We start from the raw sequence: 72,089 nt of genomic DNA, 5'->3' as shown, positions 1-72,089 counted from the left end.
CAGTTGTAATGTCACTCTTTATCCCTGGAAATTTTCTTTGCTCTATAGTCTACTTTGTCAGGTATTAATACACTCACTTAAGTTTCCTTTTTATAGTGTTTGTCTGATGTATTTTTTCCATCCTTGTAATTTAATCTACCTATATCATTACATTTGAGGTGAATTTCTTATTCATATCATGTACTTGGTTCCTGTTTTCTTTTATATTTGTAAATCCATTCATGAAATGTTTCACTCTTAATTAGTGTGTTTAGACCAATTACATTTAATGTAATTACTGATATGATTTGATTTAGGTGCATCATTTTGTCATTTACTCTTTCTTCCTTCTGTTTTAATCTCTATCCTCCCATTTTCTTCCCTTTTTTGGGATTATTTAAACAAGTTTTAATATTCCTTTTTAATTTCACTATTATTTTTATGACTATATAACTGTACAAACTTTTTTTAGTGACTTACCCTAGGAATTAAGATATACACACTTAACTCTTTACCAACTACTTAGAATCAGTATTTTACCACTTCACATAGAATGTATAAACCTAACCACCATATAGGTCCCTTTATTCTTGCCCTCTTTTTTTTTTTTTTTTTTTTGCAGTGCGCAGGCCTCTCACTGTTGTGGCCTCTCCCGTTGCAGAGCACAGGCTCCGGACGCACAGGCTCAGAGGCCATGGCTCACAGGCCCAGCCGCTCCACGGCATGTGGGATCCTCCTGGACCGGGGCACGAACCCGTGTCCCCTGCATCGGCAGGCGGACTCTCAACCACTGCGCCACCAGGGAAGCCCTATTCTTGCCCTCTTTATAGTATAGTTATCATATGTATTTCATCAACATATGTTGAAACCCCATCACAAACGTTTTAACTTTGCCCTCAACCTTCAAATTTGCTTTAGATAATTCAAAAGGAGAAGAATAGTCTATTATATTTAGCCAAATATATACTATTTCCGTTTCTCTTCTTTCATTCCTAATGTGGTAAGTTTCCTTCTGATATCATTTCCTTTCTGTCTGAAGAATTTCTATTGCAAGTCTTTTAGTTCTGCTGGCAATGCATTCTCTTTTTTTTCCCTTTCATCTGCAAATGTCTTTTTTTCACCTTCATTTCTGAAGAATATTTTTGCTGGATGTAGAATTCTGGATTGACAATTATTTTCTTGCAGCACATTAAAAATTTTGAGACACTCCCTTCTGGCCTCCATGGTTTCTGATGAGAAATCCACAGTCATTTGAATCATTGTTCTCATATAGGTAATGCATCATTTTCCTCTGGTTGCTTTGGGGATTTTTCTCTGTCTTTACTTTTTGACAATTTGATCTTCATATGCCTGGGTATGGGTTCTTTTGGGTCTATTCTGTTTGGGGATTGCTAAGCTTCTTGAATCTGTAGGTTTATATCTTTTGCCAAATTTGGAAAGTTTCCAGCCATTGTTATTTCAAAAATTATTTTTCATCACTGCACTTGTTCTCCTCTCTTTCTGGAATTCTGATGACACAACTGTTAAATGTTCTGGTATTTTCCCATAGGTCCTTGACTTCCTGTTCATTTCTCTTGCAGTCTCATTTTCTTTCTGTTTTTCAGATGCAATAATTTCTTTTGATCTATCTTCAAGTTCACTGACTCTTTTCTTGCCTCCACTCTACTACTGAATCCACCCATTATGATTTTTAGTTTGGTGATCACATTTTTCACTTATAAAAATTTCCATTTGGTTCTTCTTTATATCTTCCAATATTTGTGGGAGCTGAGACTTCCTATTTTTATATTTGTTTTAAAAGGCTTCATGATTGCTTGTTGGAGCATTTTTTAAATTGCAGCTTTAACGACTTTGTCAGATAATCCCAACATCTCTGTCTTCTCAGCATTTTTGTCTGTTGGTTGTCTTCTCCCATGAGAATTGAGATGTTTCTGCTTCTTCATATTTCCAGTAATTTTTAATTGCATTCAGGACGTTTTGACTATTTGGTTATGAGACTCTTGGTCTGTGTAAGTCCTATGAAGGATGTTGATATTTCTGTATATTTCTGCTTAGGCTCAAGCAGCAAGTTCCAACATGCTTTCTGCATGCCCTGTTCTAATGGCAGCTGTTTTCAAAGTATTGCTCTGGTGTGCCATCTAGTGGCTTGTCTGGTACTGGTTGGTGGTCTATCGGTAGTTGTTCTCAGTATGCACTGCTTAGGGTTCAGCCTAGGAATTAGTAGCAAACTTTGGGGTTCAGTTTTCCATGCTTCTCTCTCTATTGATCTCATCAATATTTCTTGGTCCATGAAGCTCCCTTTGATGGTCCTCTGGCCAGAAATCTGGGGCTTTAGTTGCTCTGTGCCTGTGCCCATTGCCAAGTAGTGGGTAGACTGGAGGAAATAAAAATGGTAAAATGAACACCGTTTCATTGGCAGTTTTCATTCTGTTTTTTTTTTCAATTTTATTGCTACGATTTAATTTTTGGAGTCCTCAAATACATGCTCCGTGCAATCTGTCCAGATTTTATAGCTACATTATAAAATGATGAGAGAGGTGAGAGAGGAAGAGTTAAATATGCTTACTCCAAATTACTTGAAAAAGGAGCCTCCAATTCGAGTGCTTTTGAGAGCAGTATTCTGACTATTTCTTTTTTGGGAGATAGTACAAGGATTGAAACAACTCAAAAGAATTATTTTGTACAGTTTCTAATTTAAAACTAATAAGCAAATATGTTAATCTTTCAGAATAATGATTTTCACTTTAAGAGAAAAGAGATAAAAATATAAAATAAAAGAAGGTAAGGAAAAATGTTTAATGTTATTTTGAATTTGAATTATCTGTATATATGTGTATATATACGTATATATTCCTTACCTCTGTCTGTCCACTGAAAAGATCTAGAAGAAAAGACACCTCAGTACTCAGTAGCAGTGACCAGACCTGCTTCTGAAATCATGGTTACTAAAGAAGCCAGAGCTCCTTGGTAAAATGGCTCATTCTTAGCTGGAGGCGGGAAAAGTACAAGATGAGCATGGAACACCATTGTCTTCAGAGAACAAGAAAGGGTCCAAAGACTAATGGGGTCAAGTAAAAGGGATACTGATTCTAATGAACATTTTAGTCATATTAGTTGTTTAATGTACAGACTCCTCTCCTACTCATCTACTAATATCACCAGTGTGTGAACCTCAGGGAATGAGGTTAAGGCACAGATCTGAGGCATTTCTCTTCCACCCACCCAGGCTAACATCCATCAGGTTCATGATTACAATACTGAGTGTGGCCATCCAACCATTTAGAGTTTCCTTCAATTCCACAAGTGTTTACTTGCCTCCTACCATATGTCAGGTCCTCTGCTCTATCCTGAGGACAGAGTATGTTTCCAATATATCAGGAAAGTGGCTCTGGTGAGGGAGACAGATATGGAAACAAAACTTCAGTGCAGTAACAACGAGTATAGCTGAATGTGTTCAGAAACTCTTAAAGGATCACACTATGAACATCTCCTACTAAATTTTCCCTGTCAATTAACAATATATCATAGAGAAAATTTCTGTGGTCAGTACAGTTGGATTCCCCTCATTCTGCATGCTCCCATCATGCACAGCTACACATGTAAACTGATAACACGCATGTTGCATCAGATTCAAATTCAAGAACAGTATTGCCTTCATGATGTGTTTTCCAAAACAGTCAAGAATTTTTAGTGAGTTTCCAAACCAAACAAGACACAGGCTTCTCTCAATTTACAGGAAAGTATAGGCATAGATGGAACATACTGCAACATAATAAAGGCCATATATGACAAACCTACAGGTAACATCATACTCAACAATGAAAACCTGAAAACATTTCCTCTAAGATCAGCAATGAGACAGGGATGTCCACTCTCGCCACTTGTATTCAACATAGTTTTCAAAGTCCTAGCCATGGCAATCAGAGAAGAAAAAGAAATAAAGGGAATCCAAACTGGAAAAGAAGAAGTAAAGCTGTCACTGTTTGCAGATGCCATGATACTATACTTAGAGAATCCTAAAGATGCTACCAGAAAGCTACTAGAACTAATCAATGAATTTGGTAAAGTTGCAGGATAAAAAATAAATACACAGAAATCTGTTGCATTTCTATACACTGACAATGAAAGAACAGATAGAAAATTAAAGAAACCCCCATTTGCCATAGCATCAAAAAGAATAAAATACTTAGGAATAAACCTACCTAAGGAGTCAAAAGACCTGTACTACAAAAGCTATAAGATGCCAATGAAAGAAACTGAAGATGACACAGAAAGATGGGAAAGATGTACCATGTTCTTGAACTGGAAGAATCAATATTGTCAAAATGACTATACTACCCAAGGCAATCTACAGATTCAATGTAATCCCTAACAAATTACCAATGGCATTTTTCACAGAACTAGAACAAAAAAAAATCTTAAAATTTGTATGAACACAAAAAAGACCCCGAATAGCCAAAGCAATCTTGAGAAAGAAAAACGGAGCTGGAGGAATCAGGCTCCCTGATTTAAGGCTATACTACAAAGCTAAAGTCATCAAAACAGTATGGTCCTGGCACAGAAACACAAATATAGATCAATGGAACAAGATAGAAATCCCAGAAATATATCCATGCACTTATGGTCAATTAATCTACAACAAAGGAGGCAAGACTATACAAGGAGATGACAATCTCTTCGATAAATTGTGCTAGGAAGACAGGACAGTTACATGTAAAAAAATGAAATTAGAACATTCTTTAACAGAATACACAAAAATAAACTCAAAATGGATTAAATGCCTAAATATAAGACCGGATACTATAAAACTCTTAGAGGAAAATATAGGCAGAACACTCTGACATAAATCGCAGCAATATATTTTTAGAACCGTCTCCTGGAGTAAAGTAAATAAAAACAAAAATAAACAAATGAGACCTAATTAAACTCAAAAGCTTTTGCACAGCAAAGGAAACCATAAACAAAACAAAAATGCAACCCACAGAATGGGAGAAAATATCTGCAAGTGATGTCACCAACAGGGGATTAATCTCCAAACTTTACAAACAGCTCATGCAGCTCAATATCAAAATACAAACAACCCAATCCAAAAATGGGCAGAAGACCTAAATAGACATTTTTCCAAAGAAGATATACAGATTGCCAAAAAACACATGAAAGAATGCTCAACATCATTAATCATTAGAGAAATGCAAATCAAAACTACAATGAGATATCACCTCAAACCAGTCAGAATGGTTATCATCAAAAAGTCTAGGAACAATAAATGCTGGAGATAGTGTGGAGAAAAGGGAACTCTCCTACACTGTTGGTGGGAATGTAAATTAGTACAGCCACCATGGAGAAGAGTATGGAGGTTCCTTAAGAAACTAGAAATAGAGCTACCATATAATCCATCAATCCCACTCCTGGGCATATATCCAGAGAATAAGTATACATGCACCCCAATGTTCATTGCAGCACTGTATACAATAGCCAGGATATGGAAATAACTTAAATGTCCATCAAAAGATGAATGGATAAAGAAGATGTGGTATATATATACAGTGGAATACTAGCCATTAAAAAGAATGAAATCATGCCATTTGCAGCAACATGGATGGACCTGGAGATTGGCATACTAAGTGAAGTAAGTCAGACAGAGAGAAAAAAATATCACATGATATTGCTTATATACAGAATCTACAAATGATACAAATGAAATTATTACAGAACAGAAACAGACTCACAGACTTAGAGAATGAACTTATGGTTACCAGGGGAGAAGGGTGAGGGGAAGGATAGATTGGGAGTTTGGGATTCACATGTACACACTGCTATACTTATTTTTTTTATAGTTGATTTGCAATGTTGCATTAGTTTCTGCTGAACAGCAAAGTGTATCAGTTATACATATATACACTCTTTTTTAGATTCTTTTCCCATGTAGGTCATTACAGAGTATAAAGAAGAGTTGCCTGTGCTATACGGTACCTTATTAGTTATCTGTTTTACATATACTAGTGTGTATATGTGACACTGCTATACTTAAAATAGATAACCAGCAAAGACCTGCTGTATAGGACAGGGAACTCTGCTCCGTATTCTGTAATAACCTAAGTGGGAAAAGAAGTTGAAAAAGAATGGATACATATATATTTACGACTGAATCACTCTGCTATATACCTAAAACTAACACAACATTGTTAGTTGTGTATACTATATCAACTATACTCCAATATTTTTTTAAAAATTAATAAATAAATAAATTTCAGTGCCTTAAAGACAATGGGCTTATCTGGCTTTGTTCAGAAACCCATGGCAGATCACACTATGAGCATTTCCCACGTAATTTTTCCCATCTATTAACAGCATATCCTGAAGATCCATCTAGTCAGTACAGCTGGATTCCCCTCATTCCTATAGGCGTGTACAACCTCAGCTACCAAGCGACACTGTTGTGTTGCATCAAGCTCAAGGCCACTAAGAGAATTGCCTTCAGTATGTGTTCTCTAAAACACTCAAGGATTCTTTGTTAGTTGCCAGAGAAAGCAACATTCAAGCTTCCCTTAATTCACAGGGAAATTACAATCATGGAAAATCCACTTTATTTAACTCTCTGCTTAAAAGTGTTTGCCTCCCTGTAACCCTCAGCCCACAGATGCCGGTAGCTCCTCCCAATCATTTCAGCACCCAGACCTACCCTCTGAAACTTCCTGTCAGCTTCCACCTACTTACCAGATGCACCATTGTGGTAGTAAACCACATAACATACTGGTTATCAACCACAAGAATACAATTTTATGAAGGTATCCCCAGACCTCTTATTCCCATCAAAAGGAAAGGAATGATATGAACCATGTCAGGGTTTGGTCTGGGGAAATAGCATGGCAGCATGGAGTAGGACACAAGACTCCCCAGGAAGGATTCCAGGCACCTTCCTCGTCTGTCTTGCTTTCTGTGACAAGATAATGGTTCAGGGACAGACGGGGTGTGAGGTAAGACTTCGTTTCCAAGGTCAATCACTGCCGTGGGCATCAGTGTTTAGGACGGTTCTGTGGTCGTCTTGGCTCTTGGCTCCTGGGTCTGGGGTCCTTCTCAGAGAGAACGAGCCCTCTCCAGGCTGCGTTACCAGAGTCACGGGCCAGGCGAGGGCTTTAAGCTACTAGGGAAGGCTGTCTGCTTCAGCACGGCAGATCAGATCAGAGGAGGACAGCTGAGAGGAGAAGAGGGGAGAAGATCTCCTCAGGTCAGGGGCAGGTGTCTGATCGGTGAAGGGAAGACATTTTTCCTAAATTCTGGTTGCTCTGGGCTTGTGTGGCATGGAGGGAGTGAGGGTGCAAGAGAGAAGCAGAGGCTGACTGGAGGTGGGGAGAATAGATCATATAACCTCATATCGTCTGTGTCCCACGGCCCCCGAGAAAAGCCCAGGCCATGTGGCATCTCAAAGGTCATCTCCTCTCACCACCTCCATCCACTGGCCATGAAGAGAATGGATCTGAGATAAACTGAAGCCTCAGAGAGACAGGCCAGTGGGGTGGTGGTGTCTTCTCAGAAGATCCGCTGCCCTGCCCTTGGTTTGACTCTCACGCTGTGTCCTTTACGTTCTCTCTCCTGTGCTCTCAGGTTGGTCTTCCCAACTGTGTGTTTGTCCTGGGAAGAGTCAGTACGTTGGAGACAGTCTCGCTACCAAAGGAGTTTATTAAAGTTCCTGAGAGTTTCCCAGGCAGAGTGAAAAATCAAAGATTCTAGGGCACCGTTGTAGCCACACTAAATGAGATTCACTGAGTGCGGATCATGGAATCTGCATTTTTGTGTTGTTTTTATATAATTCCTCAGTTCTGATTGACATGGACAATTTGTCTGGGTACTACCAGAGCAGAGGAACGAACGGTCTTATTTTCGCTACTGGCAGGTTTCTCTCTCCATCGGGAGCATGTGGAGGTGACAGAGGTTTGCTGCCTTCTCTGATGCACAAACCCAAGACCTTCAGGCTAGGAGACTGACATGCTGTCTGCTGTTCTAAGGAGGCTCTCAGATCATTGTTTCCACAAAACATCCTGATTCCAATCCTGTCAAGCCTCCATCTAAAAGATTTCTGAAGAAACCAGATTTCTATTTAGTGTGCAGTTCCATGCTGTAAGGTCAATTTGTGTTATGTGTTAGCTGTTTTTCTACATATTTTGCAGTAGCCATTGGATCTTGCCCTTGACTGAATAAATACAGAACACACTTGAGTTTTCCACAATACCTCCACAGACCTGTGGCTCCACCCCTTACTGCTGGGTGACACTGAGCGGGCTACTTAGCATCTCTGTGCCTCAATTCCTCCATTAGTAACATGGAAACACTAGTTAGGAGTAAATGTAACTACTTCTTGGGGGCAGTTTAGAGCACTGACCATGTTAAGACATGGGAAGTTGTCAGGACAGTGCTCAGCATGTGACAAGTTCCTGGTGAATTCTAGCTGTTGTCATTACTGCTGTTAATAGTGTTACCGTTCCCACATTTCCCTGGAGAGTGTTCCAGAGAAACAATGTCAAGACCACCTTTGACTCACCACATGGACTTTGCACTATCACTTCAGCCTCTCAGGGACTCAAGAACTGAATGTATGGGGCATGGGTGTGGGTATGTGTGTGTGTGTGTGTGTGTGTGTGTATTAGCATAATGAGTATTTAACTCTCCTTATGGGGATATTGTGAAGCCTAAATACAATGCTGGGGTTTCATCAGGGGCTCGTATGGAAAAGTTTAGTGCCTATTCTCTAGGAAATTAGAAGTCTAATGACCTCTTCGTATGATTTGTATAATGATGGGAAAGTAAATGATCACTGGACGATTGTAGTAGAACATGAGTATATACATTTTAAAAAACATTCCAGAGGGAAATTTAAAGGCCCAAGGACCTCATCATATAGCCATCTAGAGGGGTGGGATAGGGAGATTGGGAGGGAGGTAAACGCAAGAGGGAAGAGATATGGGAACATGTGTATATGTATAACTGATTCATTTTGTTATAAAGCAGAAACTAACACACCATTGTAAAGCAATTATACTCCAATAAAGATGTAAAAACATAAAAAAATTAAAAAATAATAAAAAATTATTTAAAAAAAAAAACAACTAGATTCACATTGCAATATCTAATGAAAAACAATATGAAAACAGTTGTCATTGCTTCGGTAGAGTAAGTGCAATTTGGGAGTTCATTGATGAAAGTAGATTTCAGTATTGGGCTTGTGTTTCATCATAGATACTATATACACAGCTATCCGAATCCTCAAAATCACTGTTAGTCTAAATGTTCATTGAACACATGTGTGCCAGGCACTGGGTTGGTCAGTTGAACATGTGCTATCCCAGTAAAACTTTAAAACATTCCAACCGGGCTTCCCTGGTGGCGTGGTTGTTGAGAGTACGCCTGCCGATGCAGGGGACACGGGTTCGTGCCCAGGTCCGGGAAGATCCCACGCGCCACGGAGTGGCTGGGCCCGTGAGCCATGGTCGCTGAGCCTGCGCATCCGGAACCTGTGCTCCTCAACGGGAGAGGCGACGACAGTGAGAGGCCCGCATACAGAAAAAAAAAAAAAATATATATATATATATATATATTCCAACCATGTAGATATTCATTTTGTATCTTACAGAGAGGAAACTAAGAGGCTGAGAGGTTGATTTGCCCCAAATTGAGTTTCAATCCTAGATTGTCCAGGTTCTGTCAAAATGATATTGTGTTGGTGGTTTACCCTTTTATGAGCCTCAGTTTACTCATCTATAAAATGGGATTAGTTAGACTATACACTATCTTTTTTTGTGTGAGTTCGACATACTTGTGTCTGTGTGAATGAAATAAAATCTCATATGTGAGGCACTTAGCCCAGTTGCTTGCACAACTTAACAAAACACAATAATTTTGGTCATTACTATCGCTATTGCGATAGAAATAGAAAATTGCAGACTGTACATTCTATGGCTGATGGTTGGAACCACTAATTTGCCAACTCTTACCACAACAATGTCCTTTGAGAAGAATCTTGACAATATACAACTGGCCAATCCCCTCTTTCTTGGGATGTTATTAAAAACCTAATAAAACAATAAAAAATCAAAGTTTAAGGCAGGGGTAAGGGACTTCTTACAGAGCTTGTGGAGATGCTAGGCAATGATGACTTCTTATCTTATTAACCATAGTTGCTGCCAAGAATCATATCACCTGAACAAGATTTTTAAATACCATTATTAGGTGTATTTTTCAAGAGACAAAGATGATGCCCAAGATGACTATTACTTGCTTTTTGGTGTTGTATGAGTTATATTCTGCAAGCAAATTCTCACACTTATTTACAAGGTACACTGAAGTAAAGCAAAGAAAGTTCTTCAAGTTGAAGATACTTGTCCAATATCTCCATTCCCTACAAGATCCTGGCAGTAAATAAGAGCAACCACATTTTACAAAACTGAGGCTCAGAGATGTTAAGTGATTTGTCTTCAATCACATAGTGTAATCTCACTAAATCCGGACTGTCTTGCCTGCTCTGACACATGGTCCTGACTCAAGTCAGGCTTTTCCCAAAATCTTCTGCTTTTCAGAAGGTTGTATAACAGAAGATAATTCTGAAAAGTGACACTTTACTGGTCTTAACTGTCACCCAGCTGTGAGTCTGATTGAAGAATAATTGTAAAGACACATGTTCATTCCATGGTCCACTCACTCACAGAGTTTCTTCAGCTTCACCAGGTTTGGAAGCTGTGGCTTGGACCATGATTATGTGAATTTAAGGAAACTGGACACATCCTGGCTCAGTCCTGTGGTTGCTCTAGGGTCTGTTCCAGTGAACCAGACCTCTCTCTGCCAAGGGAATAGAGAGGGCTTTATCAAACACACATTCCTACTCTAGAATCCAGGAGTCCTCATAAACTTTTTCTTTGGGGCACAAACAACTAGAGGTAACACCCTGAGCGCTGACATTTTCAATCTCTGTGACCTTTAACCAGATATTCAATCACTCTGAGCCTATTTCCTCATCTGTCATGTGGGGGGAACATCTGCCTTGCAGATTGGCTCTGAAGATTTCATGGAGTAATATACATAAATTACCTGACATGGTGGAGGAAGGGCACCAATAAGCAACATAGTTCCCTTCCTTCTTCCTCTTATTGCATATTCTATCCCTTGGCTTCAGCTACGAGCCCAATCCAGACCCATTATTCCATGGACCAAATCTCTGCCTAAATCACTCCTGCCACAAGCCTCCTTCACCTGATTAGCTTCTGAGAACAGGGGGGAAAATTTTGTGAACCCAGAGGAATAGTTTCTGGTCACAGCTTCAGTCTGGAAGGCAATTTCCTTGTTTCATGGACTCCCACAATTTACCAATCTCCTTCTAGCTAGATCCTAAGGACATTTACTAGATGCCCACCATGAACTGGGTCCTTTGCCCTCTCATGTCTTCTACATTTCCTACAGACCAACAGCTCGCCTTCCCTCTCCTTTCTGACCTCCATGACAAACTCTAGATCCTCCAGGCTCTATCTCCTCCTCAGCACTTTGTCCAAAAAGGACAATTTCCATCTCTCTCTCTCTCTCTGAGGCCCCTATCTGAATTCTTACTCCCAGAAAACAGCTCTGCAACTAAAACCCCTACTTAGAATGCTCACTCCTTAATAGTCCTCAGGTAGGTGTAAATAACAATTGTTTTATGCTCTCAAAAAAGTTTAAAGTATCTATTTTCCTCTGTTCTAGAAAGTCTCAGTGTTGACTGTATAGGCAGTGGGCCAGAAATCTGGGGAGTGGCCTGTGGGATAAGGCGCTGCTGAAAGTGTGAAGAGGAGCTGGCCTGAAAACCAGGGAAGTCTGGATCAGTGAGAAAAAGGGGAAGGGAATCAAAGAGAATCATTTGGAAACAATACAGTTGGGGACTGCCTACAATGCACTCCATGTGGGCTTTAGCATCAGATAGACTTGGATTAGAGTAGTCTCATCTATGGCAATAGAACTATCTCTATATTCTTTGAAGAATTTTGAGGATCAAAGAAGAAGAGATACAAGAAATGCACAGAATTATACATTTTTTCTTCTGAAATTATTTATTTAATCATTTATTTAAATTTTTTAATTATGGCAAAATACATATAACATAAAATTTACCATCTAACCTTTTTTGGAGATTATAAATTATTACAAGATATTGGATATAATTCCCTGTGTTATACAGAAAATCTTTGTTGCTTATCCATTTTATGTATAGTAGTTTGTTTCTGTTAATCCCATACTAGTAATTTGTCCCTCCTCCCCTCCCTTTCCCCTTTGGTAACCATAAGTTTTATTCCTATGTCTGTGAGTCTCTTTTTGTTTTGTGCATAGATTCATTTGTATCTATTTTTTTAGATTCCACATATAAGTGATATCATATAGTATTTGTCTTTCTCTGACTTATTTCACTAAGTATAACATTCTTTAGAACCATCTATGTTGCTGCAAATGGCAATATGTCATTATTTGTTATGGCTGAGCAATATATGTATATATCACATCTTCTTAAGCCAATCATCTGTTGATGGTCACTTGGGTTGCTTCCCTGTCTTGGCTACTATAAATAGTGCTGCTATGAACATTGGGGTGCATGTATCGTTTTGACTTAAAGTTTTCATTTTTTCCAAATATATACCTAGGAGTGAGATTGATGGATCTTATGGTAACTCTATTTTTAGTTTTTTAAGAAACTTCCATACTGTTCTCCATAGTGGCTGCACCAATTTACATTCCCACCAACAGTGCAAGAGGGTTCCCTTTTGTGCACATTCTCTCTAGGAGTTATTATTTGTAGACTTTTTGATGATGGCCATTCTGACAGGTGGGTGGTGAAACCTCATTGTGGTTGTGATTTGCATTTCTCTAATAATTAGTGATGTTGAGCAACTTTTCACGTGCCCGTTTGCTATCTGTACGTCTTCTTTGAAAAATGTCTATTTAGGGCTTCCGTGGTGGCGCAGTGGTTGAGAGTCTGCCTGCCGATGCAGGGGACACGGGTTCGTGCCCCAGTCCGGGAAGATCCCACATGCCACGGAGCGGCTAGGCCCGTGAGCCATGGCCGCTGAGCCTGCGCGTCTGGAGCCTGTGCTCCGCAATGGGAGAGGCTGCAACATTGAGAGGCCCGCGTACCGCAAAAAAAAAAAAAAGTCTATTTTGGTCTTCTGCCCATTTTTTGATTGGGTTCTTTGTTTTTTCGCTACTGAGTTGTATGAGCTTTTTGGATATTTTGTCTATTAACCCCTTGTTCGTTGCGTCATTTGCAAATATTTTCTCCCATTCCATAGGTTGTCTTTTCATTTTCCTGATGGTTTCCTTTGCTGTGCAAAAGGTTTTAAGTTTAATTAGGTCCCATTTGTTTATTTTTGTTTTTATTTCTTTTGCCTTGGGAGACTGATCTAAGAAATATGGCTACGATTTATGTCATGAAAGTTTTGTCTATGTTCACTTCTAGGAATTTTATGGTGTCATGTCTTATATTTAGGTCTTTAAATCATTTTGAGTTTATTTTTGTGTATGGAGTGAGGGAGTATTATAATTTCATTGATTTACATGTACCTGTCCAGCTTTCCCAACACCAACTGTTGAGGAGATTGTCTTTTCTCCATTACATATTCTTGCCTCCTTTGTCATAGGTTAGTTGACCGTAGGTGTGTGGGTTTATTTCTGGGCTTTCTATTCTGTTCCTTTCATCTATTAGTCTGTTTCTGTGCCAATGTCACACTGTTTTGATTACTGTAGCTTTTGTAGTACAGTCTGAAATCTGAAGGGCTTATACCTCCAGCTTTGTTCATTTTTCTCAGGATTGCTTTGACAATTGTGAGTCTTTTGTTATTCCATATAAATTTTAGGATTATTTGTTCTAGTTCTGTGAAAAATTTCCTGGGAATTTTGATAGGGATTGCATTTAATCTGTAGATTACTTTGGGTAGTATGTCCATTTTAACAATATTAATTCTTCCAATCCAAGAGCACAGAATAGTTTTCCATTTCTTTGAATTATCTTCAGTTTCCTTTATCACAGTTTTATAGTTTTCAGCATATAGGTATTTCACCTCCTTGGTTAAGTATATTCCTAGGGTTTTCTTTTTACTTGACTTTAAATGGGATTTATTTTTACTTTCTTTATCTGATATTCCATTATTAGTGTAAAGAAAAGCAACAGATTTCTGTATATTAATCTTGTATCCTGCTACCTTGCTGAATTCATTTATTAGTTCTAATAGCTTTTATGTGGAGACTTTAGGGTTCTCTACATAGAGTATCATGTCATATGCAAATAGTAAGTTTTATCGCTTCCCTTCCAATTTGGACACCTTTTATTTCTTTTTTTTGTCTGATTGCTGTGGCTAGGACTTCCAATACAATGTTTAATAGAAGTGGTGAGAGTGGACATCCTTGTCTTGTTCCTCAATTTAGTAGGGAAGGTTTTCAGCTTTTCATTGTTGAGTATTATGTTGGCTGTGGGTTTTCACAAATGGCCTTTATTATGTTGAGATATGTTCCCTCTATATCCACTTTGGTGAGAGTTTTTATCATGAAAAGATGTTGAAGTTTGTCAAATGATTTTTCTCTGTCTATTGAGATAATCATAGAGGATCCATAGGAAAAAACATAGAAGATCATGGTTTTTGTCTTTCCTTTTGTTAAAGTGGTGTGTCACATTGATTGATTTGTATGCATTCAACCATCCTTGTGACCCTGGAATGAATCCAACTTGATCATGGTGTACAATCCTTTTTACGTATTGTTGGATTTGGTTTGCTAATATTTTGTGGAGGATTTTTGCATCTATGTTCATCGAAAATATTGGCCTGTACATTTCTTTTTCTGGTTTTGGTATCAAGGTGATGGTGGCCTCATAGAATGACTTTGGGAGTGTTCACATTGACTCATTTGTGGATATTGACCCATCCTTGCATCCTTGGGATAAATCCAACTTGATCATGGAATGCGATCCTTTTAATGTATTGTTGAATTCAGTTTGCTAAGATTTTGTTGAAGATTTTTGCATCTAAGTTCATCAGTGATATTGGCCTGTAATTATCTTTTTTGTGGAGTCTTTGTCTGGTTTTGGTATTAAAGTGATGTTGTCCTCCTAGAATGAATTTGAAAGCATTCCTTCCTCTTCGATGTTTTGGAATAGTTTGAGAAGCATAGGTATAAGTTCTTCTTTGTATGTTTGGTAGAATTTCTCAGTGAAGCTGTCTGGTCCTGGACTTCTGTTTGCAGGCAGTTATTTTATTACAGATTCTATTTCACTTCTAGTGATTGGTCTGTTCAAATTAGCTGTTTTTTCTGGACTCAGTTTTAGCAGGCTGAATGTTAATAGAAATGTGTCCATTTCTCCTAGGCTGCTCAATCTGTTGGCACATAACTGTTCATAGTACTCTCTTATGATTTGTATTTCTGTGGTATCACTTGGTATTTCTTCTCTTTCATTTCTTATTTTGTTTATTTGGACCTCCTCTCTTGTCTTCTTGATGACCCTGGCTAGAAGCTTGTCAATTTTGTTTATCCTTTTTTAAAAAACAGCTCTTGGTTTTATTTATCTCTTCTATTGTTTTTTCAATCTGTTTCCTCTCTGACTTTCTTATTTCCTTCCTTCTGCTGATTTTGGGTTTTGTTTGTTCTTCTTTTTCTAATTATTTTAGGCGTTAGATTAGGTTGTTTATATGAGATTTTTCTTGTTTCTTGAGGAAGGCCTGTATTGCTATGAACTTCCCACGTAGAACTGCTTTTGTTGCATCCCACAGATTCTGTAAACTTGTGTTTTCACTTTCATTTGTCTGGACGTTTTTCTGATTCCTTCTTTGATTACATCATTGACCGATTGGTTCATGTTTTTCTTTTAGTAGTATGTGACTTGGTCTCCATTTGTTCATTCTTTTCCTGTTTTTCTTTCTATGGTTGATTTCTATTTTCATACCATTGCGGTCAAAAAAGATGCTTGAAATAATTTCTATCCTCTTAAATTTGTTGAGGCTTGTTTTGTGACCTTGTATGTGGCTTATCCTACAGAACATTCCATGAGTGCTTGAAAAGAATGTGTATTTCTGTCTTTGTTAAATGTAGTGTTTTATAGATATCAATTCTGTCCAACAGATCTATTGTGTGATTTAAGACCTCTGTCGTCTTACAGATTTTCTGTCTGGATGATCTGTTCATTGATGTCAGTGGGGTGATAAAGCCTCCTTACTATTATTATATTATTGTCAATTTCTCCCTTTATGTCTGTTAGTATTTGTTTTATATATTTAGGTGTTCCTATATTGCGTGCATATATGTTAATGATCGTAATATGCTCTTATTGTATTGATCACTCTATCATTATATACTGTCTTTCTTTGTGGCGTTTGTTTTAAAGTCTCTTTTGTCTGATATGAATATTGCTACCCTGCTTCCTTGTTGTTTCCATTTGCATCAAGTATCTTTTTCTATCCCCTCAATTTCAGTCTATGCATGTCTTTCACCCTGAAGTGAGTCTCCTGTAAGCAGAATATTGCAAGTTCTTGTATTTTTATCCAATCTGCCACTCTATGCCTTCTGATCAGAGCATTTAGTCCATTGATATTTAAAGTAATAATTGATAGATATGTACTTACTGCCATTTTAATTCTGTTTTCCAGTTGTTTTTGTAGTTCTTCTTTATTCATCTCTTCTTCATTTTGTTTTTACTTTTGTGGTTTGATGATTTTCTTTTGTAGTATGCTTAGGTTCCTTTCTTTTTGGTGTTTATGAATCTATTGCATGTTTTCAATTTGTGATTACTATGGAGTTCAAGTATGTTGGCCCATAACTATATCTACTTACTTTTAACTGATATTCATTCAAGTTCAAACACATTCTAAACAATCTACATTTTATACTCTCCTCCCCAACATTTTGTGATTCTGATGTCTTATTTTACATCTCCATGTTTATCCTTTTACTGTTAGCTGTAGTTATAATTACTTTTACAATTTTTTCATTTTTTTAATATATGTACTGGCTTATTTAAGTTATCTTTAATCCTTTTATGTATTTCCCTTTCCTGTTGTGATTTTCCCTTTCCTATAGATTATTCCTTCTTTTCTCTTTAGAGAAGACCCTTCAATATTTATTTTAGTGTAGGTTTAGTATTGCTGAATTCTTTTAGTTTTTGCTTGTCTGAGAAATTCTTTCTCTCTCCTTCTATTTTAAATGATAATCTTGCTAGGAGAGTACCCTAGGTTGCAGGGTTTTCCCTTTCAGGACTTTGAATATATCATGACACTACCTTTGGCCTGCAAAGTGTCTGCAGAAAAATCAGCTTATAGCCTAATGGGGGTTCCCTTGTAACTGACTCTTTGTTTTTCTCTTGCTTCCTTTAGAATCCTCTCTTTATCTCTAACTTTTGCCATTTTAATTATGACGTCTTGGTGTGGGTCTGTTGGGGTTCATCTTGTTTGGGACTCTCTGTGCTTCTTGTACCTGGATATCAGTTTCTTTCTTTAGATTTGGGAAGTTTTCAGCCATAATTTCTTCAAATACATGTTCGAGCTCCTTTTCTCTCTCTTCTCCTTCTAGAACCCCTATTGTGCATAGATTGGCACACTTTCTATTATCCCATAGATTTTGTATGCTACTTTCTTTTTTTAATTTCTCTTTCTGTCTGCTGTTCTGATTTGGTGATTCCCATTATTCTATCTTCCAGATCATTTGTTTTTCTCCTGTGTCATTTAATTTGCTATTCATTGCTTCTACATTGCTTTTTATCTCAGCAATTGAATTATCCAATTTTGATTACTTCATATTTACATTTTCTAGTTCCTTGTTACAATGATCTGTGTTTCTATTGGTAATCTTTCTTAATTCAGTTATTTTTATTACTACATTTTTTAACTTGGGGTCTGGGTAGACTGGTAAGGTCTATTTCATTATTCGTTCTTTCAGGGGATTTCTCTTGCTCTTTTGACTGGAAGTAGTTACTCTGCCTTTTCATTTTATTTAACTTTCTCTGTTTCTATGAATTTAGGAGAAACAGCTATTTACTGTCTTGAAGAGGTGTTTTTATGTGGGAGTGTCCCTGTGTAGACTGTGTGTGTCTAATGTCCTTGGTGTGAAGGCTGGGTTTTTTTGTTTTGTTTTGTTTTTCTTTTTTTTTTTTGCGGTACGTGGGCCTCTCACTGCTGTGGCCTCTCCCACTGTGGAGCACAGGCTCCAGACGCACACGCTCAGCGGCCATGGCTCACAGGCCCAGCCACTCCGCAGCATGCGGGATCCTCCCGGATTGGGACATGAACCCGTGTCCCCTGCATCGGCAGGCGGACTCTCAACCACTGTGCCACCAGGGAAGCCCTGAAGGCTATTTTGATATACCATCTGAAGCATTTTTAAGTGTACAGTCTAGTAGTGTTAAGTACAGTCACATTGCTGTGCAGCCAATCTCTAGAACCCTTTTCATTTTGCAAAACTGAAACTCTATATCAGTTAGACAACAACACCTCATTCCCCCTTCCATCCAGCCCCTGGGAACTACCATTCTATTTTGTCTCTATGAATATGTAGAATTATGCAATTTTTATTATTACTTATACCCAGTCTGAACCTTATATTTTAAAAGTTTATAGTCTTATTTTGCTTTGCTGTATTTAATTTTAATTAGTTGAGTGTGTTTAGTTTTTTGCCAAATGGAATTTTTTATTTAAATAAAAGTATCAAGTCATAGTTCAGATGGACTGCCAAGAAAGTAACAACTCTGAGGGAGATACTTAATGACTTAACTCTGAAAATTATTTCATTCATTGAGTCAACATTCAGTGACGTTAAGCAGGATTCTAGCAGTGTCCTGGAGAATGGATTTCCAAAATCTAGAGCCCTTGACCTGGAAGTTCTCTTAGTTTCATGGGGAGCCAGAGCAATCTGTTCAATCTACATCAATTTATTAAGTGCCTACTATGTGCCAGACAATGTTCTGAATGTGTGGGGTACAGCATTTCACAAAACAGACAAATATCCCTGTCCCACAAAAGATTATATTCCTTCAGGATCACTGATAGGTAAGCATAATATTAACAACTTACAGATCATCTGATCAAGGCACATGCCTGATATCTGTCAATAGCATTTGGGACTTGAGTTCACCTCAGCTCCGTGTCACATAGTATAATATTTTTATTCCTCACCCCTCAATTGTATATAGACAAAGCAGAGACATTAAGATTGAAAACATAAGAACTCATGTGATGCTGATTAATAACTCCCCTAAATAGCACCCTAAGTGATCCATGGCAACAAAATCTTATAATTGTGAGGCAGTACCATGACATCACTGCGCCCTGGAGGATCCACAACTGCGGAGGGCCATGGTGACTGTCACCCCTCATCTCAACCCCAGCCAACCACCAACCTCACCACCAAACTATCTTGAGAGTCTCTTAATTCATTTAAATTCTCTTTTAGAGTGGTAAGTAACTTTTCATTGTTTTATTCTATGAAGAACTACAGATTTCATTTTGGATTTTCTCAGTATTTTATTCTAAGATATTTTCTAACTGATTCTTTTTCTTTTCTGGACATATAATGTTGATACACAAAAATCATGTCATTTCAATCAAGTACTGACTCAGTATTTCACCTGGATTTTAATGTAAGATTTATAATATCTCAGATTTTTCCCTTACTGTTCTCTTTTGCTACATGTTCAGGGTTCCATATTTGCTTTTAAATTTACTCTATTTTAAAGGAAAATACATAAATTTAACAATGAAACACTTTAACAAAACATGCTGGGCAAAAATTGTATATAAAGTATATTTTAAATGTTGTAAATTATGTATATGTATACCCATCCTCACACATAGAGAGAGAAAAATGCCTGGACGGTGATATGCAAAAATGTTAAGAGTGTTTGTGTGTGGGCTATTTCCTTTTTCTGTATCGTTGGAGTTACATGACTTTTTAAGTATTCTACCTTTTAAAAAAAGACCAATGAAAAAACATTAAAGACAGCTCAACCAAAATAAAATGTTTTATATAATATGATGCCTATTATCTGGCAGAAAATTAAAGATTCATATGTTGTCTCTTAGGTTGTATATATCAACCATGTAAAAATTACATTTATAATTACTTTTAAAAGAGCCAAAATTAGACCTTTTTTCATTCAGGGTGTTTTAATGAGGCTTCATCATTTTCTATCCAGTAAAACTTTATTATTTCACTTGTGAATTCTTAAGCAGTTTTAACCTCTGTTTGTTGTATAGGAAATTGGCCAAGTATTCACATCTGCTTATGAGTCCACTCCCATTATTTGAGTTTAAGTTATAATAGTTTTTCCCAGAAGTGTGGATATTTTCCAGGACACGTGTGAGAGAAAGTTCACAGATTGAGGTGCTAAATCAGAGTTTTGTCTCTTATTGATTCTGTTAACCTTAGTCCAGTTATTTCCTTTGCTGAGCCTCAGTTTCCTCTTCAGTTAAATGGGCCTAATCATTACTATTAGAGTTTTATGTCTTCAGCCCATGGTGATTGGCAGAAATAATCATGATTATTACACTTGATTGTTCTTTAGCAGAAGGAAGAGATCAGATTGCAGTGAAAACATTCATATTTTTCATGGTAAGATATCCATTTTTAATATTTACAATCAAACACAGGGTGACTGGGAGTTTGGAACACTTAAAAAGTAAACATGAGGGCTTCCCTGGTGGCGCAGTGGTTGGGAGTCCGCCTGCCGTTGCGGGGGGCGCGGGTTCGTGCCCCAGTCCGGGAGGATTCTGCCTGCCGTGGAGCAGCTGGGCCCGTGGGCCATGGCCGCTGGGCCTGCGCGTCCGGAGCCTGTGCTCCGCAACGGGAGAGGCCACAGCGGTGAGAGGCCCGCGTACTGAAAAAAAAAAAAAGTAAACATGAGGTTTGATGAGTGGTCATAGAGGAAAGTACAAAGGATCCATCTCCTGCTTTCTGCCTCAGTGTCCCTCTCTGTGCTGGGTATGGACGGGCTGACTAATGGGGATGGCCCCTACTCTGCGGGAGTGAGAAGCATCTACTCAGTTGGGAACAACTGCCAGGGCTCTGGTCTGGGCAACTAGGTGAGTGGTGGCCACATCCAACAACTTCTTCCTTCTTCTATGTCCAGCAATTTGCACTGTTCTCTCATTGACTGTCTCCCCTCCAGCATCGCTCAACCGGGAAAACAACAATAATAAAGGCTGCCATTCACTGAGCACCTACTCTGCACCAGGCACTTCATTCATTCCAGGAACTGACGTTTATTGAGGATCATCTATATGCCAGGCAGTGTTGTAGGATCTGAGGATGCACCAGTGCACTAAGCAATCTAAAATCTGCCCTTGTGGAGTTTATATTCTTGTGGGGGAGACAGCAATAAGCAATGAATTTAATAAATCAACAAATGAGGCAGTGTGGTATGTGTTATTAGAAAAGTAGTGAAGGAAAGGAGGTCTGGCAGTGCTGATCACTGGGTATGCAGGTTTAAATGGGTGTTCAGGGTCAGCCTCATTGAGAAGGAGACATTTGAGCAGATACTTGAAGATGGTGAGGGACCAGGACACAGGGGTATCTAGAGGAACAAAGCTACAGGCATTGGGAAGAACCCTGCACTCCTCTGAGGAGGGGGTGGGTGTGATGTGAATTCCAGAACACATTGGGCATTGGAGTTACAATGCTGAAATCACACTCCCATGGGCTTGGGAGAGACGGACAATTCTACAAACAATTACAACAAACTTGCAAGTACTACCTGGTTTAGAGGGAATGAAGGGGATTTTGTCAGCATTTATTTGCCTTTTTAAGGAAGTCAGAGGAGCTTGCCTGAGGTGCCAGGAACCTCAGAACAGAAAGAATAGGAGAAGTTAACTAGGATCGGAGGGAAGAGTTTTCTAGACAGTGTGAGTGCCATTAGGAAGTGCATCTCAGGAATCTGACGGCAGGGAATTTAATTGTCTGAGGGCACCAGCTGCTGCATTCTGAAATCCATCTCCACATTTTTACTAGACTACACGTCCCACAGGCTGCTCTCAGCCTATAACTGAATGTGACAGAAATAGTAAAGCAGGACTGTTCCTGGGAGGCTGATTTTGTTTCTGTTCCACCTGCCCTTTGTTCCCTTTGTGCTTTTTCTCTTCCTTTTTTGGTACTTTGTGTGTGTGTGTGTGTGTGTGTGTGTGTGTGTGTGGTTTATTTTTCCCCTTTGTAGGCTTATTAGCAATACATTTTGTTTTGTTAGTGTTGGATCTTGAACTTATCACATATAATTTTATTACTTAAAAGTCTATTGCTGTAAGATAAAAGTATTTTTATTTAGCTAGATTATACTATGAGAATATTACAGTAATTGTCCATTTCTCTGCACTCAACCTTTGCGAGGTATTTTCATACATTTTACTTTCACATAGTATGTTTAAATCCCTACACTGCATTGTGGTTTTTCATAAACAGTAAATATCTTTGAAAAGGTTTAAATAGTAGGAAAAATTCTCATACCTTTGCCCATGCAGTTACTATTTCAGGTGCTCTCCACTCCTTTGTGTAGATCTATGTTTCCATTTGCTATCATTTTCCTTCCTCCTGAAGGACTTGCCTTAACATTTCTTGTAAAGTGGGGCTGCTGGTGACGGAGCCTCTTAGATTTTGTGTGTCTGAAAAAGACTTTCTTTTGCCACTGTTTTTGAAATGCTACTGAACCAAACTTGGGCCCATTCACCCAAGTGTTGTAAAGCCAAACTACTGACACCGATTCGTGGTGAAAGAAAGTACAACATTTATTGTAAGGTGATCAACATGGGCCCAAGCAAGGAGGACATGCAGCTCATGCTTAAAAGACCTGAACTCCCAGAAGGCTTTCAGGGAAGAGTTTTTAAAGCCAAGATGAAAGAGAAGGTCATGGGGTGCATGATCAGTTCATGCTCAACTCTCTGGTTGGTTGAAGGTGAGGTAACAGGGTGTTTTGGGAATCTCAATCATCAACCTTCTGGTTCCAACCAGTCTAGGGTCTATGTGCTGGTGGTCAGCATGCAGTTAACTTCCTCCACCTGGTGGGGGTTTTAGTATCCACAAAGCAACTCAAGGACATGGCTCAGAATATTACCTATAGCTCTTGAGGAGGAACTAAAGGTCCTTGACTTTGTTTTATGACTAAACTAATAGTATTTTGTTTTCTTTGACTGTTTTCCCCTGTTTCTGCATTTTCTCACTTCTCTGATTAAATTTGCTCTTTGGAACTTGGGGAAGGCCTAGGAGGCTAAAGCTTTTCTACAAACAAAAGGCAGGGGACACAGGGGTGGGGGGAGGGCAGCGGGGTGTTCTGTCCTCGTGAAGGCCCAACATGTTTCAGAAAGATATGTTCACCAAGTATAGAATTCTAGGTTTACAGAGTTTGTTTGTTGTTTTCCTTTCAGTACTTTAAAGATGTTGCTACACTATCATCACTTTGGATTGTCTCTGAGGAAAAAACTTCCTCTCTGTAATTGACATGACATGTTTCTCTGGTTGCTTTAAGAGTTTTTCTTTATCACTGGTTTTGAGCAATTTGATTATTATTTGCCTTAGTGCAGTTTTCTTCATGTTATTTGTGCTCAGGCTTTGTTGGGCTTCTTGCACCTGTGGGATTATAGTTTTCAGCAAATCTGGAAAAATTGGGAGCATTATTTCTTCAAATGTTTTATCTGTCCCCACCTCTTGATCCACTCCTCCAGGGACTCCAACTGCATCTTTATCAGGCTGCTTGAAGTTGTCCCACAGTTAATGGATGCTCTGTTAATTGCTGAAAAGTATTTCTTTTCTCCCTGTACTTAATTTTGGATCATTTCTATAGCTGTCTTCAAGTTCAGTATTTTTGTTCTGCAATATCTACTCTGATGTTAATCCCACCCAGTGTATTTTTCATCTTTCACATTGTAGTTTTCATATATAATTCATTTGTGTCTTCTTTATGTTTTACATGTCTTAAGTTTTTGAACATATGGAATACAGTTATAATACCTGTTTCAATGTCCTTGTCTGCTATTGCTCACATCTGTTTCAGTTCTGGGCGAGTTTCAATTGATTCATTTATCGCCTCATTATGAGGTGATAATTTTTCTGCTTATTTTCATGCCTGCTAAGTTTTGATTGGATGTCTGATTTTGAATGCTACCTTGTTGAATGATGGATATTTTTGCATTGCTAAAAACATTCTTTGTTTTTTTCTAGTATGCAATTAAATTGCTTGGAAACACTTTGATCCTTTTGGGTCTTCCTTTTATGATTTCTTTGGTAGGACTGGAGCAGTGGTCAGTCGATGGCTAATTATTCTCCATGACCAAGAAAAGATCCTTCTGAGTTCTCTACCCAACAGCCCGTGAATCCTGAGGTTTTCCAGCCTGGCTATTGGGGAACTATTCTCATACCTGTGCAAGCACTAGGTATTGTCTTCTCTAATCTTTGACATGATTTTCTCTGGCCTCAGGAAGTTACCTCACATCCAGGTGTTGATGGAGACCCTTCTAAGGTCCTACAGATCCTATAGATTTTACATTTAAATCTTGAGGCATATTCTTAGCCTGGCTTCCAGCTTACAGCAGCAGTGTATGAAAGTAAGCATTATCCCTCATCTTCTCCAATATTATTTACTTATTCACTTACTTATATGCTTGTCTGTTGGTTGGTTGGTTCAATTATCCATTTCTTTATCTTTAATATTATTTTGTTAGGTGGAACTGGAACAGTGCTCAGAGTAGGGCTAATTACTCCCACTACTGAGTAAAGACCCTTCTGAGTCCTAACCCAATGTCCCATGAATCCTGAGGTTTTCAAGTCTGGCTGACTACACCAGCACTATGACCACCCAAGTCCAAGCACTAAGCAGTGTTCTCTCTACGCCTTTCAGATGGTACTTTCCCTGGCCTCACATGCGTGATCCCTGGGCTTCACTCACTTTGTAGGTTTCTCCTCTCTGGCACCTGTTGAACTCTAGTTGCCTTGATCTCCTCAGACCTCAGCTCTGTCTTCTAACTCAGGGAATCCATTGGCTCCAGCTGGGTTCCCCACGATGCACTACAGCAGACTGGAAACTCTAGGCAGTAATCTGGGGCAGTCATTGCTCATGCCTCTTTTGTTTCTTCTCTCTCAGGTATCACTGTCCTTCACATTGCCTGATGTACAATGATTTGTCAACCATTGTTTCATTTATGTGATCTGTCTTTTGGTTGTTACAAGTGGGAAATTACCACTAGTTATGCCATTTCGGCTAGAAGCAGAAGTTGACGGCCAACATTGACTCACAGACTCCCCAATGACCTTGAAAACTCTCCTTAAAAGTGCTGCACAGTCTAAGATGCTTCCACCCAGCTTTTCTTCCTTCTCTCTCCTTCACTGGGGTTCACACCAGAATCAGAATCCGATGGCTCTCCCAACTTCCCCTGAAGTCTCACTTTCTCTCACAGTTGCTTCCCCTAGTAAATTTCTTGCACTTTGAATTCTGCTTTAGCATCAGCTCCTTGATGGGTCTGGACTGACACAAAAAGCATGTGTACAATACCTAACCCAGAAAAAATACTAGGGGCAGTGGATTATGCTTTCTGTGATGTTAACACTTTCTCTACATAGGCCAAGTTTTTCTTAGTGAGTGTAACCTGAAGATTTCAAGGCATACTTAGAGTTTTAAATGCATATTACCCCATACATGGAATTAGACAATTTTATTCAATCAAATATTTATGGATGTATATTTATTTCCAGTTTTCCACCTTTTTACATATAGCTACAGTAAATATCTTCAGAAATCATTGTACATCTGTCCAATCATTTGATCAGAAGACATTTTAAAAATAAAATGTGCCAATCCTACAGGGTTTACATTTAAATCTTGATGCATGCTCCTAGCTGCCTCCCAGTGCCACCAGGAGTGTATGAAGGAAACTGTTACCCCTCATCCTCTCCAATATTATTTATTCACTTACTTACTAATGCTTAGTATTATGTTCCAATGGATGGCATCAGAAGGGAAGTAAAGTAGGTCTCAGCCTTTATACAACAATCTTGCTCTGTGGATAATATTTCCCCCTTGTTAAAGAAAGGAACCAGAGCTGAAGGTTTCCTGCACTTCAGACTTTAGAGAGTGAGTATGTCATTGATCAAACGTGCCTTTGTCCCGGTCTCCAGAGCCAGGTGGTACAATGTTCTTACTTATTGTACCTGTTTCCTAGGAAAGGCCTCCTAGCACAGACGTGGCTGCACTGACTCTGGCTTTGGGGAAAGGCATATCTGAAGTAGAATCCCAGCTCCATCACTTACTATGTGTGTGACCTTAAGCAAGCCGCTGTGGCTCTGGCTGCCTGGGTTTCATGGTGTATACTTGAGAGGTAGGAGGTCAGAGGCATAGACACGTTTTGAGACCAGGTCAGAGACTTGATTATACCACCTAGTTTTCCATACATTCCATGAGGACGGGGCCCTGAGGCCCAACCCTATTCCTCCTCCTCCCCCCCAGCATGGGAACTATGAGATGCAAACAGCCGGGTTATGGTCCAAGAGGTGTCATTAACCCTGGGCCCATGAAACACACATCAGTGAGGAGGGGAAGGGTGCCAGGACTCTCGAAAATCTCGTTTACTTTCACTGCACTCAGCAGTGTGCTGGAGCCAGATCACACAAGAATCATACATGCTGATCCCTAAACATCCATGGATTTGGAAACCAGTTGTTAGATTGTCAGCTGCTTGAAATCAGCAATGGCAGGAGTATTCACCACAGAAATTAGCCAGCAAGTGCTACAGACAAGTGCAACCCTCCCACACACCCACCAGAGCCAGTTTATCAATGCATGACCAGAGTGCTGGGTTGGAGGGAATGAGTACCATCTCTATGTTGTTCTTTTTGTTTACATGCCCAGGGCACACACTTCATTTATCCTCAGGTGAGTCGTGTAAGGGGAGATAAAATTATATGTTGTAAAGATATGGAGCTAACCCTCATAGTTTGTTCTGTAGCCAAGTGTACCAAAGGCGGGGTCCCAGGCTCTACGTGGACATTGTAGGAACTGGCACAGTCTGGGTAGGTTTAAGGGGAGTCCAAGGGGATGGATGAAGTTTGTCAAAGTCCCTGAGAGTGTCCCCAGGAGCCAGCAGAGGACTCATCCTTGTCTCTCTGGTGAAAAAGAGGGACCAGGAATGAACCGCTAGATAGAGCTAGGATAACTTAGTTAAGATACAGTCTTGAGATGGCAGAAAACATGACTAAATTGGTTTAACTTATGATGAAAATTATCTCTTATAACAAAAATCCATGGGCAGAGTGGTTTCAGGAATGGTCAATTTAGTATCTCAGTGATGCCATAAAGTAACAAATTTCATTTTTCTGAGTGTCTATCGTCTCTGGATGGGCTTCTCCTAGGCCCAGATTCCCTTTTGGTACCAAAATTGTAGCCACAGTTCCAGGCACCATATCCAGACACATCAACCTTCAATGGAAAACAAAAGTTTGATCCTTGCTCTGTGTATCCTATTCTGAGCAAAGAAACTTTTCCCCAAGACACCCAGATTGCATCTCAGATTGCATTTCCACTTAGCTCATTCTGAACCTGAATAAATGTTGATATTTTGAATATATCAAAATATTGAATAAATGTCGATTTTATAATGAAAGTCTAACATGTTCCACCTATTAAAAATATCAAAATTGTAAACAAGATGGTGGACTAGAAGGACGTACTCTCACTCCCTCTTGCGAGAACACCAGAATCACAAAGAGCTGCTGGACAATCATCGACAGGAAGACACTGGAACTCACCAAAAAAGATATACCACATCCAAAGACAAAGGAGAAGCCACAATGAGATGGTAGGAGGGGTGCAATCACAGTCAAAGCAAATCCCATAACTGCTGGGTGGTTGACTCACAGACTGGAGAACACTTAACCACAGAAGTCCACCACTGGAGTGAAGGTTCTGAGCCCCACGTCAGGCTTCCCAACCGGCAACTGGAGGAGGAATTCCTAGAGAAACAGAGTTTGAAGTCTAGTGGGTATTGATTGCAGGACTTTGACAGGACAGGGGGAAACAGAGACTCCACTCTTGGAGGGCACACACAAAGTAGCGTGCACATCGGGACCCAGAGGAAGGAGCAGTGACCCCAGGGGACACTGAACCAGACCTACATGCTAGTGTTGGAGGGTCTCTTGCAGAGGCGGAGGTGTGGCTGTGGCTCACCGTGGGGACAAGGACACTGGCAGCAGAAGTTCTGGGAAGTACTCCTTGGCGTGAGCCCTCCCAGAGTCTGTCATTAGCCCCAACAAAGAGCCCAGGTAGGCTACAGTGTTGGGTTGCCTCAGGCCAAACAACCAACAGGGAGGGAACCCAGCCCCACCCATCAACAGTCAAGCAGAATAAAGTTTTACTGAGCTCTGCCCACCAGAGCAACAGTCAGCTCTACCCATCACCAGTCCCTCCCATCAGGAAGCATACACAAGCCTCTTAGATAGCCTCATCCACCAGAGGGCAGACAGCAGAAGCAAGAAGAGCTACAATCCTGCAGCCTGTGGAACAAAAACCACATTCACAGAAAGATAGACAAGATGAAAAGGCATAGGGCTATGTACCAGATGAAGGAACAAGATAAAACCCCAGAAAAACAATGAAATGAAGTGGAGATAGGCAACCTTCCAGAAAATAATTCAGAATAATGATAGTGAAGATGATCCAGGACCTCAGAAAAAGAATGGAGGCAAAGATCAAGAAGATGCAAGAAATGTTTCACAAAGATCTAGAAGAATTAAAGAACAAACAAACAGAGATGAACAATACAATAACTGAGATGAAAACTACACTAGAAGGAATCAATAGCAGAATAACTGAGGCAGAAGAACAGATAAGTGACCTGGAAGACAGAATGGTGGAGTTCACTGCTGTGGAACAGAATAAAGAAAAAAGAATGAAAAGAAATGAAGACAGACTAAGAGACCTCTGGGATAACATTGAACACAACAACATTCATATTATAAGGGTCCCAGAAGGAGAAGAGAGAGACAAAGAACCAGAGAAAATATTTGAAGAGATTATACTTGAAAACTTCCCTAACATGGGAAAGGAAATAGCCACCTAAGTCCAGGAAGAACAGTGAGTCCCATACAGATAAACCCAAGGAGAAACATGCCAAGACACATAGTAATCAAACTGGCAAAAATTAAAGACAAAGAAAAATTATTAAAAGTAACAACGGAAAAATGACAAATAACATACAAGGGAACTCCCATCAGGCTAACAGCTGATTTCTCAGCAGAAACTCTACAAGCCAGAAGGGAGTGGCATAATATACTTAAAGTGATGAAAGGGAAGAATCTTCAACCAAGATTACTGTACCTGGCAAGGATCTCATTCAGATTCAAAGGAGAAATCAAAAGCTTTACAGACAAGCAAAAGCTAAGAGAATTCAGCACCACCAAGCCAGCTCTACAAACTATGCTAAAGGAACTTCTCTAAGTGGGAAACACAAGAGAAGAAAAGGACCTCCAAAAAAAAGCCCAAAACAATAAGAAAATGGTCATAGGAACATACATATTGATAATTACCTTAAACGTGAATGGATTAAATGCTCCAACCAAAAGACAGGGGCTTGCTGAATGGATATGAAAACAAGACCCATCTATATGCTGTCTACAAGAGACTCACTTCAGACCTAGGGACACATACAGACTGAAAGTGAGGGGATGGAAAAAGATATTCCATGCAAATGAAAATCAAAAGAAAGCTGGAGTAGTTATACTTATATCAGATAAAATAGACTTTAAAATAAAGAATGTTACAAGAGACAAGGAAGGACACTACATAATGATCAAGGGATCAATCCAAGAAGAAGATATAACAATTATAAATATATATGCACCCAACATAGGAGCACCTCAATACATAAGGCAACTCCTAACAGCTCTAAAAGAGAAAATCAACAGTAACACAGTAATAGTGGGGGACTATAACACCCCATATACACCAATGGACAGATCATCCAAACAGAAGATAAATAAGGAAACAGAAGCTTTAAATGACACAATAGACCAGATAGATTTAATTGATATTTATGGGACATTCCATCCAAAAACAGCAGATTACACTTTCTTCTCAAGTGCGCACGGAACATTCTCCAGGATAGATCACATCTTGGGTCACAAATCAAGCCTCAGTAAATTTAAGAAAATGGAAATCATATCAAGCATCTTTACCAACCACAATTCTATGAGATTAGAAATGAATTACAGGGGAAAAAACGTAAAAAACACAAACACATGGAGGCTAAACACTACGTTACTAAATAACCAAGAGATCACTGAAGAAATCAAAGAGGAAATCAAAAAATACCTAGAGACAAATGACAATGAAAACACAACGACCCAAAGCCTATGGGATGCAGCAAAAGCAGTTCTAAGTCGGAAGTTTATAGCTATACAAGCCTACCTCAAGAAACAAGAAAAATCTCAAATAAACAATCTAACCTTACACCTGAAGGAACCAGAGAAAGAAGAACAAACAAAACCCAAAATTAGCAGAAGGAAAGAAATCATAAAGATCAGAGCAGAAATAAATGAAATAGAAAGAAAGAAAACAATAGCAAAGATCAATAAAAGTAAAAGCTGGTTCTTTGAGAAGATAAACAAAATTGATAAACCATTAGCCAGACTCATCAAGAAAAAGACGGAGAGGACTCAAATCAATAAAGTTAGAAATGAAAAAGGAGAAGTTACAACAGAGACAGCAGAAATACAAGGCATGCTAAGAGACTACTACAAGCAACTCTATGCCAATAAATTGGACAACCTGGAAGAAATGGACAAATTCTTAGAAAGGTATAACCTTCCAAGACTGAACCAGGAAGAAGTAGAAAATATGAACAGATCAATCGAAGTAATGAAATTGAAACTCTGATTAAAATTTTTCCAACAAACAAAAGTCCAGGACCAGATGGCTTCACAGTTGAATTCTACCAAACATTTAGAGAAGAGCTAACACCCATACTTCTCAAACTGTTCCAAAAATTTGCAGAGGAAGGAACACTCCCAAACTCATTCTATGAGGCCACCATCACCCTGGTACCAAAACCAGACAAAGATACTACAAAAGAAGAGAATTACAGACCAATATCACTGATGAATATAGATGCCAAAATCCTCAACAAAATACTAGCAAACAAAATCCAACAACACATTAAAAGGATCATACACCATGATCAAGTGCGATTTATCCCAGGGATGCGAGGATTCTTCAGTATACGCAAATCAATCCATGTGATACACCATATTAACAAATTGAAGAAGAAAAACCATATGATCATCTCAATAGATGCAGAAGAAGCTTTTGACAAAATTCAACACTCATTTATGATAAAAACTCTCCAGAAAGTGGGCATAGAGGGAACGTACCTCAACATAATAAAGGCCATCTATGACAAACCCACAGTAAACATCATTCTCAATGGTGAAAAACTGAAAGCATTTCCTCTAAGATCAGGAACAAGGCAAGGATGTCCACTCTTACCACTATTATTCAACATGGTTCTGGAACTCCTAGCCACGGCAATCAGAGAAGAAAAAGAAATAAAAGGAATCCAAATTGGAAAACAAGAAGTAAAACTGTCACTGTTTGCAGATGACATGATACTCTACATAGAGAATTCTAAAAATGCCACCAGAAAACGACTAGAGCTAATCAATGAATTTGGTAAAGTTGCAGGATACAAAATTAAAGCACAGAAATCTCTTGCATTCATATACACTAATGATGAAAAATCTGAAAGAGAAATTAAGGAAACACTCCCATTTACCACTGCAACGAAAAGAATAAAATACCTAGGAATAAACTTACCTAGGGAGACGAAAGACCTGTATGCAGAAAACTATAAGACACTGATGAAAGAAATTAAAGATGATACCAACAGTTGGAGAGATATACCATGTTCTTGGATTGGAAGAATCAACATTGTGAAAATGACTATATACCCAAAGCAATCTACAGATTCATTGCAATCCCTATCAAATTACCAATGGCATTTTTTATGGAACTAGAAAAAAGATCTTAAAATTTATATGGAGACACAAAAGACCCCGAATAACCAAAGCAATCTTGAGAAAGAAAAACGGAGCTAGAGGAATCAGACTCCCTGACTTCAGACTATACTACAATGCTACAGTAATCAAGACAATATGGTACTGGCACAAAAACAAAAACATAGATCAATGCCACAAGATAGAAAGCCCAGAGATAAACCCACACACCTATGGTCAACTAATCAATGACAAAGGAGGCAAGGATATACAATGGAGAAACGACAGTCTCTTCAATAAGTGGTGCTGGGAAAACTGGACAGCTACATGTAAAAAAATGAAATTAGAACACTCCCTAACACCATACACAAAAATAAACTCAAAATGGATTTGAGACCTAAATTTAAGAGTGGACACTATAAAACTCTTAGAGAAAAACATAAGAAGAACACCTTTTGACATAAATCACAGCAAGATCTTTTTTGATCCACCTCCTAGAGTAATGGAAATAAAAACAAAAATAAACCAATGGGACCTAATGAAACTTAAAAGCTTTTGTGCAGCAAAGGAAACCATAAACAAGATGAAAAGACAACCTTCAGAATGGGAGAAAATATTTGCAAATGAATCAATGGACAAAGGATTAATCTCCAAAATATATAAACAGCTCATGCACCTCAATACTAAAGAAACAAACAACCCAATCCAAAAATGGGCAGAAGACCTAAATAGACATTTATCCAAAGAAGACATACAGATGGCCAAGAAGCACATGAAAAGCTGCTCAATGTCACTAATTATTAGAGAAATGCAAATCAAAACTACAATGAGGTATCACCTCACACCAGTTAGAATGGGCATCGTCAGAAAATCTACAAACAACAAATACTGGAGAGGGTGTGAAGAAAAGGGAACCCTCTTGCACTGTTGGTGGGAATGTAAATTGATACAGCCACTATGGAGAACAGTATGGAAGTTCCTTAAAAAACTAAAAATAGAATTACCATATGATCCAGCAATCCCACTACTGGGAATATACCCTGAGAAAACCATAATTTAAAAAGACACATGCACCTCAATGTTCATTGCAGCACTATTTACACTAGCCAGGTCATGGAAGCAACCTAAATGCCCATCGACAGACGAATGGATAAAGAAGTTGTGGTACATATATACAATGGAATATTATTCAGCCATAAAAAGGAATGAATTTGAGTCATTTGTTGAGACGTGGATGGATCTAGAGACTGTCATACAGAGTGAAGTAAGTCAGAAAAAGCAAAACAAATATCGTATATTAACGCATGTATGCAGAACCTAGAAATATGGTACAGATGAACCGGTTTGCAGGGCAGAAGTTGAAACACAGATGTAGAGAACAAACGTATGGACATCAAAGGGGGAAAAACCGCGGGGAGGTGGGGATGATGGTGTGCTGAATTGGGCGATTGGGATTCCCATGTATACACTGATGTGTATAAAATTGATGACTAATAAGAACCTGCTGTATAAAAATAAATAAAATAATATATTTTTTTTAAAAAAAAGAAGGACAGCAGGGAATGGTGGCTGCCAGGGATGGGGGTAGGGGGTGGGGAGTTGATTGGGTAGAGAGATTCAATTAGGAAGGATGAATAATGTTCTGGAGATGAGTGGTGGTGATGGTTGCACATCAGTGCAAATGTACTTAATGTCACTAAACTGTGTACTTAAAAATGGTTAAAATAGTATATCTTATGTTATGCATATTTTACCACAATTTAAAAAAAACCTGTAGCTATCACACTCCCCCCCCAACAATATTCATTGTTGTAGTTCAATATCAGATGTTAGAATGGGGAAATAATCAAATATGAAATCATACATCAAATTCCTGTTCATCCAACAAAGGTTAAATCTGAATGGAAGAGTTCAGTTAATAAATTTGATTTCTTTTATTTCTCATTATAAAAACTAGACTTGTTTTTTATGGATAATTTGAAAACAAAAGGATAAATAAGAAAATTAAAATCACTTATAACCCCATGATCTAGGGATTATTCAATATTTTGGTATATTTCCTTCCAATCTTTTTTTAAGATGAGGTATATCAGTGCCTTCTGAAGCCTGGATGCTGTGTAAGCAATGAATATGTAACACCGTGTCTCCCAGATTATGTTAGGTTCTGGGGTTCAAGGGAGGAAAAGACATGTACAATCTCTACCCTCAAGGACTCCTAGTCTGTTGGGAGACATTCGATAAAACAAGCACTGACAAGGAACTGGGATAAGTGTTTTCTAACAGAAAGAAGATAATTATATGGATTTGTCTGCACATAGCAGGAAATAACCTAATTTCAGAGGGACAGATAAAGCCCCCTAGAGAAAGATAAGTGTAATCTGAGAGCTGAAGGTAAGCAGGAATTGGCCAGATGAAGATGGAGGGAACCATCCCTGACAGAGGATGTATGAGGTTGTTTACAACAGCATGTATGAGGTTGTGGAAATCAGAGACAGCATGGGGAATGTGATGAACAGAAAGAGGTTCAGATTGGCTGGAACATACAATGTGGGATGCTGATTCAAGATACTGCCTGAAACATTGTGAGCTTACTGAATATTTATTGAGTTGAATAGTCTTTATGCTCCTGACTGGAAGAACACTCCCTCAATCCTTGTGTCAGTACGGAGGAGATATCTGTGAAGTCACTAATTTATAACTTGTGTGTACCAAGTGTTAGACAACCTCTTGTACTGAGCTGCAAGTTGTTGCAGGAATAGAACTTTGACTTGCTTTCCTTTGTTATCACACAACAAGTAATACAGTTATCATCCACCACATGACATGCCAGCATTTGCAGGACTCAGTCATTTCCAGAGAAGCTTTGGGATTATTGGAATATCTGACATGGACTGAAGTGTTATTTAATTAATTTATTTACTTGCATCAATTTTAACAGCTTTATTGGAATATAATTCACATATCACACAAAGTACTCCTTTAATGTGAACAAGTCAGTGATATCTAGTATGTTCACAAAATTGTGCAACCCTCACCACAACTTAAGAACATTTAAGAACACTTTAATCACCCCAACGAGAAACCCTAACCCTAGGCATCTACCAATGTACTTTCTCTCTGTCTGCCTGTTCTGAGCATTTCACATAAATGGAATCATACAATATATTGTTCTTTGCGACTGGCTTCTTGTGATTTAACAAAATGTTTTTAAGACTCATCCATGATGTACTTCATTTCTTATTATTTTTGAGTAACATTCCATTGTAAAAATGTACCATATTTATTTATCCAATTGTCAGTTCGTGGATATTTCTATTGTTTGTACTTTTTGGCAATTATGAATAATGCTACTATGAACATCATATACAAGTTTTTTTGAGTATACATAAGTTTTTATTTCTTTGTGGTATATACCTAGGAGAGGAATTGCTGGGTCATATGGTAACTCTATATTTAACTTTTGAGGACCTGCCATATTGTTTCCCAAGCAGCTGTACAATTTTACACTCCAACCAGCACTGTATGAGGCTTCCAATTTCTCCACACTTGCTATTAGCTGTCTGTTTTATTGTTGCTATCCCAGTGCGTGTGAAGTGGTATCTCATTGTGACTTTGATTTTTGTTTTCCTGAAGCTAGTGATGTTGAGCACCTTCTCATGTGCTCATGGGTTATTTGTATATCTTCTGTGGAGAAATTTCTATTCAAATCCTTTGCCCATTTTTTAATTGTGTGGTTTGTCTTTTGTATTGAGTTGTAAGATTTCTTTGTATATTCTGGATACAAGTCCCTTATAACGTATATGATTTGCAAACATCTTCTCCCATACTATGGGTTGTCTTTTCACTTTCTTGATAGTGTCCTTTAAAGGATAAAAGTTTTAATTTTGATGATTCCAAATTACCTATTTTTGTTTCTTCTCTTGCTCGTGCTTTTTGTATCATACCTAGGAAATCATTGCCTAATCCAAGATTATTAACATTTACATCTATGTTTTCTTCTGAGTGTTTTATAGTTTTAGCTCTTACATTTAGGTTTTTGAGCAATTTTTAGTTAATTGTTGTATACATGGGAGGTATAGGTCTAAATTCATTCTTTTGCATGTGAACATCCAGTTATCCCAAGACCATTTGTTGAAACATTATTCTTTGCCATTGAATGGCCTTGGCACCACTGACAATAATCAATTGACCACAGAGATATGGGTTTGTTTCTGGACTCTCCATTCTATTCCATTATCTGTCTATATACCATCCTTATGTCAGTACAATACTGTCTTGATTATAGTAGCTTTGTAGTGGGATTTGAAATTGGGAAGTGTAAGTATTTGAACTTTGTTCTTTTTCACGACTGTTTCGTCCATTCTGGGACGCTTTTATTTGTTATTGTTAGAATTCTAGGATCAGATTGTTAATTTCTGGGGGGAAAGAGCAGTTCAAATTTTGATAGGGATTTTGTTGAATCAGTAGGTCACTAGGGGAGTATTGCCATCTTAACACTAAGTCTTCCAATCCGTGAATGTGAGGTGCCTTTCCACTTATTTAGATCTTCTTTAATTTCACTCAACAAAGTTTTGTGTAGTTTTCAGTGTACAAGTCTTGTATGCCATTTGTTAAATTTATTCCTAAGTATATTATCCTTTTGATGCTATTGTAAATGGAACTGTTTTCTTAATTTCATTTTTGAATTATTCATTGTAAGTATGTAGAAATACAATTGATTTTTGTATATGATCTTGTATTGTAACCTTGTTGAGCCCCTGTATTAGGTCTAATAGTTTTGTGCGGGGGGTGGTGTTCTTTATGATTTTCTACACACAGGATTATGTCATCTGCAAATAGAAAAGTTTTACTTCTTTTCCAATGTAGATTCATTTTATTTCTTTCCCTTGCCTAATAGTCCTGTCCAGAACCTCCAGAAAAAATGTAGAATAGAAGTGGTGAGAGATGACATCCTTGCATTGTTCCTGATTTTAGGGGGAAGCATTTCTGTCTTTCACCATTAAGTACAGTGTTAGCTGTGGCTTTTTTGTAGATGTCTTATATCAGGTTAAAGATGTTTCTTTCTATTTCTAGTTTGAGTGTTTTTATCATGAAGGGATGCTGAATTTTGCCCAATGCTTTTTATGCAGCTATTGAGATGATAATGTGGTTTTTGTCCTTTACTCTATTGATGTGGTATATTTAACTTGAGTATTAATATTAAATCAATGTTGCATTTCTGGAATAAAACCCACTTGCTCATGCTGTATAATTTTGTTTGCTAGTATTTTATTAAGGATTTTTGTGTCTATATTCATAAAAATATTGGTCTATGGTTTTCTTTTCTTGTGTTGTCTTCGTCTGGTTTGGTATCAGGGTAACAATGGCCTCATAAAATTAGGCAAAGTAATTAAATTCCTTAATAGATATAGTGTTATTCATTTTTATTTCTTTTTGAGTGGCCTTTGCTACTCAGCATTTTTCAAGGAATGTTCTCATTTTATTTAAGTATCAAACTTTTTTAGATAACGTTTTTTCTGCTGTCCTTTTTTAAACAGCTTTATCGAGGTATAATTGATATACAACAAATTGTTTATATTTAATGTACACAATTTGATGAGTTTGGACATATGCAAACACTGATAATACCATCACCACTATCAAGGTAACAGACATATTCAACACCTCCTAAAATTTCCTTGTGTCCCTTTATTTTTGTTTTTTGTTAGGTTGTGTGTGTGTAGTGAGACCACTTAACGTTAGATATAATCTCAACAAATTTTGAATATTTTTAAAATCTTCCCTTTTTGTGCATTTAATATCTGAAAGCTCTGTATTGATGTCCCCTATGGCAGTGGTCCCCAACTTTTTGGCACCAGGGACTGGTTTTGTGGAAGACAATTTTTCCACGGATGAGGGGGAGGGGGGAAGGATGGTTCAGGCAGTAATGCAAGTGATAGATCAGGCAGTAATGCGAGTGATGGTTCAGGCGGTAACAAGAGTAATGGGGAGCGATGGGGAGCGGCAGATGAAGCTTTGTTCGCTCGCTCGCCTGCTCACCTCCTGCTGTTCGGTACACTTCTGTGGCCCAGAGGTTGGGGACCCCTGCCCTATGGCATTACTGAAATTGGTAATTTGTGTCACTCCTTCTTTTACTCTCTTTTTTTAATCACTCTGGCTAAAGATTTCTTATTTTATTAATCTATTCAAAGTATCAACCATTGGTTTCATTTATTTCTTTGGTACTGACTTTCTGGATTCTATTTAATTGATTCCTGCTCATATGTTTGCTATCCTTTTCTTCTGCTGGTTTTGGGTTAAATTTGATTTTATTTTTCTAGTTTCTTAAGGAAGATTATTGATCTTTGAATGATCATTGGCCTTTTACCTCTTCTAATACAAACATTTAATGCTATAAATTTCCCCCATGAAGCTTTGGCATCACCTCATAAATTTTGATATGGTGTATTTTCTATTTCTCCTTTGATCCTTGTATTAATTTGAAGTGTTGTTTAATTTACAAATAACTTGTGATTTTCCAGCTATCTTTCCACAGCTACTTCCTATTTTAATAGAAACAACTTTACCCTTTTCAGGCGTGCTTTCAAGCACTGTTAGATGGGACAAGAGCAGTCACTAATTTAGGGCTAATTTGCCCCACTACTGAGGTAAAATCTTGCTAAGTAATCTACAAGATATCTGCATAAGATGAGAGTTTTCTTCCCTCTGGTAGGCGAGAATATGAGCTATTTCCATCCCTCTGTGAGCTCTGGGGTTGTTCCACCCACTCCTTTTTGGTGGTTCTTTTCCCAGCCTTCGGTAGTTTCTTCACACACACGTGCTGATCAGAATTCAGCAGGAGACTCCCAAGGGAACCCTCTGCAGCTCTCCAAGCTCTCTCTCTCTTTCTCTCTCTCTGCAGTCCTCCCCCATCCATCCAGCTCCCTTTTCTCTGGTCCTGTGCTCTAGGAATTCTAGCTGCCTTGGCCTCCCGGAATGCTGAACTCTGTTTCCTCAGCTCTGGGAGAATGCTGGCCTCTGTCTGGGTTCCCTTTCCCTGAACTGAAGCCGGGAAAGCCTCTCCAGGAAGTAAACTTGGAGAAATCGTAGTGCACACCACATTTTTCCCCATCTCTCAGGTATCAACATCCTGCATGCCTGTTGTACCACATCCGAAAACTGTCACTTCCAATTTTCTAGTTATTTAAAGTGGGAGGATAAATCCAGACCCTGTTACTCCATCATGGCCAAAACCAATTCTTAGTTCAGTCTTAATTAGTCCTTGAATGCTCTGTTCAGAGGATCAGTTATCTTTCTCATATGACGTGTGTGCGTGCTGTGATGAAGAGGTTGAGGGAAACTCCTGAGGTTCTGTCAGTGTAAAGATGTAACTGCTGTTGCTATCCTGACAATTACCACTGTTGATGATGATGAGAAGGCATCATGTGTAAAGCATGTGGCAGCCGAGCATGAGTTAAAGAGCACCTGCTATACTAGAGGCGGAAGAGAATGTTGTTTTACGTCAGGACAGAGTCAGAGAGCACAGTGTGTGAATCCAGGCTTTGCCATGAACTAGTGGAGAGACCCTGGGCAAGCTGTCTAACTCTTTGATACCTCAGTCTCCTTGCCCATTGTTCTATTAGCAGAATCAGGGGTGAATGTGGCCTGTTGCAGCCATGCAAAGGAGGGAGTGCCAGGAAGGAGGTTGTGAAGGGTCAGCTGGGGCAAGGGGCAGAGGATTCCTAGAACGTGGGGCCTCAGAATGCCTTGCCCAGCAGCAGGCAGAGGTGGGTTCAGCCTTGGACATGATCCTGCAGGTGACTAAGAGGTCTCTGGAGGACAAGACCCACAGGATGGATTCTCCAGCCCACAGGACATGCACAGAGAGGAGTGGTCACTGAGACTGAGAGTACTCCGAATATCTGGTCTTTCCAATTCATGCGGTGGGGACCACATTTCTTTCCGGGATTATGCAGATGCGGTCTTGATTGGCTTTGACTGTGTTTCTGATGTCAGTGGCTACTGCTGTCACTGACATTGATGTGGAATAAGGCACAGACAGGGGTAATGGGCAGGAGCTCTGGGTATGAGTATGGTGTTTCCCCCTCTGGTGAGCCTGAGTAAGTTAGTGAGCTGATGTACAGTACATCAGTTTATTCATCTGTAAAATAGTGATTAATAATAATAACCACCTCCCAAGGATGTTAGAAGGAGTTAACTGATGGTTAAAATAGAGCATCTCTGGAAACAATAATAATGACAGAAACATTAATAATACTGCTAATATTTATCTCACATTTATTCTGTGCCAGGCCCTGCGAAAACTCTTATTGGGATGATCTCACTTACACCTCGTGAAAGCTTGTGAGGATTGATACTATTACACAGTGGAGAAGATGGAGGAACAGAGAGAGAAAGGGAATGAGCCAGTCACACAGCTGATATGAAGAGGACAAGCTGAGATCGACACTCAGGAAAATGCCAGAACCAGTGCCAGTGTTCGGGCTGGGCCGTGGAGAGATCTATTCCAGATGGGGCTCTGCTGGGGCTGAAAAGTAGAAGAAGGAATCAGAGTGGGCTGCTGTGGGCAGTGAGTACTGGGAAGATACACCGAGTGGACGAAGGGGTTGAAGGGCAGTGATGATGCCTACCGACGCGGGGGATTGGAGTGTCGACTGAAGACCCTAGGAACGGAGGAGAAAGAGGACGGTATGGGAATCAGAGGGAACATCACTGGCTGAGAACAAGGACCCTTCTGGATGTTAATGTTAACTCCTGAATTTGTTCGTTCATTCATTCACTCATTCATTACTTCACAAACCATTTCCTGAGCTCCTGCTGTCTTCTAAAAGGGCTCCAAAAAGGAGCGCTCAGACTCAATCCTGCTCCCAGACATATTGTTCTACATGACTTACACAGAGATAGACTGAACCACAATTTTTGTGAATTTAATTTCTATCATTAAAAAGAAGAAGAAGAATATGACAAGAACCCAGACTTCCGGCTTCTCTGGGAAAATCACAACCCCTGCCCATGCAGGGGTCTCATTCCTGCACAAAGATAGTAGGCGATAGCAGCATTGTGGATGCCCCCTCAGACAGGGTAAGGGTCTGGGGTCTGCGCCAGCCCCATCTTCTCTATCGTACCCACACGCTGGCCTCTGCCTGGGTTCCCGCTCCCTGCACTGATGCCTGGAAATCCTCTCCAGAAGTAGGCTGGGGGAAAGTGTAGTGCTCACCTCATTTTCCCCCTTTTCTCAGGTATCAGCATCCTGCATGCCTGTTGTAGTGCATCTGAAGACCGTCACTTCCAAAGTTTTAGTTACTTAAAGTGGGAGGATAAATCCAAACCTGCTCATTCATCGTGGGCAGAACCAATTCCTAAGTCAGTCTTAATTAGTCCTTGAATGCTGTGTTCAGAGGATCGGTTCTCTTACTCGTCTGACATGTGTGTGTGTCCTGTGATGAAGAGGTTGAGGGATGCTCCCAAGGAGTTTACATCAGTGTAAAGATGTAACAACTGTTGATATCCTGACAATTACCACTATTTATGATGCTGAGGAGGTTGTTGTGAGGGTCTGGGGTCTGCACCAGCCCCATCTTCTCTATCGTACCCACACCGGAAGCCGATTGGCAGGGAACATTTACCATACCCATGTGCTGCCCTTCCCTACCCTCACATGAGCTGCGCTCCCTAATGCACAATAACTGCCTGGCCCTGGGGCATGTAAATTTGAGAACCCTGTTGCTGGAGACCCTCCAGATGCCCTCACACAAAAATGCTCTGTGGTACAGGTATTGTTTTCACCACATGACTTTGCTTTAGACAGAGTTATTCAAATAATACGTGAATAAGTGGCTGCTGTGAAAGATTCCATTAGTACATCAGTACATGGACTACACAGGTCATCACATTCCTCCACATTCTCTGCTTCCTGGGCCTACCAGTGGGGCTAGTTATAGGTGCTTCCTTGCTCCTTTCAAAAAATATTTCTCTGTATTTAAACCACACACACACACACACACACACACACACACACACACACACACAGCAGGCCCCACTATGAGCATCTCCCATTTGCTTCCCCTCCCACCTAATATTAACAGCATGTCCTGAAGAAGATCCCTCTGATCAGTACACACTGGTCCCCTCATGCTGTTCCATGGCCAGTGTGTGCTCCATGGTGTAACATGAACCACTCACCGTTTGTTTACAACCCAACCATCATCGACTCTTAATGGACATGAAGAGGTTTTACACAATTGTTTGCTACTATCTTCCTTCTACACACAACTCTGTGAATGTGTGTGTTGATTATACATTTTTAAAGTGGAGCTGCTGGGTCAAAACTCAGTCATTCACCAATCATCCACTGAGCACCTACTATGTGCTGGGCACTGGGGAGACTGGCCGTACTAGACAAAAAAAAAAGAGTCTCTGCCCTCACCGACCTAGCATTGTAAGGATTTTTCACTTTGATACATGCTGCCACGATGCTGTCCATCAGTGGTGCAGGAGAAGTAAAGCTTGTTTACTGGCTCCTCACATCACTCTTGGGGCAGACGCTCTGCTGCAGTGAACAGGATGCTTAGACCTTTGCTCCCTTCAAGATCTTCAGGGTCTGGCGATGAAGACTGTTCGTTTGGATGTGTTGGGGGGTAAGGAAGGAGGGAGGGAAGGGAAGGAACAGTTCACAAATAACGTGGTGGAGGGAGGTAGGAATCCTAGAGTCCACCACTTAGTTGTGTAGGAGGGACGCTGAGCCTGGTTAGAAATGCAAATTCTCGGGCCCCACCAAGGACCCACTGAATCAGAAACTCGGGCATGGGGGGGTAGCAATCAGTGTTTTAACAAGCCCTCCAGGTGACTGCGATGCATGCTACAGTTTCACATTCACATTAGACCCACCAGAATAACCACAGGACTGAAGTGAGAAACAGCACCCCCTCCCCCACCGCCCCGGGGTATCACCTCCTGGGGGTGTCCGGTTCACCCCTTCATTTCTACCTGGTCACATTCAGGCGGGGATGGCAACGGGGCGAGAGATTGGCTCCGGGATTGCGGGGCCAGAAAGCGTTCTGGGCGCTGATTGGTCGCCGCGAGATGGCCGGAATAAGCTCTTCCGGTGCGCAAAGCGGAGCCGGAAGTCCCGCTATTCCCTCCCCCTCCCCGCGCAAGGCGGTAGCCGAGTTGGAGTTCAGGGCGAGAGCGTGTTCGTGTGCGCGCTGGCGTTTTCAGAACGTACATTTCTCTGAGTTGGCCCACTCCAGAACTGGCTGTCCCGACGGGCATAGCTAGAAAGGGCGAGGATTCCGCTAGGGTACATGTACGGGGTAACAGAACGGTGACAGAGCCCATGGTCTTTATCTCATGTAGTCAGTGTCCTTGGGACCCCTGAGAGATGTCCCCTTTCCTAACGGAACCGAAGGCACGGTAGTCCTTTCCACCGATTACAGTCAAGGACAGAGGCCTGCCCCTCACCAGGCCTTCTGATCCCAGTCTGGAGCTTTATCCCTCCTGCCCGTTGGGAGACTGTGGCTGGCTTGCCCCACTAGGCCTATCCTGTATTACCCAGGGAGGCACAAGCAATCACAAGGCCCAGCACAGAGAAAACTTCTTGTAATGCTCCCTGTTACAGTGGTGTCACTGCATGGAGGTAACTTCCCAAGTAGGAAGACTTTTTCCCAAATCCAAGACTCCAGAGAATTGCGAGGGTTTCATCCTAACTTTGTCCTCCCTCCCTTTGGGCACCGGCCAGCAATGGTCCGCGGGCATCTACATCCGCTGTTCCCCGATCCCACCACCAAGGGGCGCGCGAAATGAAACGGTTCTGTCGTGGAACGTACCACTGAGGGGTAGAGGGAAGTCCTTCGAGTCGGGAAGGAACCATTCGGGAGGGGGCGTCCGTTCTGGAATAATCCATTGAGCTCTGTGACAACACTGAGGGTCCCCTTACACCGCGTCGGGCATCGACCACGGGTCCCAGCGGAGGCACTCAGGGCGCCGCTGGGTCCATCCCCATTGTAACCGCTCCATCTTCCCGGCACATTCGAGGCCGAGGGGACACCGGGTTCTCAGCCTGCAGCCTTCTTTTCTATCTACTCCAGGGTCACCCCTTCGTTTCTGCATGGTCACATCCAGGTGGGGAGAGCAACGGAGCAAGAGATTGGCTCCGGGATGCGTGTATGTGTGTGTGGGGCGGGGGGGGGGGGTCGAAATCGAGAAAGCGTTCTGGGCGGCGATTGGTCGCCGCGAGATAGCTGGAATAAACTCTTCCGGGGTGTCAAGCGGCGCCGGAAATCCCGCTATTCCTGCCCCTCCCTCCTCGCCTGCCCAGTTCCCATTGGCTGTCTCTCTGGGACAGGCACAGTGGTCGCCGAGTTGACGCTCAGGGTGAAAGGTGTGCGTGTGCGTGTGCGTGTGCGTGTGCGCACGCGGGCATTTTCAGAGTGTACATTTTTCTCCGAGTTTGACTACTCCAAGACTGACTATCCGTAAGGGGCTGATTAGCTGCCCGGGTCGGTGGCGAGGTTCGGCGCAGTCGCTGGCTGTGCAGGGTGACGGTGGTGGTGTCTTTCCGCGAGCTCTTACAGTCTTGTTCAGCCTTCACTCAGTCTGGAGCGTGTGGCACCGCAGGGTCAGTCGCGCAGATTCATATAATTAAGGCCAAGGAGGGGTCACCAAACTTTTTTGGTGTCTCTCCCTGGGAAGTAACGTGTGTCGTGCAGTTTGGAGATGTGTACCGCTACGTCTGACATCCCAGATGCTGTTTGAGTACATTTGGCGTCTGTGAGCATTTTGGGGAGTTTTTGGTGAATGGGATATTTTATCTGGGTGGGTTTTGTGAGCCATGGTACAAAGTCTGTAGGGATTTGTGTCCTTGTAGACCTGGGTGTGCATTTTCTGAGCTTTTGGGCATTAGAGTCACTGGGTGTTAAACCCTTATGTAGACGTCTGTACCCCAGCGTGTGAGGCCTTTGAACTGTTGTGATTCTGGGTCCCAAGGTGTGATGTCTCTGAGCTGCTTTAGGAAGGGGTTTGTCTAAAGGTGTAAAGTATCTGAGCTGTTTGGGGTCTGTGTGTCAGTAGTAAAATCTCTTACCATTTTGGCTGTGAGGTCTCTGTCCAGGAACTGAGGGAGTTGGAAACCCGGCAGGTATGATTCCGAAGCCTGGAATCCGACGTGCTGATGGTGCGTTGTTGAGGGTGTCACTTGTCTCCTGGAGTCTCAGTACGTATCATAATCAGTCAAATGGGGCCAGTGCCCACCTTGGAGGGTACCTGTGCATGTTAACAGTGTGTGTAAAGGGCCCGGCTCCCAGCTATGGTTCAGCAAATGTTTTCAGAGCGCCTGCCATGTACGTGAGTACTATTCGAGGAGTTTGTGACAGGACAAAACTGACAAAGTCTCATTTCATAGAGTTGGTCAATAAGTAAATCAAGGGTGGCAGGTGCTATGTATGAAGAAAGATAGGGCTGGACCAGGGGAAAGGGTATGTGGAGATGATGTTATTATTTTATTCAAGGTAATCAGGGAAAGTCTCCCTGAAGGATGACGAATGAGCAGAGACCTGGAGGAAGTGAGGGAGCACGCCGTGGGATTACCTGAAGGAAGAGCATTCCAGGCAGAAGGAACAGCAGGTGCCACAGTCCCGGCGGGGCAGTCTACTTGGCGTGCTCCTGGATATCAAGGAGTCCTGTGATGCACTGGGTCCAGCACGTAGCACTCATTGAAAGGTGTCTGGTGCTGCTCTCTGTGTTTGTCCCACAATCTGTGGTCATCCCCATTTCACAGATGAAGGACCCGAGGCTCCAAGATGTGCCCTGCACCTTCTCTCCTGCTTACACCTGAAATTACTGAAGAGGGGTGAAACTTTCTAGCCCATCATGAGAGACAGAGGGCCTGAGTGTAAGAGCTGCAGGGAGGACACCGTCCACACTGAATGTCAGCCAGCCAGCGGAGATCAGTTATAAAATGGGAATCATGCCCCTCATAACATTGCTACTCTTGATGGAGGGCAGGACTTAAGAATGAGAAAGGAACTGGGCAAAGGAGAGAGGCAGGAAGGGGAAGCTGGAGGACAGTGAGGAAAAAACCCACTGGCTTCATCATATTGCTTGGATTTGGCCCAGTTCACCTTGATTAACTGATATATTCACTTTTCCCCTGTCCCTACCCTTTCTTTCCCTTCCCTTCTCTTCTCTTTTGTGCCTGAGCAGTTCAGTCCTAAAGCCATTAGGTGTTGACGGGCAAGGCAAGTATATGCGTGTAGGGGCATCCCAATTTGGGAGGTCAGAGCCCAAGGTGGTAAGGAGGATATCCCTGGGGGTTCTGTGGGGAGGTGGTTAACTGGCTCAGGGATTCAGGCTTGAGTGAGGTGTGGAAGTCAAGGGCAGGGGATGGTTCAGCATAGCACGTGGGGAGGACCTCTTTGTGGAGGAGGGATGGCTTATATGCATTGGGATTTGTCAACTCAGTGAATATATAAGGATGGTGGGAGCCACGTCTGTCACTTTTGGAAGAGGGAATTTCCAATATGGAAAGGAGGTAAACTGGAACAACTTCTGAGGAGTTCTACTGGAATTAAAGGTCTCCGTGAGAACTCCTGGTTTTCAATAGATATGTGTGCATATGTGGATAGATTGATATAGAAATATATATATGTGTGTGTGTGTGTGTGTGTGTGTGTGTGTGTGATTGTGTTCACACATATATTCCAAACTTCCTGAAAACAGCAACATCCCAATGACAATAAGTACACCTACCGCTAGATCCTAGCTTCTGAATACCATTCTCCGCTAAATGCTGGGTTCCCAGGCTGAGGAGAGAAAGGATTAATGAGCCTGGCTCAACTTGTCATGTCAGTAATAAGGGAAAGTTAAGGAATGATGGGGAGATGTCAGGGGGACACAGAATATAGCTGGAGGGCTCTCCCACCGGAAAAGCTGGGGACTCTTTTATCTTTTCCAGCTTCTCTGAGGTATTATTGACATATAGCATGTAAGTTTAAGGTGCACAGTGTGATGATTTGATACACGTAGATAGGGCAAAACGATTACCACAATAAGGTTAGTTAGCACTCTATCCCCTCACAGAATTACCTTTTTAAAAATCGTGGTGATAACATTTCAGATCTACCCTCTTAGCTTTCAATATACGATACAGTTTTGTTCCTTATACTCAGCATGCTGTACATTAGATCCCCATAACTTATTCATCTTGTAGCTGGAAGTTTGTACCGTTTGACCAATATTTCCCCCAGCCCCTGGCAACCGCCATTCTAAACTCTATTTCTGTGAGTTTGACTTTTTTAGAGTCTACATATAAGTAGAACATACAGTATGTCTTTCTTTCACTTACTTCACTTAGCATAAAGCCTTCCAGGTCCATTCGTGTTGTTGCAAAAGGCAGGATTTTCTTCGTTTTTGTGGCTGAATAATATTCCGTTGTATATGTCACCACATTTTCTGTATCCATTCATCCCCTCCATGGCCACTTAGTTGCTTACATATCTTGGTTGAAGCTGCATTGTAAATTGTGACGTTGGTGTTAGTCCTCCAAGTTTGTTTTTCAAAATTATTTGGCTATTCTAGTTCCTTTGCCTTACCCCAGAAATTTTATCATCAGTTAGTCTATATGTACAAAAAAATCCTTGCCTGGATTTGTGATTGGAATTGTATGAAATTGATGGATCTATTTGGGGACTATTGACATCCTAATTATATTGAATTTCTCAACAGATGAACGCAGTATGTGTCTCCATTTTGTTAGGTCTTCTTATATTTCTTTTCCTCAGCATTTTGTAGTTTTGAGCATACAGATCCTGCTTATGTTTCGCTAGATTTTGGGGGGAAGCTATTATAAATGGTATGCACAAGTCTTTTTTTTTTAATTTCCTAATTGTTCATTGCTAGTACAGGCAAATATGCCTGATTTTTTGGTGTTGAGCTTGTATCCTGCGACCTTGTTAAACTCACTTCTTAGTTATAGGAGTTTTTGTTAATAGATTTCATGGGATTTTCTAGGTAGATAATCATGTCATTGGTGGATGGGAGCAGTTTGATTTCCTCCTTCCCAATCTCTAAACCATTTGTTTCTTTTTCTTTTCTTACTGGAGTGGCTAGGACTTCCAGTACAATGTTGACTTATAGCTATCCTCCTGGCCTGGTTCCTGATCTTAGGGAGAAAGCATTTAGTCTCTCTCCATCAAGTAGGATGGAGGGGCGGGTATTTTTGTAGATGCTCTGTGTCAGGTTAAGAAAGCTCCCTTCTACTCCTGGTTAGCTGAATGTTTTCATTATGAACGACTGTTGAATTTTGTCAGATACTTTTTCTGCATCAACAGATAACGATCATGTGGTTCTTTATCTTTGGTATGCTACTATGCTGGCTTGATTGATGTTTTAATGCTGCACCAGCTTTGCATTTCGGGGATAAACCTCACTTGGTCATGGTGTATTATTCTTTTTATATATTGAATTTGATTTGCTACTACTGTCTTTGTTTGACTTTGGTATCAGGGTAATGCTAATCTGAAAAAAGAATTCAACAAGTGTTCCCTCTCTTCTGTTTCCTTGAAGAGATTGCGTAGAATTGCTGTCATTGCTTCTTAAATGTTTGGCAGGATTTTCCAGGGGTACCATCTGGCCCTGGAGATTCCTTTTCTGTAAGTTTTTCAACTACAGACTCAATTTTAAAAATAGATGATCTGTTTCTTTTTGGCTGAGCTTTGATAGTTTGTTCCATTTCGCCTAAATTGCCAAAAGTAATTATGTAGAATTATTCATAGAATCCTTTTAATTTCTGTGGGATCTGTAACCTATTTCATTCCTGATGTTGGTAAGTTGTGTCTTTAGTTATCTTGCCTTTTTTTTTTTGTCTGTCTGGGTAGAAGTTTATGAATTTGTATTGACCTATTGAAAGAACCAGCTTTGGGTTTCGTTGATTAACTCTATTCTTTTTCTGATAACTGTTCCAATCTCTATTTCCCTTATTTGCTTGCTTTGAATTTATTTGGATTTTCTTTTTCTAGTTTCTTAAGGTGGAAGCTTTCATTATTGATTTGGGTTCTTTATTCTTTCTAATACAAGCATTTGATGCTGTACATTTACGGCTAAGCACTGCTGTACCTGCATCCTGCAGATTTTGGTAGGTTGTTTTTTCATTTTCATGTTGCTTAAATTAATTTGTAACTTTCCTTGATCCTTGCTCTTTGGTCCATGGATTATTTAGAAGTATGTGATTTAATTTCCTTGTGTTTGGAGATTCTCCTCCTAACTTTGGCTTACTTATCGGTGGTTTTTCTCTTTTGGTCAGACGACATTCTTTGTATGATTGCAGTTATCTTGCAATTGGTCATATTTGTTTTATGACCCAGGATATAGTCTACCTTGGTGAAACTTCCATATGCACTTGAAAAGAATGTGGTATATTCGGCTATTGTTATGTGGAGGGTTCTATACCTGTGAGAACATTCGGTTCACCCATGCATTCTAATTTGCTTTCTCTCCGTTCTGTGTATTACTGAGGTTGTTGAAGTCTCCAGCTGTTCTTGTAGATTTGTTTGTTTCAGTTCTTCCAGTTCTGACTTGGTCATGTATTTTGAAGCTTTGCTGTTGAGTACTGTGCAGAATAGAGTTAACATAGCAGGCCTGAGACTATAATCCTTAGAAGGGCTGGCTTGTTGGCCCTCACGTCGCGTCTGAGAACTTGGATTTCAAGAGGTTTCCCACCGTTGCCTCCTTCAGAAGTGTAGTTTACTCCTCCATCTGTCCAAACAGTATGTTTTATGCTAAACACCTGCTTTCCTCCTGGGAACCTGAAATCTTGTTATGTGCTAGGCCCCGGGTTTCTCAGGAGCTTCCCTGGTGGACAGCATTTCACAGGCGTTGTCATGATCCGTTGCCGGAGGGACAAATTGCGTGATTATCTACTAGGAAAGGACTCTTGGAAGCTTGCGCTGGTTTCCTCCGGATGTTGCCCAGTGCACCTCTCCCCCTGGATGATTTGGCTTTGTATCCTTTTGCTGCAGTAAATCTTAGCCATGAGGATGACTATGTGCTAGGTCCTTGGGGTCCTCCTAGGAATTCATCAAAAGCAAGGGTGGTCTTGGGGCATCTGAAACAGTGGTGGCAGCTGTGGATTCACTAGCGAGACTGTGACTCGCTGAAATACGGTGAAAGCCTTGTTTGAGTAAAGGGAGGATGAAGCAGTAGGGATGACGATCTTTTTGTGCTCATTGACTGTGGATGTACCCGTGCTCTGAAACAGCAGCTGAGCCACTGACTGTTGTGATAGGTGTTACTTACAGAATTTGAAAACAAAAGATCCAGATCCAGGAGAGTTAGCGCACTGCATCCTCGGCTGCTTCTGCTGTGCTGCCTGATGTGAGTGGGGTGGCGGGGGGTGGGGGTGGGGAGTGCAGCCAGCTCCTGACTTTGGTGTTTGTTATTTCCTCCAGGCCTGGGGGGAAAGGATGCAAACCTTACAAAAGGTGAACTCTGGGTCGGCCAAAAAATGTTAAAAGTTTGACTTGCTCTCTCCTACAAGCGGAAGAAAGCAAGTAAAATCAGGTTCTGGGCTGGAGAAAGCTTCAGATAAACTAGAGGCAAGAAGGGGAAAAAGGTCTGCAGGCTTTTCTTCAACTTGGCGGCGGCGGCGGCGGCGGCTGCGGCTGCTGCTGCTGCTGCTGCTGCTGCTGCTGCTGCTGCTGCTGCTGCTGCTGCTGCAGCAGCAGCCCCTCCCAGCACTCGCGCCCGAGCTCCCCGGCCGCTGTGCGGTACCCTGGTGAGTGTCAGTTTACTGCTAGGCGTTTGAGTAAAGCGTCCCTGGGAGAGGGAAAAGGGGGAATTTTAAAAATGGCTTTGTACGTTGTGGCTGTTGCATCTGGATCTTTGAGAGAACTGAGACGAGACGTTAGGCATATGACTCTTCAGTGCAAGAGAATGAGCTTTTCCAGCCTCCTCACGGGATCAGTGAGACAGACAAAAGGACAGGAGGCTGTGTCAACCCATTTTGAAAATTTTTAAAAATTCACGATTTTGTCCTGGCCAGTTGCTAAACGTAATGTCTTTACAGTTAGATTATAAAACACGTTTTGCTATGAAAGTACTCTTGCCTACAGCCCTTCCATACAAAAGATTAGGGGGACATTAGGGGATAATTAAAGAAATGTAAGTTTTGTTGTTTGTTTTTGTGTTTTTTTTGCGGTACGCAGACCTCTCACTGTTGTGGCCTCTCCCGTTGCGGAGCACAGGCTCCGGACGCGCAGGCTCAGCGGCCATGGCCCATGGGCCCAGCCGCTCCGCGGCATGTGGGATCCTCCCGGAGCGGGGCACGAACCCGCGTCCCCTGCATCGGCAGGCGGACTCCCAACCACTGCGCCACCAGGGAAGCCCCGAAATGTAAAGTTTTGATTTCAGGATTGTACACAGTGATTGTATAACAATGGAGAACACACCACCCCTGGCACCTGGTGGGGGAAGTGTAGAGAGGGAGCGAGGGCATTAATGATCTTGTCTGTTCCTGGGAATTTTCTATGTTTCCTAAAGGAATACTCCCCATGCAGCCTTCCAAGCTGCTGTGAGCACTTTTTTTTTTCTTTTTGAATTTTACTTTATTTATTTTTTTATACAGCAGGTTCTTATTAGTTATCTATTTTATACATATTAGTGTATATATGTCAATCCCAATCCAGTGAGCACTTTGAATGCAAACTGTCTGCTGAGGCTCCAGTCACACCTGAGGGAGCTCTGACTGTGGGACCGCAGGAGTGGCCCCAGCCCCTGGATGGTGCATGCAGAGCACCTCCAGGTGTCAGCCACCCTCGGAAAGAGGATGCGCTGGGGTCCCGGACAGACAGAACTGCTTGGAACGGGCTGCCTCCAGGCAGTGCCTCTGAAACTAAGGCCTCAGATGGATTATTCAAACTGGACAGGGAGTCCTAGGGGGGCAGGTCCCTGGGTGGGAGGCCACACTGGGGCCCCAGGGAGCTGTCCTGCCTGCCTGATGTATGTCCTGCTCGGGGCAACCTAGCAGTTGTGAACCCTTTGTTTCTAGGAATACATGTATGCCTCGGAATTACCCTTCTTGTGTGTGAGCCCTGAATATCCCGACGCAGCCTCAGCCTGGACGAGTAGTGACCAGAGTATGCTGTGCCTGAATTGGTGCCTCAGGTGCCTCAGCTACAAAAGGTTCATACAAAAAACTAAGCCGTAAGGTTCCTGGCTTTCTAAGTTAGACCTTCATGGTTAATGACACCTGTATTTAAATGGCTGAGTCCTGGAACCCTAAGGGATGTAACTGACATCAGTACTGCAGTGTAGGCTGGTGTCACTGCGCTGCCTGGGTCCTAAGACCTGTGGCATTCCCCTCCCTCCCTCTGCAGACTGACATCCTTCTCGCTCGTCATTAAGACACTGGGTCCAGTCCTTCACCCGTTACGTCAGCTCCACAAGTGTGGACTGACTTTCTACCGTGTCTCAGGTCCTCTGCCCTGAGGACACCAGGATGAACGGGATGTGTTTCCAGCCTTCTGAGAAGGAGTTAAAAGTCTGGTGAGGGAGACAGACGTGGAAGCAAAACCTCGGTGCCTCAAAGACAATGGGCTTATCTGGCTTTGTTCAGCAACCCATGGCAGATCACACTATGAGCATTTCCCACGTAATTTTTCCCATCCACTAACAGCATATCCTGAAGATCCATCTAGTCAGTACAGCTGGATTCCCCTCATTCCTGTAGGCGTGTACAACCTCAGCTACCAAGCGACACTGGTGTGTTGCATCAAGCTCAAGGCCAGTAAGAGAATTGCCTTCAGTATGTGTTCTCTAAAACACTCAAGGATTCTTTGTAAGTTTCCAGAGAAAGCAACATTCAGGCTTCCCTTAATTCACGGGTAAATTACAATCATGGAAAATCCACTTTATTTAACTCTCTGCTTAAAAGTGTTTGCCTCCCTGTAACCCTCAGCCCACAGATGCCGGTAGCTCCTCCCAATCATTTCAGCACCCAGACCTACCCTCTGAAACTTCCTGTCAGCTTCCACCTACTTACCAGATGCACCATTGTGGTAGTAAACCACATAACATACTGGTTATCAACCACGAGAATAGGATTTTGTGAAGGTATCCCCAGACCTCTTATTCCCATCAAAAGGATAGGAATGATATGGTCCACGTCAGGGTTTGGTCTGGGGAAATAGCATGGCAGCATGGAGTAGGACACAGGACTCCCCAGGAAGGATTCCAGGCACCTTCCTCGTCTGTCTTGCTTTCTGTGACAAGATAATGGTTCAGGGACAGACGGGGTGTGAGGTAAGGCTTCGTTTCCAAGGTCAATCACGGCCGTGGGCATCAGTGTTTAGGACGGTTCTGTGGTCGTCGTGGCTCTTGGCTCCCGGGTCTGGGGTCCTTCTCAGAGAGAACGAGCCCTCTCCAGGCTGCGTTACCAGAGTCACGGGCCAGGCGAGGGCTTTAAGCTACTAGGGAAGGCTGTCTGCTTCGGCACGGCAGATCAGATCAGAGGAGGACAGCTGAGAGGAGAAGAGGGGAGAAGATCTCCTCAGGTCAGGGGCAGGTGTCTGATCGGTGAAGGGAAGACATTTTTCCTAAATTCTGGTTGCTCTGGGCTTGTGTGGCATGGAGGGAGTGAGGGTGCAAGAGAGAAGCAGAGGCTGACTGGAGGTGGGGAGAATAGATCATATAACCTCATATCGTCTGTGTCCCACGGCCCCCGAGAAAAGCCCAGGCCATGTGGCATCTCAAAGGTCATCTCCTCTCACCACCTCCATCCACTGGCCATGAAGAGAATGGATCTGAGATAAACTGAAGCCTCAGAGAGACAGGCCAGTGGGGTGGTGGTGTCTTCTCAGAAGATCCGCTGCCCTGCCCTTGGTTTGACTCTCACGCTGTGTCCTTTACGTTCTCTCTCCTGTGCTCTCAGGTTGGTCTTCCCAACTGTGTGTTTGTCCTGGGAAGAGTCAGTACGTTGGAGACAGTCTCGCTACCAAAGGAGTTTATTAAAGTTCCTGAGAGTTTCCCAGGCAGAGTGAAAAATCAAAGATTCTAGGGCACCGTTGTAGCCACACTAAATGAGATTCACTGAGTGCGGATCATGGAATCTGCATTTTTGTGTTGTTTTTTTTTTTTTATAATTCCTCAGTTCTGATTGACATGGACAATTTGTCTGGGTACTACCAGAGCAGAGGAACGAACGGTCTTATTTTCGCTACTGGCAGGTTTCTCTCTCCATCGGGAGCATGTGGAGGTGACAGAGGTTTGCTGCCTTCTCTGATGCACAAACCCAAGACCTTCAGGCTAGGAGACTGACATGCTGTCTGCTGTTCTAAGGAGGCTCTCAGATCATTGTTTCCACAAAACATCCTGATTCCAATCCTGTCAAGCCTCCATCTAAAAGATTTCTGAAGAAACCAGATTTCTATTTAGTGTGCAGTTCCATGCTGTAAGGTCAATTTGTGTTATGTGTTAGCTGTTTTTCTACATATTTTGCAGTAGCCATTGGATCTTGCCCTTGACTGAATAAATACAGACCACACTTGAGTTTTCCACAATGCCTCCACAGACCTGTGGCTCCACCCCTTACTGCTGGGTGACACTGAGCGGGCTACTTAGCATCTCTGTGCCTCAATTCCTCCATTAGTAACATGGAAACACTAGTTAGGAGTAAATGTAACTACTTCTTGGGGGCAGTTTAGAGCACTGACCATGTTAAGACATGGGAAGTTGTCAGGACAGTGCTCAGCATGTGACAAGTTCCTGGTGAATTCTAGCTGTTGTCATTACTGCTGTTAATAGTGTTACCGTTCCCACATTTCCCTGGAGAGTGTTCCAGAGAAACAATGTCAAGACCACCTTTGACTCACCACATGGACTTTGCACTATCACTTCAGCCTCTCAGGGACTCAAGAACTGAATGTATGGGGCATGGGTGTGGGTATGTGTGTGTGTGTGTGTGTGTGTGTGTATATTAGCATAATGAGTATTTAACTCTCCTTATGGGGATATTGTGAAGCCTAAATACAATGCTGGGGTTTCATCAGGGGCTCGTATGGAAAAGTTTAGTGCCTATTCTCTAGGAAATTAGAAGTCTAATGACCTCTTCGTATGATTTGTATAATGATGGGAAAGTAAGTGATCACTGGACGATTGTAGTAGAACATGAGTATATACATTTTAAAAAACATTCCAGAGGGAAATTTAAAGGCCCAAGGACCTCATCATATAGCCCTTTTTTGGGGGGGGGGGCATTATTTTTATGAAGCCTAATTCTCCTGTATCAAATTCTGAATATCTGAATCTTATGAAGATACAAAAGTATTAATACTCAAACTTTCATCAGTAGGACTTTATTTCTTGTGTAGTTTTCACATTGCCGGTTTTATGGTGTTTCTTATTTCTTCCACTAATATTCACGTTTTTTTAACCAAAGGGTGATGGTGTGAATATTTTCTGAGTTACATCCTGAGGAGATGGTAAACAGTGTTTTTGGATGGAGAGTCTGAGGAGGGGGGCAAAGGGGAGAGAGAGTGGAGCGGGAGTGGTTGAGGAGAAAGCAACGGGGGCAGGGAGAGAGATATGGGTACAAGCAGAAACCGAAGTGAAGAGACACAAGAATAAAAGCTCACCCTTCTGGACTGTGTTTAACTCTCTATATGTATAAGTGTAATAAGGTCTCTGAGTACTCACAGCAACATTATGAGGTAAGCATTTTTAATGTTATCATCCCTTTTTGCAGATGAGGAAGCTTGAGACACGTAGAGGTTAACGGGTGAAGGAACTTGCCCAAAGTCACCTGGCCGGCAAGAAGTGAGTCAGATTGCTACGCAGGCCTGAAAGAAACAGAGAGGTGTGGTATCTGACCCCCAAATCTGGAATACACTGCAGTGTCCAGTGTCCTCTGGATCAAAAGGCAAGTGAACATGTCCATCGGCATGAATCAGATTACCATGGATCTGTGTATGGATTGAGCATGATGTCTCCTAAGTGCATGAAAGACCACGGGGTGTCGTGTCAATATGCACACGTCACAGAGAACAGTTCCTGGTCCATATCAAGCTCTATACATGTCTTTGCTTCTACCGACATCAGTATCAGCATCCTCATCCTCATCATTATGGGAAGTAGCATAACCATACTATAATGATAAACAGAACAACAGACACAAAAGTATGAAGACATTACCTCCCCCCATCTCCTAATCTTTAAAAATGCAGAGAAAAAACCTGGAAGGCAGTAGACTACATATTAAGTGTTTTTCTCTTGAGTGTGAAATTCTAGATAATGCCCAAATAACCTTTTTTTTTTTTTTGGCGGTACACGGGCCTCTCACTGTTGTGGCCTCTCCCGTTGCGGAGCACAGGCTCCGGAGGCGCAGGCTCAGTGGCCATGGCTTATGGGCCTAGCCGCTCCACGGCATGTGGGATCTTCCCGGACTGGGGCACGAACCCGTGTCCCCTGCATCGGCAGGCGGACTCTCAACCACTGCACCACCAGGGAAGCCCCCAAATAACCTTTTAATGTGCTGTATCTTCATTGTTACGTAGCCAGTTTTTCTATTATAATTTGAAACTAGTTTTTCTGAAGACCTGTTCTCTTAGGTATCTTGACGTTTCAGGATGAAAAAAAATTGTTTTGGTATCCTTGCCAAGTGAAAACCCAGTCAGCACACTTAAGTGAGGAGTATGATCTTTGGTACAGTGGGGGGTGTGGGGCGTGGGGGGAGCAGAGAGGTCCTGATGGAAGGTTAGCTAAGTCTGCAAGCGTTGTGAAAAAGGCCACGGACGATATAAGCCCAAACCAAACAACAACTCACAGGTCCCTAGGAAGAGACTGGTGTTCTATCCACATAAGTGTCTGTATTAGGACTTCTTAGACCTTTGCTCTTTTGGCTCCCGTGGCACAGTGGGGCAGCGTGTGGCGCTTGTAACGCAGTCCTGCTTTGACCCAGGCTGTGGATGAGAGTTGCAGCCTCCCCTGCAGCACCGCCCCTTTTGTGGGCCAACTGGAGCACTTTTCTTGGTGCCTGGGAGCCTCCAGATTCAGAAGGGAAGGGAGACAGAAAATGCGTAGCTCAGTAGGTAGATCCGACCCTCCCAGATAGAGCCATGCACAGCAAGTGAGATGCAGGTGCAGCTTGGTGCAGTAACCCGTTGGGAATTAGCAGAGTTGGATTGGGTGACTCAAGGAAGAAATGTGGACGTGAATGCAAAGGGGAGGAACCACATTAAGAGGGGTAAACAGCTATAATTCCCATTTCTGTAACAGGGTAGGGTACTCCATTATTGTTGGGAGAAGGCTCCCTGGTCTGAGCTCTGGGAGGGCGTCACGGCACTTTAGTGATGAGCGTTCTGAGGAACCGCCATCAACCCTAACCAGGGGGCGCTGAGTGTCTGAAGGCAGGAAGTCTCAGTCTTTACCCCTAACAGACACAGACAGCTTCTTAGCCCTGCTGAGAGTGGTGCTGTGGCACCTGAGGGAAGCTCAAAGTTGCCCTCTAGCAAAACTACCAGTGCTCCTTATGTCCTAATCCAGGTCAGGGTGGCTGCCCAGACACTGTGCACTGATCCGGATAAGTCTGATGGGTGTGTGTGTGTGACAAACAGTGACTTTATTCATTGAATCGTTCACCAAGCTCCAACTATGGTCAAGGCACTGTGCTGGATGTCTGGGGATACATAAAAAAACAAACAAAAAAATGGTCAGCTGGGTATCTGCTCAGTCAGCTGACTGACAAGGACAAGGAGGGATCATAGATACTGAATGACAAGCCTGTGCCAGGCCTTAGAAGGAGTGAGAGGCAGGACGTGGGGGAAGAGCAGAGAGAGTCGAGGTGGAGCAAGCAAGGAACTAGGAGGACCGCGTGAGGGGCAGCTCCGAGTGAGACTGATGGCCTCACCTGGACTTGACATGGCCTTCCTAACTGAGCTCAGGTCCCTGACTCCATGGCCACCTGTGCTCTGGGCACAGCATCACAGACTCCACTAGCAGCCTGCGTTCATTCAACAGTCCATCGATTGGACACGTAGTTGCGGGGCCTACACTGGGCACCAGCCACTTGGTACTTGGGAAACATTCAGTGAACTGACCGGTGCTTTAAGGATCTTGACCCAAGTTCCACTGTGAGGCCAGAACTGTGGCTGATGGGGCAACAGAGTGACCCACACGTGTGTAATGAACGTTGCAGCCTCTTTGGTTAGGAGTTTCCGGAATTAGGGATCGTATGAAAGATGCAATGCTCCTCCCCCCACCAAAGGGAAGAGAATCTGACTCGAGATATGCCCTGTTTACTCCATTCTCCTGTGTCATTTTTAACGCAGAAATAACTGGTCCAAGAAGAGCTACCCTTTATTGACCAAGTACATTTGAGTCGAGGTCCTTCATTCACTGAGGAAACAAGTTCGAAGCACCGACCAGACACTAGGTCTCCGCTACTGGGGCCAGTTTGGGGATGCAGGGATGATGGGGGCTGCAACCTGCAAGCAGATGACTGCCCCCTGTTGTGTGAGAAAACCCATGGCAGGATTTAAATCATAGAACCCTAGGAACACAGAAGAGAGCCTCTGACCCCCTGCCATAGTGTGCGGGGTCGGGGGTGTGTGGTGTGTGGGTGTTTGGTCAGGACACACTTCTCGGGTGGGGAGGTTCTTCAGGTGGCACTTCGATCATCCACAGTTTACAGACACAAGCTGAAGAGCAGAGACATGAACATGGGTGGAGCCAGATTTCCATTCTCAGTCTGTTGGCTCCAGACCACCATGGCAGCTGGGTCAGCTCCAGAGCTGTCATGCAGCCACTACAAACACTTCCTCTGCCTCTGCTTGCCTCTCAGTTCCTTCCATCTGATAAATAGAGTGAGACTGGTGGAGATATAACTGGGGGAGGGTTGATTGCAAAGCCTCTCTGATATGGCAGAGTGCCCCCCACACACACAGGGGAGGCTGAAGTCCTGCCCGGCCGTTGGCTCTGAGGCAATCCTTTTGCGCCGGTGGACTCCAGTTTCTTGGCTGCAAGGCAGCTCCTGCGAAGGCAAACACAGAGAGCGTCTTAGAACCTTTCAGGGTGGCTTTGCCCTACTGGGTTCCTGCATTTCACAGGTGGACATGGTATTGGGACAATGATGACTTTCCTGTCACGGAACAACATCTGCATCTCGGCACCTGAATCACAAGCCAAGTGGGTTGTCGTGACCGCAAAGAAGACGGGCTTTGCAGTCGGGCAGAACTAGGGCTTGACTGCCAGATCCAGCCTTTACTGCATCAGCGACCTAACCTCTTTGAGCTTGTTTCCTCGTCTATGGAAGGCGGGGGTTGATACTTCTCTGGATCTATGGGGAATAAAACCGCATATGCCCGGCTCCCATTAGCTCAGTAACTAGGCTCCGGGTGAACCATTTTACACTGCGCCCTGTGTTAGGGACACATCAGTGTGGAGGCAAGCATGCCGGGGGCCTCTGGGCATCTACTCCATCCTCTGGCTGGGGTGGGGGTTGGGGTAGTGGCGGTGGAACTGGTGCCATTTCCATCTTTTTAATTGTCTTTACATATCAAAGGCACACACTTCATTTCATACTTAGGTGTGCTCTGCTCAGAGGAGTTGTACTGAATGAAGTCAGTCCTCACAGTTGAGTCTGTAGCAGGCAGAACCAGCAGTGGGGACACCTAAGGAGTTGCAGGAAGGTGCTGTCAGATTCCCTAAGAGGGTCCCCATACTGAGTGCGCAGCTGATCCTTGCCTCCCTGATGATCACAGGGGACTAGTAAATCACAGCCTTGCATGGGGAGGACCCGTTAATATACTTTCTCCTGTCCTAACAGAAACTCAGACTATAAACTATAGTGAAAATCTCATCAAAACAAAGTCCATGGGTAGGGCAGTTCAAAGCCTGTTCAATTTACTGGGTCACAGATACCATAAAGTGACAGATTTTTTTCCCCATTGTTCAGCTTATCCCTCCTCACTGTGAAGCAGGTGGTCACCCTGGATCCCTCTATGCTTCCAAAACTGTGGCCAAATTCCAAAGGTCATATTCAAAGGCAACAGTGGGCCCGTATAACATAAGGCGAGAGAGCTTTTCTGTCTGTATCCTGTTCTTAGCAAGGAAGCCTTTCCCAGAAAAACTCAGCCATCAGATTGCATTTCAAATCAGCTCACTGTGAACCACAGTAAAACGTGTGTCCGTGTGGGGAATTCATAATGAAATCTCCATCACCTTCCATTCGGTAAAAATATCAAATCTGGTAACTGTGACTTTTCATCCAGGTACTCCTCAGGAAAAATGGAAATTGCTCTACCCAGCCTGACAGCTGAACCTAAGAAGGAATCAGACAGATGAGGAGGGAGGAAGGGCATGTAAGATGGAGGGAACAGCACGTGTGAGGTTGTGAAATCTGTGGGTGGTGGGGGCCGGGAGCGGGGCGGGCAGGGGGGGCGAGGGAGGACGAGTGTGAGCACACCAGCCATCTGATGAACAGAAAGAGGTCTGGGTGCGCTGGAATATCAAGTGGGGCTTGGAGCGGAAGGAGGGGGTCTGGTGACGATCAGACGTTTGGGGGCAGGCAAGGCCTGCTGTGCTTAGTCCAGGAGGCTGGACATTATCCTAAGAGCAGCGGGCAGCCCCTGCAGAGTTTTGAGCAGGGCTGTCATGCCCAGGTTAGGACTTAAGAAAGCTTCCTCAGGCAGTAGGATAGACAATGCGTTGGAAAACATCAGGATTGCTGGTGGTGGTCAAGGAGAGAGATGAGGGTGACGTGGAACTCACTGTGCCGATGGAGAGAAGTGTCAGGATCTTGCTTAGAAAGACTTAGGAGGCAGAAAGGTGGGGCTTGATGACTGAGAGGGTGGTGAGAGAGAGGCAGCAGGCAAGGATGGCCTTAAGGATCTCTGGCCTAAGCAGCTGGGGAGAAGGCTGCCTTGCCCTGAGTTAGGCAACAGTAGAGGAGGTGCAGCTATGTGGGGAGGGGTTGTGGATGGGTTCAGTTTGGACTTGTTGAGTATTCCTTGCCTTTGGGGCTCAAACACGTATTACCTGAATGACTTGGGGTAGCTGACCTAACCTCTCTGTGCCCAAGATGCCTCAACTGTGATAGCAGGCTCAATGTAAAATAATCCTAGTTGATGAGGTGGGAAAGCAGAGACTACAGAGAAGCTAGGGGAGCTGCTCAGAGTCACACAGGCCGTCAGAGGAGGAGTGACCCACAAACCTAGGCATACTCGATTCAGAGCCCACACTCTTTATTTTTTTAATTAAATCCGACATACCATATTACATTAGTTTCAGGCGCACAACAAAGTGATTCCACACTTTTAAACATTAGGAAATGAATAACACGATAAGTTTGGTTACCATCTGTCACCGTACAGGCTTATTACAATATTATTGACTATATTCCGTGTATGTACATTTCATCCCCGTGACTTATTTATTTTATAACTGGAAGTGTGTACCTCCTAATCCCTTCACCTATTTTACACAACTCCCCACCCGCTCCCCCTCTGGCAACCACCAGTTTGTTCTCTGTGTCTCTAACTCTGTTTCTGTTTTGTTCCCTGTGCTCACTTGTTTTGTTTTTGAGGTTCCACATACAAATAAAACCGTGTGGTATTTGTATTTCTCTGTCTGCCTTATTTCAGTTAGCATAACACCCTCTAGGTCCATCCATGTTGTCGAAAATGGCAAGATTTCATTCTTTTTTATTGCTGAGTAATATTCCGTTGTGTATATGTATACCACTTCTTTTTTATCGATCCATCTATCAATGGGCACTTCCATATCTTGGCTAGGGTGAATAATGCTGCAGTGAACAGAGGGGTACATACAGCTTTTGTGATTAGTGTTTTTTGTTTTCTTCAGATAAATACCAAGAAGTGGAATTGGGGCTTCCCTGGTGGCGCAGTGGTTGAGAGTCCGCCTGCCGATGCAGGGGACACGGGTTCGTGCCCCGGTCCGGCAAGATCCCACATGCCGCGGAGCGGCTCGGCCCATGAGCCATGGCCGCTGAGCCTGCGCATCCGGAGCCTGTGCTCCACAACGGGAGAGGCCACAACAGTGAGAGGCCCGCGTACCGAAAAAAAAAAAAAAAAAAAAAAAGAAGTGGAATTGCTGGATCATATGGTAGTTCTAGTTTTAGGTTTTTTAGGAAACCCTCACTGTTTCCATAGTGGTTGCACCAATTTACATTCCCACCAACAGTGCATGAGGGTTTCCTTTTCTCCACATCCTCGCCCACATTGCTTACTTGTTATTGTCTTTTTGATAATAGCCACTTGACAGGTATGAGGAAGCACCTCACTGTGGTCTTGATTTTGCAATCCCTGATGATTAGTGATGTTGAGCATCTTTTCATATGCCTGTTGGCCATCTGTATTATCTTCTTTGGAAAAATGTCTATTCAGTGTTTTGCCCCACTTTTTAATCGGGCTCTTGGTTTGTTTTTTGTTTTGTTTTGATAATGAGTTCTGTGAGCCCTTTAGATGTTTTGGCTATCTACCTCTTTTCGGATATATCACTTGCTAATATCTTCTCCCATTCAGCAGGTTGCCTTTTTGTTTTGTTGCCGGTTTCCCCTGCTGTGGAAAAGCTTTTTAGTTTGATGTACTCCCGTTTGTCCATTTTTGCTTTTGCTTCCCTTGCCTGAGGAGACATATCCCAAAAATTATTGCTAAGACCAGTGTCAAAGAGCATACTTGGCTATGTTTTCTTCTAGGAGTTTTATGGTTTAAGGTCTTACAATTTAGGCTTTAATCCATTTTTTGTTTATTTTTGTATGTTGTGTAAGAAAGTGGTCCAGTTTTCCCAGAACCATTTATTGAAGAGGCAGCCTTTTCCCTAATGTATATTCTTGGCTCCTTTGTCATAGGGGTTTATTTCTGTCAGAGCCCACACTCTTAAGCATCCCCAACTGTTCTCTCCGTAAAGGCTGGGGAGAAGTGGGAAGAGCTGGTGACTTCAGTGTCCGTTCACAGCTGGTGGCACCAAGTCTGGGTAAGATACATCATTGATCCTGCCCACAATGCACTGGGGCGGGGATAACCATCCCCACCTGGCACGAGTTCACCAGGGTGGTGATGTCATGGGCTCACTCCAGCAGCCAACCCAGGTCAATCCTGCCAACCACAATCAACCATTTAGCCAATCATGAAGGTCTTCACTGTATCCGTTACATCCCCCCACTCCACGCCAGGCTGGCTGTTGAGACGGGGAGGTGAGGAGGAATTGCAGAGCCAGTCCCTGCCCTTGGGAGTTGAGTCATTAATCAGACAGAGATCTGACACCCATAGATGTGGTAGCAAGTGCATCATTGATCCCCTGTGAGGCTGGGTTGCTAGGAGACGAGAGGAGTGACAAGGATCAGGGTGGGATGAAGTGGACATGGCGGCAGGGGTGGGGGGAGCGGAGCAGGGTATGCTGGGTACTTGCCGAGGCCAGTCCCAAGTGCAGAATTACCCACAGCCTGCATGAGGGCACCTGGAGGATGGATGGGCGGGTGTAAATGAGGGAATCAGCAGCGCCACCCCATCCCCACCTCAAAGTCTGTATCCCCAACCTGTGTATTGGGTGTAGGTGGTCTGGGGGTCCCATCTGAGACAGCATACTCTCCCAAGTTACAGAGTAGGAGCCAGAATCCTGTGATGTCCAGACATGTCCAGCATGTCAAATTCTAGGCCAGAGACCGAGCCACAGGCACCAAGAGGCCAGAAAATATTGGATGGGAGTTGGCTTAAAACGCAATGGCCGGTGCTTTGCGATGACCTAGAGGGGTGGGATAGGGAGGGTGGGAGGGAGGCTTCAAGAGGGAGGGGATATGGGGACATATGTATGCATATGGCTGATTCACTTTGGTGTACAACAGAAACTAACACAGTATAGTGAAGCAATTATACTCCAATAAAGATCTATTTTAAAAAAGAAAAAACAAACCGCAATGGCCAAATAACAAATTGGAATGTACCTATAGCAAGTAAAGATATCGAATCATTCATTTAAAATCCTTCCCACAAAGGGAAGCCCTGGGCCTCCTGGTTTCACTGGTGAATTCTATCAAATGTTTAAAGAAGAAATAATATCCATCCTTCACAGACTCTTCCTGAATAGACAGGAGGGAGGAGGGAGCATTTCCTAACTCATCCTGTGAGAACAGTATTACCCCACTACCAAAGCCAGACTTGACGTCACAAGAAAGCTATAGACCAATATCTATCATGAATAGTGATACATACATCCTCAACAAAATATTAGCAAACCAAATCCAGCAACATTTGCAAAGGGCTATATGCAGGATTTATCCCAGGATTGCAATATTGGTTTAACATTCAACTTCAGTTAAGGCAAGCACCATGTTAATATAATGAAGGACAGAAACCACCTGTCACCTTGGTAGACAAAGAAAAAGCATTTGACACAATTCAAGACCCATTCATGATAAAAAAAAAAAAAACGGTCAACCAACTCGAGATACAGGGGATCGTCCTCACTGTGCTGAAGGACATCCCCGAGAAACATCCAGCTCTCGTCCTGTCATATTTACTAGTGTTAGAATGAATGCTTTCCTCTTGAGATCCAGGCCAAGGCAAGGATGTCTGCTTCAGCCACTTCTATCCCACATTGACTGAAGGTTCTAGCCTGTGCAGCGTGCAAAACATGAACTTCTGCTTTCTGCTACAGCATGGGTGAGCCTCCAAAGCATTATGCTTAAGTGAAAGAACTCAGACACAATAGGCCCCTTCCTGCAGGAGTCAGTTTATATGAAATGCTCAGAAAGGGCAAACCTACAGAGAGAGAAATTAGATTAGAGGATGCCTGGGCCTGGAGGTGCTATTGGGGATTGACGGCTGATGGGTACACGGAATCTCTTTGTGGTTCTGGCAATGTGCCACAACTGGATTATGGTGAGGGTTGCACAACTGCGTAAATTTACTAAAAGTCACTGCATTGGGTGCGTTAAATGGGTGTGATTTGTGGTGTGTATATTATACCTCAATATCTCAGCCCTTAGCTCCTATACCTGGATCTCAGCCCTTAGCTCCAACTTCTGGTCACAGGAATACCTGTAGCCTGGGCATGAGGCCCCCTGCCTGAGCTCAGCAACCCAGGGGGGATGCTCAGCAGAGTGGTAACCAAGACAACGGAACCCCATCCAGCCTCCTCCTGCCCCCAGGACTGAGGTCCGTTCCCTCCCCTCCACCTGCCTGAGTGTCAGATAAGGAAGGGGACTTGGGGGCATGACACACAACCGAGTCATTGAAATTGTTCTAAATATGGCTGTGAAATAAATATGTCAAAAATAGCTCTCAGGGGACGTCCGTGGTGGTCCGGTGGTTAAGAATCCGCCTTCCAGTGCAGGGGACGTGGGTTCGATCCCTGGTCGGGGAACTAAGATCCCACATGCCGCAGGACAACTAAGCCGGCGCGCCACAACAAAGAGCCCGCACGCCGCAACAAAAGATCCCGTGTGCGGCAACGAAGATCCCACGTGCCGCAACTAAGACCCGACGCAGCCAAATAAATAAATAAACAAACATTAAAAGAAAACAGATCTCAGAAGACACATTATAAAATTTTTTGAAAATTTCATTAGTAACAAACATGGTTCTGAAGCTCAAGATTCTATTTAAAACCAGGACAGGTGAAGCATCATGCAATTATGCTTCTCAACCTAAGCTGTGCATCAGATCTCCCCTGGAGAGGCTTTAAAAGCAGGACATCCCCCAGAGAGTCTTAAGTAGTAGGTCTGGAATGTGGCCCCAGCATGAGCATTATCTGAAAACTTCTCTTATGAAAGCCGAGATTGCAGCTGTGGAAACAGAACCATCCTTACAGGAGGAAATCATTTTAGATTTGAAATTTGAGACTCCTCTCTACAAGGAAAGCGGGTTTTCACCATGACCCACTATGCTTCGCAGATATCTTAGGCTGAGGAAAGGGACAACGTGTCCAACGCTTGTTGTAAAACTGACCTCGTACTTGCTGTGCTCCATGTTCCTGAATCCAAAACTTTACAGTTAAAATCCTGCTTTTGCTAATGAAGCTTAGTACTTTTTAGTTCTTGTCAGGATCCCTTGTGCTTAGTTACTTGAAAACATTTCTGAAACATTGTGGAGCTAACTTCATGTGACAGATGAGAATAGTTCTTTGAAAATTAAAGGTGACTGAGAATTGTAGCCGTTGATGCAGAAGGATCAGCTGTCGGCTTATCTGCTGAGTGTGCTGAGTTGCATTTTTAAACTTTTTAGTATAACTTATGTTATCAAATTAACTCCCGTGTTCAGGTAAAGACCAAATAGGACCAGGATGTTTATTGTGAAAAGCACAACTGAGCAATCCCTTGTTTCATGCACACCCATGAACACCCACCTGCACAAACGTTCTCTTTCAGGGATCTCTTCTGGATATTTATCTGCACATTCCCAAATGATGGGCTTACACTGCTATGTCCTGACTCATCGTCTTGCTAAAGACAAGGGTTTCAATCTATTAGGCGTGTTACAGTGCCCAGGTTCTCCTCGGAGATCCAAAACAGGGCGTAGGCCTGTGCTCAGGACCCGCTCAGAGTGTGTCTGCCAAGAACGAGGCCTCACAGAGGAAACGATCCACATCTGTGGCAACATGAAGATCACGGGTTAGCCTTTTCCAAAGCAGGTCCAGGGGAGTCATGGCGCGGTGGAGATCACACCCAGCAGCATCCCCGGGATTTTGGTTTAAGGAATTGGGTAGATGGCAGTGCCCATCCATGAGATGGGGAACATTGGTTTGGGGCCAGCAGCAGATTTGCAGGGCTTGTGGGAGGTCTGAGTGCAGATGTCCCATAGGTCTCGGCCTGTGCGGACTCTGGGGCCCAGCTGAGATTTCTTAGGTAGACTTGGTGATGGGCAAAGCCATCAGCGTACAGGGGGATACAGATGAAAACAAGTCAGATGGGTAAAAGCTCTGGGGGGTGATGTGGTCACCCAAAGATCATGTGTAGAATGGAAGAGCATGGGGCAGAGGTTGGAAACCAGAGGAAAAGAAAACCAAGATTTAGGAGGGGATCAAAGTAAATGGACAGACAGCGAGACTTAGAAGTAATGGACCGAGAGGTAGGAGGAAAGCCAGGATGAGCTGCTGTCACAGACTCTGACACAGGAAAGCGTTTTTAAAAATGGAATGTCTCTGTGGCCAGTACAGCACCGGGTACTACGGTTTGGCACATGGAGCTCTTGGGAGATGTTAGCAAGGGGATGCCCCGTGGATGGGGCACATGGAGGAGGAATCGAGAGGTAACCAGATAAGGATGCTCCTGGAGCCTACACTTCCGAGAAGCTTGGCTGGAAAGGAATCAAAGATGCAGGGTAGTAGAAGCAGAGTGCTGTGTGCTTGCAAGGTATGTAATTTTCTGTTCCCCAAACCAAAAAGACCAGGATGCAGGTTCCAAAAATTCCTAAGAATCATCAGGACTGTTGAATAGATGACAGAGTCGAGAATTGGGATGATCCTCACAGGTGACTCTTCAAGTCGAGGAGTGGGGAGTGGTGGTCTCAAAGCAGCAGTGGAGTTGCAGGAAGACTTCCATCCTCCCCCTCCAGGCCCCACTCTTGCCTCTGCGACCCATGGTCACAAGAGGAGCTGGTGGGGAGGGGTTGCTGAGATCACAGACTCATTCATGCTCCTCAGACTCCACGGGCACTTTGGTGTATTTATTCTCCCTGGCTGATCTGATCTTCATCACGAGTGTCCACCCTCCAAACTGGTTAGTAAGGGGAGAAAAAAACCCCACTGACTGAATTTACTTCTAATCTGGAAAGTGTGGTTGGATGCAATAAAGTGAATGGTCCACATATACAAATGCTCAGTCTGTTTTGGTGAAAATGCTCAGTCTCACATTTCCACCCCACCTCTCTTCTTTCCAAGATGGGGAAAGGGTATGTTTGTCGTACATCTGGCAGTAATGTGGGAAGGGTATCTACGACAGGACACACCTGTGTTGCTCACAGTGGCCTGGGTGGTCCCTGAGGGAAGGACAGCTCTCCTCTCCCGGGTCCAGCTGGCGATGCTGACCTGCACCGCCCATGGGTGGGGCTGGTGAAACTTGCATTTTTGTCTCTCTCTTCTTGGTGGGGAACCGGTGCTCCCTGGCTGACTCAGCCTCAGCTCACTCTGCTGGCAGCTGCAGACCCCTCTGAATCTGGGTCTCATCCTCCATCCCACCCCTGGGCAGGGCTGTCCCCTCCACAACCTCAGCTGCAAGGTCACCTAGCCCGTTGCCTGCTTAGGCTTCCTCTGTCTGGATTCACTCACTTTCTACCTTCTTCCTTCAGGGGATGCAGATCCCTCCCTTGGATCTCACCTGCACCACAGCAGGAACCAAGATCAGCTCCAGAAAATTAAATTCCTTAACTCCAGCCACCCCTCTGCCCAAAGGTACTGTTGGGTCATTGTACAGAGTGTGCCCCTGTGAGTTCCAAGTGTGAATGGGGTGAAATCCTCCTGTCCTTGGTGCTCCTCTTCATTTCTTGACACACCTCCCTTGTCTGAACTGTCTTACCTCTGCCTGCCACTGCCTCTGTGGGCTGTTCCCCCCTGTGACTGGGACACTCTTTTCTTTGGCTTGTCTTTCATTTGACCCAAGACTTCCCGTACAATCTCCAGGTCAAAAGAGGCATACTGTAGAATGTGTACCTTGTCGAGTACAATTAGGAGAATATGTTGTCACATAAGCCCTCCCCCCCTCCCCCGGCAAGTATAAAAAGAGTGATAAAGAAGACAAGGGTCAAATATGCCAAAGGTGCCTGAGATGTTGTCTAGGATGAGCACTGAAGAGTGTCTGTGGGATCAGGAAGTATGGATATTAATGGTGGCCTTGACAAGGCCAATTACAGTGGAGTGATTGGAACAGAAGCTCCATTGAAGGCGGTTGAGGAGAGAATATCTCAGCAGAATTTGAAGCAGTTTTGCTTTGAAGGGCAACCAGTAATGTGCCAGTAGCTGCAGAATGGGGTGGTGGCAGAGGGTGGGTTTCCCCCTTTGCTGTGGAATGCCCCGATGTAGAGGGAGCAGGTGCTGGTTCAGGAGAGAGGGGTGGTAATTGCAGGCGCAAAGTCCCTGAGAAGGTGCAAGGCATGGGATCCTGGGCAGAGGTGAGGGGCTGTGTGCAGTCAAGGAGCACGTGTGCCGAGGGGCAGCAGAGTGACAGGGCAGAAACAGGCAGTTTGGAAAGTTTGAGAAATCCCACGGGATTGCTTCAGTCTTCTCCACGAATTATTGGGGGTGGGGGCGGGGGGGGGAGACTGGTGGTCATTAGCATGGAGGAGGGTTGCCAGTGTGTAATGTAGTATTGTAGGTGAGAGTGAAAATGAAAAGCAATTCTCCCCTGGTCATGGATTTAAGATAAAACAATTCCGTAAAGTTTCAGAGTTTCGTCCTCAGTGCTGAGGTGCTCAGATACAAGGCAGGGGGTGAGTAGGGAGGAGGGTGCAAGGAGCACAGGAGGTGTGTTTGTGGGGGACAGTTTCCAGCCCTGGGTCCGCGGAGTAAGGAGGGGCCTGGCGGATGGTGTGGAAGGATGTGTGGTCGGTGAGCTGGCGGTTTCCAGGAGGTTGGGGCTATCAATGCAGGGGCACTAGAGCGAGGCAGCTGGAGGACAGGACGCCGTGTTGGGGGTGATGAGAGGGAGGAATGCTATACACCATGAGGGCCGCGGTCTTCCTGATGCCCAGGGCGTGACCGTGGGCAGGGGGATGCTCGGGTGGGGAGAAGAACATCGCTGAGGTCGGAGAGGCTCCGGGGTGACCGGCTGAGCCTCGCGGGCACTGAGGTCGCCGGGACGGATCGGAAGAGTGAGGGCTGAGAGGAGCACAGTTCAGTGTGCCACGGGACGAGGGCGTTCACAGGCCGGGGGTGGGCGGGAGGAGAATGACCAGGGGACTGGTACCAGTCCCGCACGTGGTGGGGGGGCGGGTGCTGAGGCAGTGGGCGACAGGACCCGGACAATGCCCGAGATAGACCATCTAGCGGACCGGGACGAGGAGCCTGGCACGAAACTCACTGAGCTCCCGCGCGCAGGCCCACAACCCGCCAATCGGATCACAGCCCCGCCCTCCTGGCGCCGGATCTTCCCGGGCGCCCTGACTTCCTGCCGCCGTTGCTACGGTTGCGGGGGCGGGACTAGAGGGGAGGCTGCACTACCAAGGATGGTTCCGCCGGCAATCGCAACGGTTCCCTTCCTTTCTGTGGTCCTTACTGGCGTCAGCCTTAGTTTCGGCACCCACGTTCTCTAGTGGTCGGCGCGGAAAACCAGCAGAAAGCATGCATTTTCTTCCGTGCTTATGGCGTTCGGTTTCTCTGGTCTGCAGGTGGCAGTGTTGCGCCGTGCACCCGCTCGGCCCGTTTCTCCCCCGCCCTTCGCGCTTGAAAAAACTCCGCGGAGCCTTTTACCGCAAGAAGTGGCGGATTTTTCTTACTGTCTACTGGTTCAAACTTGAAGTGTGCACTTTCACGGGGGCCTCTAGACAAAATTCTCCCCCCGGAGCCCAAACTTTTTTGCCTTTCAAATTGGTTTTCTGCTAAGTGGCTGCCTAGTTTCCTTAGCAACTTGTATTTGTGCTTCTCAATGGTACTGTGTTTGGCTTTTCCCTATTGTTTCGTGAACCTGATAACTATATTCGTAAGTTACGCCAGTCACTTAACTTCCCTGTAAAAAATTTTGAGGACAGATTAAATACAGTAAAGAAATATATCTAAGCCAGAGTCCCATCACCCACTGATGACCATGAATACTACTTTGTGATAAATTTCCTTAGAGATTTTTAATCTATAACGGTGCAATTTAAACACAATGAGATTCATATACTGCAGTGTGACTTCACCATCTTTTGTTAATCTCAGATATAGCATGAGTTACGTGTTCAAAAAAATCATTTGAAGAGACTTGAAAAAAAATTTTCATTTCTCTTCCTAAAAGAATACATAGTCTGAAAGAGTGGGGGAAAAGTATATTTAATGATTGAGATGGAAAGGAGGAATAACCACTGAACCCTTACCTCAAAGGGAAATATAATGTAAGCGTCCTATGGACAGGTGCTATATTTTTTGCTTTGTTTTTGCTCACCATTGTATTTGCAGCATTAACAAAACAATGCCTGGCAGTGTGTTCTCAATATATATTTGTTAAATTAATGAACAAGTAGCTGATTTCTTCCAGGTGCTTTTCTTTGTAAATATGTTATCATGTCATAATACTGGTGTAGTGTATGAACCATTTTCTATGTGGCTTTTTCCCCCTTTCATTTAGCATTTTATTGTGAATAAATACACTTCGTAAAAAGTTTTGCAGGCTGTTTTACCATCTTTCCCAGTGAGTATTTTATTTCATTCTTGTATTGGGGGCAGGAAGGCATCCTGCAAACCAGTGTGCAATCTACAGTCTGACAGAACTGGGACCTGAATGTAAGGACCCTCATTGAGAAACCCCAAGACCCTTGTCAGCTGACTCTCTGTGTGCCACAGTTTTCATAGGCATAAAATGAGGGCAGTAATAGCATCTGCCTCATGGGTGGTGTACAGCATCAATTACCCAACAGGTTCTTAGCTTGGCACTTGTAGCTATCCTGTTATTATTGTTGGTGCTATTGTCAGTATTTGCTATAATGTGTAGTAGGTAAAGATTTTCTAGCCACAAGACTCAGTGTGATAACTATGTTCTCTTTAAACTTACAGCAGATATCTGTTCTTCAACTACCCATTTCTGCTTTTTTGATAGAGAACTCACACTAGTAATTTGTAGGGAAATTCAGTCAAGAAAATATATACAAGGAAAACACATTTGTACCTTCTTCAAAGATTATGGCGCAGTGGTTGAGAGTCCGCCTGCCGATGCAGGGGACACGGGTTTGTGCCCCGGCCCGGGAAGATCCCACATGCCGCGGAGCGGCTCGGCCCGTGAGCCATGGCCGCTGAGCCTGCGCGTCCGGAGTAGCCTGTGCTCCGCAACGGGAGAGGCCACACAGTGAGAGGCCCGCATTCCGCTAAAAAAAAAAAAAAAAAAAAAAGATTATCCCTCCAGAAAAATGAAAATAATATTTTTGTACATACATATTTTTACCATCTCTGTTTATAATAGATTTCCAGGAGTAGATTGAAAGACATGA

The 72,089-nt window shown here is 42.9% G+C and overlaps 1 long non-coding RNA gene across 1 annotated transcript; it reads left to right on the top strand.

Moving 5' to 3' along the window:
- Positions 1–44,377: 44,377 nt before the first annotated feature.
- Positions 44,378–61,578, top strand: LOC137217600 (uncharacterized). The gene is made up of 2 exons (XR_010940147.1): positions 44,378–44,593; positions 55,709–61,578. It is a non-coding gene; the product is annotated as an uncharacterized lncRNA (long non-coding RNA).
- Positions 61,579–72,089: the final 10,511 nt, after the last annotated feature.

Source organism: Pseudorca crassidens, chromosome X (genome assembly GCF_039906515.1).
Source record: "Pseudorca crassidens isolate mPseCra1 chromosome X, mPseCra1.hap1, whole genome shotgun sequence".
Taxonomy (NCBI): domain Eukaryota; kingdom Metazoa; phylum Chordata; class Mammalia; order Artiodactyla; family Delphinidae; genus Pseudorca; species Pseudorca crassidens.
The sequence above is the reverse complement of the archived record's forward strand: the minus strand, read 5'-3'. Positions and strand labels throughout refer to the sequence as shown.